This window comes from Pelobates fuscus, chromosome 10 (genome assembly GCF_036172605.1).
Source record: "Pelobates fuscus isolate aPelFus1 chromosome 10, aPelFus1.pri, whole genome shotgun sequence".
In the NCBI taxonomy this organism is placed as follows: domain Eukaryota; kingdom Metazoa; phylum Chordata; class Amphibia; order Anura; family Pelobatidae; genus Pelobates; species Pelobates fuscus.
Window position 1 is genome coordinate 149,602,971 of NC_086326.1, and position 60,948 is coordinate 149,663,918.

General features: G+C 46.5%; 1 pseudogene; it reads right to left on the reverse strand.

Annotated features, from left to right (window-relative positions):
- Positions 1-19,610: 19,610 nt before the first annotated feature.
- On the reverse strand, positions 19,611-60,255 carry LOC134575285 (zinc finger protein 850-like; annotated as a pseudogene).
- Positions 60,256-60,948: the final 693 nt, after the last annotated feature.

Sequence of the window (60,948 nt, forward strand, 5' to 3'; positions counted from 1 at the left end):
GGTACTTTATAGATGCCATCATACGCACAAAACCTCAGCGGTGTTTGGTCGTCGAGTGTCTGGAACTCAAATCGGACACTCAATTACCCGAACACTGCTGAGACCTCCAGAGCTCCGTAACTCCCGAACGGAGGGGCCAACCAGCCCCTTGTTCGGTGAATTAAAAGTGCCGAACAAGGGTATTCAGACGAATACCGATTTAAGGATTTGGGTCTGAACGGAGACCGACCGCAGGGCCAAAACACATGGAACTCTTTTCGGCTACCACCTCATGTGCGGTCAGTCAAATTGTCTCTTCCACCTAACTCCCGAACCCCAGGTCCGATCTGGGTGAATTTCGAATATGTTGGTCACCCAGATCAGGGCTACCAGGGGGTGCCACTTAGACAATTGTACCTGGCTGTTTTAGGGTACATCCAGAAACCGGGTGAAACTGTAGCATTTATAAGTGAATTATGTGTCACACTGAGGGGAGGAGATGTATGGGAGGTAACTACTGTACTATTGGCTACTGTACCAATTATTGTAAATCCCTCCCTTGCATGGGAGAAGCCTTTATAAGGAATCTGTGTGATTAAAAGTTCAGTTCTGCTCCTGATGCTGTGTGTCGTCCAGTCATTGGGATTGATGTTGGGATATTGTTGGATTGTTTTGCCTGCTGGAATTATTGCCTTATGGATTTCTAATACTTGTTCCTGAGCCTTACTGGGATCTTAAGTGGAGATAACCTGTGTAATAGCAGCTCTCCGCTACAACCTACTTTGGATACATGGATAATACTAGCCATGGCTTGCTAGCACCCGGTTTCTAAGGGACCTTGAGCGTGAGTGCAGGAATACTTTATATTTTTTCTTTTATATATATATATATATATATATATATAAATGCAGACAGCTCTTGCACTCTTCACTGTTTGTTTAGTACCTGGTGCTCTGGTAGCTCATGCACATCAATAGAAAGAAATATACCAGCACTCCTCGGATTTTCAAATGAAGTTTTCCTTTTATTCCAAAGTACAATTTCAACGTTTCAGCTCTCCCTCAGAGCTTTCATCAGGACATATAAGTGCTGGTATATTTCTTTCTATTGCTATATATATATATATATATATACATATATATATATATTGCTTTTTCTAATATAAAATATTGGTCCTTTCAGAGTAGATTGTTTAATTATACAGTAAGCATACTCACATGCAGACACTGACATATCAATGACACACAAAAGCTCATTGATACACAGCCTCATAGACAAACAATCTCACTAATATACATCAGCTCATTGACATAAAAACACAAGCTCACTTACTAGCAGGCACACACATGCAAGCAAGCTCACTCACTAGCAGACACACACACACAGCTTAATGTAGTGGTACTGGTTGTGGTGTATCACCAAATTAATATATATATTACACAAGGTTCGTCTACATTAAAAGGTATTTATTTAGAAGGCAACAACACAATACTATAAATATATCACAAACACACAGCCCAGACCCACGGAGCAACCCTTTTAAATCTATCTATCTATATAGTAATCCCCTTCCCCACACGTTTGATCTCACCCACGGTTAGGCCTTCACATCTAGTAATGGCTCACTGCTGCAAGTCCAACATCACATCCACCAAGGAAGAAAAGGAAGCAATAGCGTATAACATGGTTCACCAAGATAGCACATGGCGTCTGCACATCTGCTCTGCAGCACAGCCAAGAAGGAACAGAGAGAGGAATGAGGATAGAGGGGGGAGTGGCTATCTCTTTCCTGACTTGTAAATTACCATATCAATTACCATATCAAAGTAAAGCTTATCCCCCTGTAAGAAAGATCTACATGAACTTGATCACATGACCCCTGGTCACCATGCTAGTTTGATGAAAGAATGTCACCACACTGGTGTCTATAGCATGTCCCTACAGACTTTTCAGAGAAAAGGCAGTGTTTACATTGCTTCAAAGTGACACCGCTAGTGACAGTTACTCAAACGGTCACTAGAGGTGCTTCCTGTGTCAGTGCACCTACATTCAGGGCCTCCACACTCTGTAGGTGCTGAACATTCCCCACAGAGATACATTGATTCAATGCATCTCTATGAGGAGATGCTGTAGCGTTTTGCAGCCAATCCTATGGCAAAGCATTGGATTGGCTGAGATCATCAAGCTTGATGATCTCAGCCATAGAGGCAGGGCCAGTCGAGGGGAGACCAGCACGCTGCGTGGGAAAAAAAAACCACTATTTTTAAACACACATATACACCATTACAGACACAGAAACACACATATACCATGACAGATACACACCCCATGTAAGGAACTGACTCTGCTGGGTTTCGAACCCTGGTTTACATGCTGCTAAACCTCTTCCTTACCACTACACCAGCCTGCCTTTTGCAAATGTACCTGAGATCTGGTAACCTTGACTCTATAAGCATTGGTATCAGTGACAAGTCTCTTCAGCTGTGTCTGGTCATGTGTCTGGTTCTTGGCCTATAAAAGCCACTTCCTGTCTCTGTACCTTTGCCAGATTATTGTGGTTCCTGTACTCTCTAATCAAGCTTGTTCCTGTTTCTCCTACCTGTTGCTGATTTTGGACCGTTTTTGACTTTGCTGCTTCTCCTTCCCACTGACCTCGGCTTGCCTCACTACGATTACCATCTCTCTGTTCCAGTCTCCCATCTCTGCTTAAGACCAGAAGGCCACTCAAGGCTCAGGGGCTCAACCACCTGGGTAACGAGTGGCTACCTCTGGCAGAAAACATTGCTGATCTGGCTACTGGACTCCAACACTTTGTAACATCAATATTATTACAGAATAATCTGGCCCATTCATGGAGACCGTCGGATCAGATTCTGCATTGGCCCAGCAGGTTGCTTATAATGCAAGAACTATGCAGACCCAGGCACAGACCATTCAAGTGCTGCAAGATCAGGTAGCTGAACTGCAAAATGAAGTTCGATCAATGCATAGTGAGCTTACCAGCTACAGGGCACATGATGTTGCGGCTGCTGCTGCTACTACTGTTACACCTGCACAAGATGCCCGCTTGCCTCTACCAGAAAAATTTGGAGGAGACCGCAAAAAATTTAGGGGTTTCCTAAATCAATGCCGTTTGCATTTCATGATGTTACCTAACCGTTTTCCATCTGAAAGAGAGAAGGTGGGATTTATTTTCTCCCTATTCAAAGATGAAGCCCTGGCTTGGGGCTCCCCTTTTCTGGAACAGGACAGTCCAGTCTTGGGAAATTTAAAAGACTTTCTTGAGGCCATGTGCCTAGTTTTTGATGACCCCAATTGCTGTGCTACAGCAGAAGCCACTCTCCTTCATTTACAACAAGGGAGGCGCTCTGTGGCTGAATATGCTGCTGAATTCAGACAGTGGGTTGCTGATACTACTTGGAACCAATCAGCCCAGAGGTTCCACTTCAGAAGGGGTCTCTCAGAAGCTATAAAAGATGAGCTAGCTCGTGTTGATCTTCCTGTTGAGTTTGATGCATTTGTGCGGTTGGCTATCCGTATTGATCGGAGACTTTCAGAAAGAAGATTGGAAAGACAGGGCTCTTTTAAACCAAGTGCTACTCCTACTTTCTATTCAAGAATTTCTACTCCGACCCCACAAACACCTACGGACTCTGAACCTGAGGCTATGCAGGTAGATCTAATAAGAGGGTCATTATCCAATGAAGAAAAACAGTGGCGACGCACTCACAATTTATGCCTGTATTGTGGTAGTGCAGGGCATTATGCCATCAATTGCCCTAGCAAGTCTAAAAGAACAATAGCTATGACTGCTGAGGGTGCACAGATTCAACACCAATCCCAGATTTCAGACCAACTGGATTCTGTCATACAACCCTTGTTTTCTCTGGCTCAGGGTGAAGAGGGTATGATGACTCAAAATCCTCATTTGGTGGTGCCCATCACTTTGCAATATGGTGATAATAAAATTTAAACTACAGCTATGATAGATTCTGGAGCAGGCGGAAACTTTATGGATATTAAATTTGCAGCAGGAAATAAAATTCAGTCTATCCCTAAATCTTCACCTGTGTTAATGGAAACAGTAGACGGTTCTCCACTTACGTCAGGCCCGGTTACACATGAGACTGTGCCCTTAAAATTGATTCTGGAAGTAAATCACCATGAGTCTATATCTTTCCACCTAATTTCCTCAACACAGTTTCCAGTGATTTTGGGTATACCCTGGCTTGCTCTGCATAACCCACAGATTGATTGGAAGACTAGAACTTTGTCCTTTCCTTCAGAACACTGCTTAATGAATTGTCAACCCTCTAAGGCAACACCTGTTGCCACAACAATTAATGAAATGGTTGATACAAACTTAACTAAGCTTCCTCTACAATATCGGGATTTTGCAGATGTCTGTGATAAGAAGAATGCTGATCAGCTTCCACCTCACAGGCCTTATGATTGCCCCATAGAGCTGCTACCTGGAGCTGCTATCCCATTTGGCCGTATATACTCCCTTTCTGAGCCTGAATTGAAAGCACTTCGTGAATACATACAAGAAAATCTTGCCAAAGGCTTTATTCGACCATCTACTTCTACAGCAGGAGCTCCTATATTCTTTGTAGAAAAGAAAGATGGCAGTCTACGGCCATGTGTCGATTACAGGGACATTAATAAAATCACTGTTAAAAAACGCTATTCCTTGCCTCTCATTCCTGAACTTCTGGAGAGACTTCGTTCAGCTAAAATATTTACGAAGCTTGATCTACGGGGGGCATATAATCTGGTTCGCATAAGACCAAATGATGAATGGAAAACAGCTTTCAGAACCAGGTACGGACATTACGAATATCTAGTAATGCCATTTGGGCTTTGTAATGCCCCTGCAACTTTTCAGCATCTAATCAATGATGTACTACGGGATCTCCTGGATCAGTTTGTTGTGGCATATTTGGATGATATCCTGATATTTTCTGATAATCTTGAAAATCACAGAAAACAGGTCTGCATTGTTCTTGAGCGCCTTCGTACCCACCACCTATACATTAAACTGGAAAAATGTGAGTTTGAACAAACAGAAATTCAATTCCTGGGATATGTAATAACTCCTAAAGGTTTAAGTATGGACGCAAGTAAAATTAAAGCTGTGCTGGACTGGCCCATCCCCAAGAATGAAAAAGATATTCAGAGATTTGTGGGGTTTGCCAATTTTTACCGGCGTTTCATTAAGAATTTCTCTGCCGTTATTACACCGATCACTGAACTTACACGTAAAGGGACTCCTTTTCAGTGGTCCAATAAGGCTGACACTGCATTTTCCAGATTAAAGACTCTGTTTACATCTGCCCCTATCCTGGTACATCCTCAGCCAGAATTGCCATTTACTGTAGAGGTAGATGCTTCTGATTCAGCTGTTGGGGCTATACTGTCTCAAAGGACTGGACCTAAGATGTTGTTACATCCATGTGCCTTCTATTCCCGCCAGATGTTAACAGCAGAAAGAAATTATGACATAGGGAATAAAGAACTTTTGGCTATAAAAGCTGCCTTTGCCGAATGGAGACATCTCTTGGAGGGAGCCACCCATCCAATTACTGTCCTCACAGATCACAAAAATCTGGAATGTATTCAATCAGCTAAGAGACTGTCAGCCAGACAAGCACGCTGGTCCCTATTTTTCTCAAAGTTTAATTTTTTGATTTCATACCGCCCTGGTTCCAGAAATGGCAAGGCCGATGCCTTGTCTAGGATAGCTGACCCCCTCATACTACAGTACCCAAAGCCACCATCTTGCCTGAGAGTAGATTTTTAGGAGTTACCTTTCCTTCTGATCTAATGTCTTGCATTAAAAAGGGCTACGCTGATGATCCAGTTTTTCGTGATCCTCCTCGTGATCCTCCTCGTGATCTTCATATGACCATGCTTAATGGGTTTTGGATTTTTCAACAACGTCTGTTTGTTCCAGAATCAGTGCGACTGGACGTTTTACGTCTCTACCATGACTCAAAACCAGCAGGTCATCCAGGAATCCGAAAGACACAAGAACTACTTACCCGATCCTTTTGGTGGCCTAAATATTATGAGGATGTTAAGAAGTATGTGTCCTCTTGTGATGTATGTGCCAGACATAAGACTCCTCGCTCATCCCCTGTTGGCATGCTTCAGCCTCTTCCTATTCCCCATCGTCCCTGGGGATCTATATCCATGGACTTTATTGTGGAACTAACCCCCTCTAAGGAACACACTACCATTCTTGTTGTTGTGGACCGGGTAACTAAGATGAGTCATTTCATACCAGCTCGTGGTCTCCCTTCAGCTAAACAGACTGCTGACCTAGTTATTCGGGAAATATTTCGCTTGCATGGAGTGCCTGATGAAGTAATTTCTGACAGGGGAGTGCAGTTTACATCTCATTTTTGGAAATATTTTTGTTCTATTCTAGGTATTAATGTAAATCTGTCGTCAGCTTTTCATCCACAAAGTAATGGACAGAATGAGCGAACCAACCAGACGTTAGAACAATATTTGCGGTGCTATATTAGTTACCTGCAGGATGACTGGCTGGATTTTCTACCCACGGCGGAATTTGCCTATAACAATGCCCAACACTGCTCCACTTCTCTGAGCCCATTTTTTGCTAATTATGGTTACCATCCAACCTTTCTAGTGAGTCTCCCAATTACTACTTCCATTCCTGCAGTCACTGACCGGCTAACCGCCTTACGAGATTCCCAAGAACTGCTGAAGAAGACTCTTTCGGAGGCTCAGGAATGTTACAAAAGAGCTGCTGATAGGCATAGAAAGGAGGCCCCAGTTTATCATGTTGGTGACAAGGTTTGGCTGTCAACAAAGAATCTTAAGCTTAGGATTCCTTCTCATAAATTGGGTCAAAAGTTCATGGGACCTTTTGAGATCATCGCTCAGATCAATGCTGTCACCTTCCGTCTGCAACTTCCAGATTCCATGAAAATACATCCGGTGTTTCACGTTGCACTGCTTAAACCTTTTCATAAAAATACTTTCCCTGGTCGAGCCCTGCCTGCCCCACCACCAGTCCTCGTGGATGGTGAAGATGAATACGAGGTGGAAAAAATTCTTGACTCCAGGATATTCCGCAACAAGCTTCAATATTTGGTTCTTTGGTGAAGAGGATAGATCATGCTCCTGATCTTCTTCAGTCTTTCCATGCACAGTACCCTGCTAAACCAGGAAATAGGGCATCCAGAGGCTGCGCCTGTAGAGGTGGGAGTAATGTAAAGAACTGACTCTGCTGGGTTTTGAACCCTGGTTTACATGCTGCTAAACCTCTTCCTTACCACTACACCAGCCTGCCTTTTGCAAATGTACCTGAGATCTGGTAACCTTGACTCTATAAGCATTGGTATCAGTGACAAGTCTCTTCAGCTGTGTCTGGTCATGTGTCTGGTTCTTGGCCTATAAAAGCCACTTCCTGTCTCTGTACCGTTGCCAGATTATTGTGGTTCCTGTACTCTCTAATCAAGCTTGTTCCTGTTTCTCCTACCTGTTGCTGATTTTGGACCGTTTTTGACTTTGCTGCTTCTCCTTCCCACTGACCTCGGCTTGCCTCACTACGATTACCATCTCTCTGTTCCAGTCTCCCATCTCTGCTTAAGACCAGAAGGCCACTCAAGGCTCAGGGGCTCAACCACCTGGGTAACGAGTGGCTACCTCTGGCAGAAAACATTGCTGATTTGGCTACTGGACTCCAACACTTTGTAACATCAATATCATTACACCCCATGACAGACACACACACACACCATGACAGACCATGACACAGACAGACCCACACACACACACCAGGACACAGACAGACACACGACCCATGACGGACAGATACACACCCCATGACAGACAGACACACACACCATGACGGACAGACAGACAGACACACACACACACCATGACAGACACACACACCTCGCTGCTGAATGAGACCGGGGCCGGAATATGACGTCATATTCCGACCCTGGTCTCATTAAGCTGCGCGCTGGGGAGCAGAGACAGCGCAGCTCCCCCAGCGGCCGCCAGTACAAGTCCCCCAGCGGCCTCCAGCAGACACAGGTATCTGCACGGCCCCAGGTGCCGACGGCCCACCGGGAAATTTCCCTTGTAAAAAGTTACCCCAGAGAAAGAATCGTGTTTGCTATAAGAAAGCAAGAAAGGTGTCTGAAAGGACTCCAGTTATTACCGCCCTTCCTGCCCATCTCTACTTTCCCTTTAGATAACAGACTGTTTTATAACCAACAGTACAGAGCTGAACTATTGAATCGCTCTATATGGGACTTTGACAGCTTGTCTTAATTACACTTTGTTAGCTGCCTGTACTGACATACTAGTTTTGTTATACTGACTACTCTGACTTCTGGATTTCCCTGACCTTGGTCTGTCGCTGTTTATGTTAAGCCCAGGCATTATAAGGTGTGTTAAGACCTGCAGTGGTTATGGTACTGCGGTCTTCTATTCCTTTCCCAATAGCTGAGCATAAGTGATTATAACTGCAGTTAGGAGGTAGAGGAATAGTGTAGATGAATGCAGCTTCCAAGACCGATTCTCCTCAGCAAGTAGAATATTCCCCAAGCATGAGCCTAGACTTCATGAAGGGTGAAACAGGAATGATTTTTATTGAGGCCACACTGGCTTTTATGAGAATCCTCCTTCAAGAGGACCTCCCACAGTAAACAAAGACAATAACCAATCAACATACAGATTTACAGTAACCCCCACCCTCTCTCTGCCTGGGAGATATTGAGATAAGTTAAGGAATAACTCAATTATCTCCAGGGAGAGGACACACAATTTCCCCAAAAATTAGAACACCCCTTTCCACACAAGGTATCCCCACAAATTACATATCCCATGATAGCCCCGATCTGGGGGACCAACAAATCCAAATTTCACCCAGATCGGTTCAGGGGTTCTCAAAAAGTATAGAAGTCATAAGTTACCTACCACACACGAGGCTCCTGCCCAAAACAGTTCCAGGAATTCCGCGTGTGCGGTCGGTCAATTCAGTAAATGGCATAAAACAAATAAAAGTCCCGAATAGATCCTCCTGGCTCATTGGAGCGATTGCTCCCTTTGTTCATATGTACCAAACTACTGAATGGCGCTCTCCTGGCTGTTTGGCAACTAAAGGATGCAGGCGTTCGGTAGTTTCAGCGGTGGTTCGGGAGGTCGAGTGTCCGATTTTAGTTCCAGACACTCGACGACCAAGTCCCGCTGCCTCCTTTTGTGCAAACAAGATGGCCGCCGTTTTCTGTTCCACATGGTATTCAGCTATATGAACAGCAGCCGCCCAGACAGTTTTTAATAGACGGTTCTTTTGAAGTTAATGAGCCAGGAGGGTGGTCGGTGTTCGGTAGTTTTAAACTACCAAACTAATAAATCCAAAATGAACAAAATACTGCAGAAAAGCCTGAACACAGAAGAAAATACCGGACTCAGTCTATTTTCTTCACAGTGGCCAAACCGATCAACTTAAAATACTACAGTTAAAACACTTGTTAAAATGGTATGCCATCATGGGGGCAATTTTCTTTTGTAGGATGCCATGTTCTCTCAAAGGCCACATAGGCGCAGAAAATCACTTTGTCGATTTTACAAGGTGAAAATGGCATCTAACATATTTGGCTTTTTACTTACCTGGAAAACCGCTACATGTGGGTACTCTTATATGCATTAGACAATGTGTAATACAAATACAGAAACTTTATAGCCCTAACTCAAATCTGGATAATGACATTTCCTGTGAAAACGTAATTACTGTGTGTAAAAACCCCACAAAAGAAAATATGATGACTAAATGGGGCAAGCATTTGTGCTAAACTGGCTAGCGCAAACAACTCATATTGCGCCATTTGAAATACTGTGTGTTGCCTACTTTTGCATATGGTTTGCTATAATGGTGGAAATGTTATTACCCAGGATGCCATACTCAGGGCCGGCCTTAGGCATTTAGACGCCCTGTGCGAAAAATCTTCACAGCGCCCCCCCCCCCCCGCATCCATGTATGCTGTTATGTTTGTGTTGTCTGTGTATGTAATAGTACGTGTGATGACTGTGTGTGATATGTATGCTATGTGTGATATTTGTAATGGGTATATTAACAGTGTGTGATATGCGTGTATTGGTTGTATGTGACACACACACACACACAGAGTCAGACGGCCATACACACACAGGAAGACATCCACACACACACAAGCAGACAGTCATACACACACACACACACAGGCAGACAGTCACACACACACACACACACACACACACAGGCAGTCAGTCACACACACACACCCACAGACACACACAGGCAGACAGTCAGTCATACACACACAGACAGTAATACACACAGACACACACAGAGGCAGACAGTAATACACACAGACACACACACAGTCATACACACAGAGGCAGACAGTCATACACACACAGACACACGCAGACAGTCATACACACAGACACACACAGGCAGACAGTCAGTCATACACACAGACACACACAGACAGTAATACACACAGACACACACAGAGGCAGACAGTAATACACACAGACACACACACAGAGGCAGACAGTAATACACACAGACACACACACACGCAGACAGTCATACACACACACACAGACACACACAGGCAGATAGTCATACATACAGAGGCAGACAGTCATACACACAGACACACACACAGAGGCAGACAGTAATACAGACAGACACAGTGGCAGACAGTCATATACACACACACACACAGTCACACACACACACACACGCAGACAGTCATACACACACACACAGAGAGACACACACAGGCAGACAGTCATACACACAGACATACAGAGGCAGACAGTCACACACACACAGACAGAGGCAGACAGTCATACACACAGACACACAGAGGCAGACAGTCATACACACAGACACACAGAGGCAGACAGTCATACACACACACACACACACACACACACACACACACAGACAGGCAGACAGTCATACACACACACACAGACACACACAGGCAGACAGTCATACACACAGACACACAGAGGCAGACAGTCATACACACACAGACAGTAATACACACAGACAGAGAGTCACACTCACCTGACAATCACACAGTTACCTGTGGAGTTCATTGTTGAGGCAGTGCAGCTCCTGGTGACTGTTTGGTGGGGAAGCAGGGACTCCTTCCTGCTTCCCCTGCAGCCGTTTTCCGGCGCTTTTAGCTCCGCCCCCGCCGCACGGTAAGCTCCGCCCCCGCTGCAAATTAAAAAAAAATAATTTTTTTTTTTTTAAATCGGCTGTGCGGCCGCACGGCGCCCCCTGCTCCATGGCGCCCTGTGCGGCCGCACAGCTCGCACACCCCTAAGGCCGGCCCTGGCCATACTCTCTCAAAGGCCCAGAAAATCAATTTGTGAAATTTCCAGGTATAGGCAAGCCCTATAATTGACCCTGTAACTTTCCAAAACCCCATACACCATATTCATGGGTGAAAGTCTAATTTAGTTTGAAACTTTGTGAAAAATATTTCATAAGGTGTCCCAAAAGCGGCACACAATCTCTGCTAGTGTTTCAGTCAGGGCACGGTATGTGCGACTATTTATCACTGACTTGGATTCTTACTGCAGAATTCTGCCGTATATACCTGTAACATATCAGTATCAGGGCCGGTGCAAGGATTTCTGACGCCCTAGGCAAAGATCCACTTTTACACTCACTCACTGACAGACAGACACACACATGCACACACACACTCACTGACAGACACACACACAGACACTTACTGTCAGCCAGACAGACACTCACTCACTGACAGACATTCACTCACTCACAGACACACACACACACACACTCACAGACACACACACACTTACTGACAGACATACACTCATACACACTCACTGACAGACATACACTCACTGACAGACACACACACACTTACTGACAGACAGTCACACACACACACACTCACTGACATACTCACTCACTGACAGACACACACACACACACACTGACAGTCAAACACTCACTGACACACACACTCACTGACATACACTCAGTCACTGACAGACACACACACACAGGCAGACACTCACACACACTCTCACTGACACTCAAACACTCACCTCACTGGGGTCCAGTGTGGGGCAGCTCCTCACTCCTTCAGCACGCTGTTTAGTATGCCGGGGCCGGAATGACATCCTATTCCGTCTCCTGGTATCACAGAGGGCGCGAGATGTAGGAGTGAGAGATCGCCGCCTTCCTTCTCCATCCCCCTCTCCTCCGTACACTGCGATTTGTTGGCAGAGCAGGCACCTGCCATTAAGGTAAGCAGGTGCCTTCTCTGACTTATCTAGCGCACAGCTTCGGGGGTGACCTGAGCTGGCCAGATGGTCGCCACGTGTTCGTTCATATGAACGCCGACCACCCAGCCGTTTGTCGATTAAGCTGCGGTTAACCACAGCTTCTGGGCGATTAACCAGCAGCACACTCCACATGCAGGGTGGTCCGGCTGTTCAACGGTTTTGGAGGGGCCTGATTGCCAGCCTCTTGCCCCAGGACTATGGCCCACAGCTAAAACTTTGTTTTCAGACAGTATAAAGGCTTGATCGTGCCTTTTTACTATGGGGTTCGGTGAATGGAGTTTACTGAACAAACCGTAGAACAGCTGGACCATCCTGCATGTGGAGTATGCTGCTGGTTAACCGACCACACAGCTTAACTGACAAACGGCTGGGTGGTCGGCCCAACACTGAGCTAGTGCTCTAAAAACAGTATTATGACGTTCACAGTTAAAGGATCACAAAGTGGTTTTCCTGACACTATAGTGCCCTGAGGGTGCCCCCACACTCAGGGTCCCCCTCCCGTGGCACTGAAGGGGTTAAAACCCCTTCAGCAGCTTACCTTAATCCAGCGCCGGGCTACCTCGGCGCTAGTGTTTCTCCCCCCCCCCCCGACATCAGCGGAGCATAATGCGCATGTGCAGCAAGTGCCGCGCGCGCATTCAAAGTGTCCATAGGAAAGCATTTCCTATGGACGCTCTGCATGATGCAGGCGAAATGCGCCTCCAGCGTTGCAGATGCGCCTCCAGCGTTGCAGATGCGCCTCTAGTGGCTGTCTGGAAGACAGCCACTAGAGGCTGGATTAACCCCAAATGTAAACATAGCAGTTTCTCTGAAACTGCTATGTTTGCTTTCGAGGGGGTTAAAACCTGAGGGACCTGACACCCAGACCCCTTCATTGAGCTGAAGTGGTCTGGGTGGCTATAGTGTCCCTTTAAAATGCCATGCAGAACTAAGAAAATAACAAAATATCTTAATTTCTAACACTTTTTTTTAGATGAAATAAAAGTCTTTATGCTGAACAAAATGATATATAATAAGTGTGGGTGCATGTAATATGAAACGGGTAACTTATGGGTGAACAGACAAAGAGCTCAAATTCTAGGTGTGGCAGGACTGCTGCCCAACTGTGAATTGCCCTCTCCTGTGTGGATGTGCTCTCCTGGAATGTATGTTTTCCTTTTTTAATTTCCCCCTTTCTGTAATTTTCACATTAAATCATGCAAAATATTTTTTAACTACATGTGGGCGCCTCGGTGCACGGACTCCCATGCGCCGGACCACCCGGATACCCCATTTAGAATATTTAGTTAGAATGCGCACACCTCTCTAACAAGGTGTGAAAACCGCAGACCACAAGCTTCAAACACAATCAAACCGGGAGCGCTCGTTATAACGGGGTTTTGCGCCTTTTCTTTTGATTGGGCGACGAAACCTCTCTCCTCACTGAGCGCTGATTGGTGCAAATTGGTTTTGCACCTTTCAGCGAATTGGTGCAATCGGGTTTCACTCCCTTTCTTCTTATTGGGCAGCGAAAATCCGCTCCTACCTGGGTACTGAAAGGCGCAAATTAGTTTTGCGCCTTTCAGTGGATTTGTAGTTGCTTGGTTTGGGTGCAAAGTTTGAATTCACCGGACCAAACCAAACAATGCTGTGGAACTGATTTTGGGGATGTACAGAGCCTCGAGCCCCAGACTTTAGACATCTCGGGCTCAGTACACCCAATAGCCCCGCTATTTGCAGGGATCCCAGACGGGACCCGGGGCTATCTAACAACATAAGTTTTACCTGTGGGATCCCTTACCTGGGCGCCGAGCCCCAAAGTTTACCCCGCCTCCTCCCGTATGTAATGTGTTTGATGATGTAACCCTGTGTGCTGTTGGTATCTCCCAGAGAGAGAGATGGTTATCTGGAACCCAACCCCCTCCTGCCTGAGATTGTGTTATGTTGAATGGAGACCCCTGCAGGGGTCTATGCTTAAAAGAAGGCATCCCAATAAAGTTTGTCAGTGTTTAAAACTGTGTGTCGTCCAGTTACTGGGGTAAATGGGTCTCTTAATACATTAGCAGCGGGGGTAACCAGACTGGAACTCAAACTCAAATTTTTGATCTGGAACTCAAAACGGACACTCGACTAGCCGAACACCGCTAAGACCTCCAGGGCGGCAGAAAACAACGAAAGAAACCCACAAACGGCCAGTCATTCGGTAGGATGAATCCCACGAACTAGGGGATTCATCCGGTTGCCGACTCCATTATGTGTGGAATAGCCTTTCGGGACTTTTGGGGCATGAATTAAGACCGACCGCAGAGCCAGATCTCATGGAACTATTTTCGGCTTCTTTACCCATGCGGTCTGTCAAAACTTTACCTTCCTATAACACCCGATCCCCTGGTCTGATCTGGGTGATTTTAGGATATGTTTCCCACCCAGATCAGGGCTACCAGGGGGTATTCAAAGGTATATCACACATATTTGGGGTACATCTAAAAAGTGGGGAAAAGTATGTGCATTATAATTGTATTAACTGTGAAGCTAAGGGGAGGAGATGTGTGGGAGGTAACGTCTATATGATTGGTGTAATGTATAATTAATGTGAATCCCTCCCTTGCATGGAAGAATCTCATAAAAACAGGAATGTTGCCATTAAACCTCAGTTCTACTCCTAATACTGTGTGTCGTCCAGTGATTGGGAAAGGTGATGGGATACTATTGGATTTTATTGCTGACTGTGCTGGATATTCTCTGGGATTTATTACTTGTTCCTGCATCCTCTTGATATATTGGTGGAGTTAAGCTGTGGGAAATCATCTCTCCGCTACAAAGGTAATCCACGAATATCCCAATACGGATCCCAATGACTGGACGACACACAGCATCAGGAGCAGAACTGAACTTTTAATCACTCAACCTTCTTTTAAAGCATCCTCCCATGCAAGGGAGGGATTCACAATAATTAGTACAGAAGCCAATCATACATGAGTTGCCGCCCACACATCCCCTCCCCTTAGCCTGACTCATAATCCTATTATGCAGGACACAAATTCCCTGGGTTTCTGGATGTACCCCTAAACATAGGGGTACCCTTTTAAATATTATTTCCCCTGGTAGCCCTGATGTGGGTGAGGGACATATCCAAAAATCACCCAGATCAGACCAGGGGTTCGGGAGATTTGTGGAAGTAGTAAAAAGACCGACCGCACTGGAGGTAACAGCCGAAATTGGTTCCATGCATTTTGGCCCTGCGGTCGGTCACAGAAAAAGGGAATAAACTGCACGAATGACTTGGGCTATGGAGACTGGAGAGGATTCAAATGAATCCCCTTGTTTGTGTGTTTCTGTCTACAGAACGGGTAGCCGTTAGGTAGTTTACACACAAATTTACGGGCAGTGTGGAGGTCTCAGCGGTGTTTGCCTAGCCGAGTGTCCGATTTGGGTTTCAGACACTCAACGGCAAAACACTGCTGTTTGGGAGTTTAAAATGACCGTCGCCACGCGTTCGTTTCCCGAATGGCGGCCAGCCAGAGGACAAACCACACATTACATGAATCACCAATTACCCGTTTGCAACATTGTTGCAAACGGTAATTGGAGGCACACTTATTCCTGGGTGGTCTGGTTGTTCGGTAGTTTCACTCAATATAATGAACGGAGTGATTTTACCGAACAATCAGACGAATGCTGCATACACATACAGGGAGTGCAGAATTATTAGGCAACAACAACCATGTTCTCAATGAACCCAAAAAACTCATTAATATCAAAGCTGAATATTTAAGTAGTTTTTAGTTTGTTTTTAGTTATAGCTATTTTAGGGGGATATCTGTGTGTGCAGGTGACTATTACTGTGCATAATTATTAGGCAACTTAACAAAAAACAAATATATACCCATTTCAATTATTTATTTTTACCATTGAAACCAATATAACATCTCGACATTCACAAATATACATTTCTGACATTCAAAAACATAACAAAAACAAATCAGTGACCAATATAGCCACCTTTCTTTGCAAGGACACTCAAAAGCCTGCCATCCATGGATTCTGTCAGTGTTTTGATCTGTTCACCATCAACATTGCGTGCAGCAGCAACCACAGCCTCCCAGACACTGTTCAGAGAGGTGTACTGTTTTCCCTCCTTGTAAATCTCACATTTGATGATGGACCACAGGTTCTCAATGGTGTTAAGATCAGGTGAACAAGGAGGCCATGTCATTAGATTTTCTTCTTTTATACCCTTTCTTGCCAGCCACGCTGTGGAGTACTTGGACGTGTGTGATGGAGCATTGTCCTGCATGAAAATCATGTTTTTCTTGAATGATGCAGACTTCTTCCTGTACCACTGCTTGAAGAAGGTGTCTTCCAGAAACCGGCAGTAGGACTGGGAGTTGAGCTTGACTCCATCCTCAACCCGAAAAGGCCCCACAAGCTCATCTTTGATGATACCAGCCCAAACCAGTACTCCACCTCCACCTTGCTGGCGTCTGAGTCGGACTGGAGCTCTCTGCCCTTTACCAATCCAGCCACGGGCCCATCCATCTGGCCCATCAAGACTCACTCTCATTTCATCAGTCCATAAAACCTTAGAAAAATCAGTCTTGAGATATTTCTTGGCCCAGTCTTGACGTTTCAGCTTGTGTGTCTTGTTCAGTGGTGGTCGTCTTTCAGCCTTTCTTACCTTGGCCATGTCTCTGAGTATTGCACACCTTGTGCTTTTGGGCACTCCAGTGATGTTGCAGCTCTGAAATATGGCCAAACTGGTGGCAAGTGGCATCTTGGCAGCTGCACGCTTGACTTTTCTCAGTTCATGGGCAGTTATTTTGCGCCTTGGTTTCTCCACACGCTTCTTGCGACCCTGTTGACTATTTTGAATGAAACGCTTGATTGTTCGATGATCACGCTTCAGAAGCTTTGCAATTTTAAGAGTGCTGCATCCCTCTGCAAGATATCTCACTATTTTTGACTTTTCTGAACCTGTCAAGTCCTTCTTTTGACCCATTTTGCCAAAGGAAAGGAAGTTGCCTAATAATTATGCACACCTGATATAGGGTGTTGATGTCATTAGACCACACCCCTTCTCATTACAGAGATGCACATCACCTAATATGCTTAATTGGTAGTAGGCTTTCGAGCCTATACAGCTTGGAGTAAGACAACATGCATAAAGAGGATGATGTGGTCAAAATACTCATTTGCCTAATAATTCTGCACTCCCTGTATATACATAAGGCAAAATTTAACAGAAAGCATATGAACATACAGAATTTTGAGGACAGCCCAATGCCCTCCGCTACATCTGCCATGGCTGGCCTCCCTCCCATTCCACCTCCGTGGCGGATATTTGAAGATCTCAAAGCATTGGGAGGTTAAAGTGCATATGTGACAAAATGGCGCTCTGCACCAATCAGCATCACCTCATAAAGATGCATTGAATGAATGCATCTCCATGGGGAGCGTGGAGATGCTAAATGTCAGTGATTGTGGAGCACGGACACAGAAAGTATCTCTTGTGGCCATCTGTTCCTAGGCAATAATGCAAATACTCAGGGCTGCTGCCAGAAATTTTGGGGCCCCTGACACAGCCCCAAGTCTGGGACCCCGGGGATCTGCCCCCGAGTCCGCCCACATGACCCTCCTCCAGATCCACCCACAGGGCCCATCCTGAGATGAAGTGTGTGTGTATAGAGGCTGTAGAATGTGTGTAGTGGATGCAAAGTGCATGAGTAAAGTGGATGCAGTGTTTATAGTGGATGCAGATTGTATGTTTGTGTAGTGGATAGAGTGTGTATATAGTGGATGTATCATGGGTATAGTGAATGCAGAGTGTGTGTAGTGGACGTAGTGTGAGTATAGTGAACGCAGAGTGTGCTTTTGTGTAGTGGATCTAGTGTGTTTGTGTAGTGGATGTTGTGTTTGTGTGTGAATGCAGAGCTTGTAATAAAGGTAAAGTGTGTGTTTGTGTAGTGGAATTAGTGTGTACATCGTGACTGCAGATTTTGTGTGTAGTGGGTGTATAGTGAATGCAGAGCGTGTGTTTGTGTAGTGAATGCAGTTTGTGTTTTTGTAGTGGATGCTGTATGTGTATTTGTGTAGTGGATGATGTGTGTTTGTGTAGTGGATGATGTGTGTGTTTGTGTAGTGGATGCAGTTTGTGTGTTTATGTGGGGGATGGTGTGTGTAGTGGATGATGTGTGTGTTTATGTGGTGATGCAGTTTGTGTAGTGGATGCATTTTGTGTGTTTATATGGTGGATGCTCTGTGTGTGTGTAGTGAATGCCGTGTGTGTATGTAGTGAATGCCGTGTGTGTGTGTAGTGAATGCCGTGTGTGTGTGTAGTGAATGCTGTGTGTGTGTAGTGAATGCCGTGTGTGTAGTGGATTCTGTGTGTGTTTATGTGGTGGATGCAGTTTGTCTGTTTGGTGTGTGTGTGGTGAATGCATTTTGTCTGTTTGGTGTGTGTGTGAGCTGGGGGGTATTTTTTTGCTGTTTAATTTTTATTAAAAAAAAATTCTTTATGTATTCCCGCCTCCCTGCCTCTTACCTATAGTCAAGGAGGGGCGACACTGGATTCTCTGGTGGTCCGGTGGCTCAGCTGGGCTGGTTAGGCCAGCAGTCTGCATCTTCCCTCTGCAGCTCAACTTCTGTAGCGAGCCCGGCATGCATTGCGTGCCACGGCAACCTGCCGCAACCCTTTACAGCCGCAGCTCGCGAGAGGTCAGTATATCGTGGTCCCCGCTTGAAAGTCAGCAGGGCCTGCAGGGGCATATATATAGAGCGGTACTTGCTATATATATTTGCACATTGGAGAGCAGTGGCCCGGACACGCATAGGATTACCAGTGCAGTCCGGGCCACCCAGGACCGCCGGGCCTGTGACAACCGTCATGGCTGTCACCCCCTGATGGCAGCCGTGCGAATACTGCCTTTACTCTAAAAAGGCAGCGTTTACATTAAAATGCCAGCGGGGACCGGCTATAGACACTGGAAGAGCTACATTAAACTGTAGTTGTTTTGCCCACTATAGTGTCTCTATAACTACTAGTTAATTAAACCTATTAGTATGCTAAAGATACTGCTGTAGGTGATAGAATAATGAAGAAACTCAAAAGTGCTAAAAGGCAGTTGCTGTACACACCTCAGTTCCCAAGATTTTTTAATTTTACTATCAGCATATACAAACAAAGACAACATTTACAACTGATATACCTTAGAGAATAAGAATCAATTCTAAATATATTCTTAACCGTAAATAAGGCACCTTTAAAAAAAAGGATAGGAGGTATTTTGTATGGTTTAACATGAAAAAGCTTTGCTTTAGTGAAATGATGGGTAGTAAATACAATTTGAATCACAGTTTTAGTATGTTTCACAGTCACAATACAGATCTTCTCATGTTATTCCATTGCTGCGTCATAAAACCTTGGAGTTGACTACACCATTCCCAATATTCAGAACACAATGCTTCTCTTTAATGAGAGTTCTCTGATGGCTAACAAAATGTGCATGCTGGCTAACATATTCCCCACATTAAGAACATGAAAAAGATTTTTCTCCTGTGTGACTAATCTGATGTTTCACAAGCTCGGATTTACTCACAAAACATTTCCCACATTCATAACATGAGAATGCTTTCTCTCCTGTGTGAGTTCTCTGAAGTATCACAAGCTCTGCTTTTCTGGGAAAATGTTTCCCACATTCAGAACATGAAAAAGGCTTTTCTCCTGTGTGAGTTCTGTGATGTCTAACAAGATGTGAGTGAATGCTAAACTGTTTCCCACATTCAGAACAAGGGAAAGGCTATTCACCTGTATGAGTTCTTTCATGCACAAGAAGGTGTGAGTGACGGGTAAAGCATTTCCCACATTCAGAACACGAGAAAGGCTTCTCTCCTGTGTGAGTTCTCTGATGTTTCATAAGATCTGATTTACTGACAAACCTTTTCCCACATTCAGAACATGAGAAAGGCTTTTCTCCTGTGTGAATTCTCTGATGTTTCAAAAGCTTGGATCTACTGACAAAACATTTCCCACATTCAGAACACGAGAAAGGCTTTTCTCCTGTGTGAGTTCTCTGATGAGTCACAAGATCTGATTTATTGACAAACCTTTTCCCACATTCAGAACATGAGAAAGGCTTCTCTCCTGTGTGAGTTCTCTGATGTTTCACAAGATCTGATTTATTGACAAACCTTTTCCCACATTCAGAACATGAGTAAGGCTTCTCTCCTGTGTGAGTTCTCTGATGATTCACAAGTTCTGATTTGCTGACATACCGTTTCCCACATTCAGAACATGAGAAAGGCTTCTCTCCTGTGTGAGTTCTTTGATGCACAACAAGGTTTGAGTGCTGGCTATAGCATTTCCCACATTCAGAACACGAGAAAGGCTTTTCTCCTGTGTGAGTTCTATTGTGCAAAATAAGGCTTGAGTGCTGGTTAAAGCATTTCCCACATTCAGAACACGAGAAAGGCTTTTCTCCTGTGTGAGTTCTCTGATGATTCACAAGACTTGATTTACTGACAAAACATTTCCCACATTCAAAACACGAGAAAGGCTTTTCTCCTGTGTGAGTTCTATTATGCACAACAAGGTGTGAGTGCCGGTTAAAGCATTTCCCACATTCAGAACATGAAAAAGGCTTCTCTTCTGTGTGAGTTCTCTGATGTTTCACAAGATTTGATTTACTGACAGAACATTTGCCACATTCAGAACATGAGAAAGGCTTCTCTCCTGTGTGAGTTCTCTGATGTTTCACAAGATCTGATTTACTAACAAAACATTTTCCACATTCACAACAGGAGAAAGGCTTTTCTCCTGTGTGAGTTCTTTGATGCACAACAAGGTTTGAGTGCTGGCTATAGCATTTACCACATTCAGAACATGAGAAAGATTTTTTTCCTGTGCAAGTTCTTCGATGTATAGTAAGACTTGAGTTTTGGCTGTAGCATTTCCCGCAATCAGGACATGAGAATGCTTTCTCTCCTGTGTGAGTTATCTGATGTTTCACAAGCTCAGCTTTACTGGGAAAAGGTTTCCCACATTCAGAACACGATAAAGGGTCTTTCCCTGTGTGAGTTCTGTGATGTCTAACAAGATGTGAGTGAATGCTAAACCTTTTCCCACATTCAGAACAAGAGAAAGGCTTTTCTCCTGTGTGAGTTATATTATGCCTAACAAGGTGTGAGCGCCGGCTAAAGCATTTCCCACATTCAGAACATGAGAAAGGTTTCTCTCCTGTGTGAGTTTTCTGATGTTTCACAAGATCTGATTTACTGACAAAACATTTCTCACACATAGAACATAAGAACGGTCTCTCTCCTGAGTGAGTTCTTCGATGTATAGTAAGACTTGAGTTTTGGCTGTAGCATTTCCCGCAATCAGGACATGAGAATGTTTTCTTTCCTGTGTGAATTCTCGGTTTTGCAAGATAGGAGTTACATGGAAAAGAAGAGAATGGCATTTCTCCTGTGTGGACAACAAATTCTGAACAACAAAAACATTTCCACGATTCAGAACATGGGAAATGTTTTGGGTTTCTGTTTACTATCTCACTTGAAGATGTACATGGTTCTGAGCGATTGTTTGACTTTTGAGGAATGAATTCCGTGGTCCTTTTATTACAATATTTATTCAGAGTATTGCTTAGTGCACTTTTGTTCTTGTCCTGTCCTTCAGGATAACTTCTGCTTTTGGAACCACCTGCAAGAAATGTAATGTACTTGGAGTTAAAGAAAATCTCACTAGAAATTATTCTTTTTTACCAAAAAATTTTCATGAAAGATCAGAAATTTGACAATAAAGCATCACGGTGATTGCAAAGGACCATAACTACTTAAGGACCACATGACGGTCTATGCAGTGTATGGTTTTAACGCACAGTGACAGCATAGACCATCCTGCAGTAAAAAATTAAATCCCTGCTGGTACCATGGAACCCCAGGTATAATTTTATAGATGCTTGTCCTTTCTATCAACTCAAGCCAGAATAAGTGGTCCCAGACTGATCTATGCTCGGTTTGCAGAGCTCAACGTGAGCAGCAATCAGAGATTTAAATCCCCATTGTTACAATGCGGTGTAAACAAGGTTAAATCCCTGCTCACACCAGGAAACCCAGGTATCAATAGATAACTGTGTCTCCTCTGTCAGTTGGGGCCATTTTTAGGGACCCCAAACTGACAGGTGAGCTGCATACAGAGTGAGATCGGCATGCAGATCTTTCAGTCGGGATTTAAATCTCCATAGTGAGCAAAGTACTCACTTTTGTTGCCAACGGTTTAGACATTAATGGCGGTGTGTTGAGTTATTTTAAGGGGACAGCACATTTACCCTGTTATACAGGCTGTACACGTACTACTTTACATTGTAGCAGAGTATAATTTCTCCAGTGTTCTCACATGAAAAGATATAATAAAATATTTACAAAAATGTGAGGGGTGTACTCACTTGTGTGAGATACTGTAGGTATTTGTCACTTCAAATTAAAGCCTTTTTTATCCTTAACAAAAATGGTATATAATATGCGTTGGTGCAGTAAATGGGAAAGATGGAAATTGCTATTGAATACACAGAGCAAAGATTGAATTGGTCCTCAAGTAAAAAACAAACAAATTAGGCTTGGCCCCTAAGGGGTTAAATAAGAATTTTGCATTTTACGTCTTTTTTTGTTGTTGTTTTTTTATATTAAATTATGTTTCATATATAAATATTTGATATGAAATGAAAGCCATGTTACTTCTGAACAAAATGCTATATAATAAGTGTGGGCTCACTAAATATGAAAGAGATGAATTATGGTTGAACGGATATAGAGCGCAGATTCCAGGTTTGTTTACATTTAGATCTGGAGGAGGCGGGCTGAAAGCTAGCCGGATAAGAGGCATGTGTGGGTGTGGTGAGTGTAGGTGTAAAAATGGGTGTGGTAGAGAAATGAATTAAGGGGCTGGAATATATAAATAGGCAGTGATTTTGTCTCCTAGCATCAGCCATCTTAAAAATAACAGCTTGGTAACAGCTTCCTCATTGCTAGTTTGGTTATCAGAACTTGTCACACAGCCAGGGCATGGACATTGACGGTATCCTCGCTGCCCTCAGGGCTGAGGCCCTACAAAACAGTGGCCGTCACCTGCGTTGCCGAGCGCGGCCTCCGGCCCGTTTCGACCCCTTGAATGTGACTCGGGCCCGGGGGAGGAGCAGGAGCCCTGTTTCAGAAAGTTCCATTGTAAGTAAAGGGTGAAATTAAGGTTAGGAGGTGTCAGTTCTAGAATTACGATTGAAATTACAGACACGAAGTCTGGGATAAGACTGAAAAAAAACTAAGAAAATGCTTGGAAGTGACATGTCCTATTATTGATAGGGGCCAAAAAGATAAGCCAAAATTATGTAAAACACATCATCGAATTCAGTTAACCCATTATGCAAAAAGGCAAATGGACCCCAAGGCAAGAAATTTTGGTGATGCAATTGTGCCATCTACTGACCAAAATCTAGATGGTAGTCTTTAGGGAAGACATACCTACAGTTCCCTATTGGTCCTATCAATTAGTGATGTGTAGAGAGTTTGGCCCTTTAAAAAGTAAGGACAAGGGAAGAGAGGGACATTCAAAGATTCATACATTCAGACATTCAAAGATTTAGACATTCACACATTCTACTCTTTGGGACACTCATACTCTTTGAACCACATTCAAACTTTCTTTGAAACACTTGGACTATACGCAAGAAACAACACTTTCCGGACACCTAATGTTTACTATTACTTTTTACAACTAACACCACCTTTTTTTATTACATCCAATCCTCAATTCATCAATCATACTTGCATACAAATTCCTGGGACCTATCTACACATCTGATAAGGAAATCTAGAACATAACTGGTAATTATGCTGATTTTAATGAATTAATTTGAGATTTTTACTAATAGCAGGAATATATCTGGATAAATCTTGGTCAGATTTCAATCATTAGAAATTTTAGTTAACTAAGGAATATATGGTTATAAAAATTCCATTCCTGCAGGTGGAATAAAGATAACAATATATTAAAGGTAATATTTGCCAAAGGTTAGCATGCCTCATTTATCCAGATGTATTGACTTGTTCTGAAATAAGAGTGTATCTTATTTAGGAAAGTTAAAATTTGGTAAATGTAAAATCTGGCAGATTTATTCTTATTGGATGGTCCGGGAATGGTTAATGATCTGGTATGAACATTGCTTTAACCCCTTAAGGACACATGACATGTGTGACATGTCATGATTCCCTTTTATTCCAGAAGTTTGGTCCTTAAGGGGTTAATTGTAAAATTGCAACATAATAGGATATCTGGCCTATGAGGATTGTAGCCAGCGGTGGAAGGGTTACTCAGTGTGATCTAACTGTTAGCCAAAGTTTTATTGCTTTAGGCTGCTGTGAAGTTCTGCTTTCTGTGTGAAGTTGGTTTCTAAGTGAAGTGTCCTATCATAAATCTTGTTAAGTTCTTGACAACTGGTTGCTTTAGCTGCTGTATTGTGTTTAAACCATTGCCATATTGTATGACTATGTATACCTAAATATTCACTGATTATTGTCACGCATGTTACATATATTATTTTTTATTATTATTGTCACAATAATTTATATTTTTTATGAAGAAATTGTGATTTACTGTGTGAAGTAAAAATGCTCTAGTGAAACTTCCTCTAGGATCTAAGAGAATCAAAATTATGGGTAATATTCAGCTTTATATTATCATTTTCGGGTAAACAGTGCCAAGATATCAATTTTGATATATTAAAAATTAAATTACATTTTGATAATTTTTATGAAAATATTATTTTATCATTTATCACCCCATAAATATCCTCACAACAGTCAAAATGCCATGCAGAGCCAAGAAAATAACAAAATATCTTAATTTCTAACACTTTTTTTTTAGATTAAATTAAAGTCTTATTTCTGCTGAACAAAATGATATATAATAAGTGTGGGTGCATGTAATATTAAACGGGTAAATTATGGTTAAACAGATAAAGAGCTCAAATTCTAGGTGTGGCAGGACCACTGCCAAACTGTGAATTGCCCTCTCCTGTGTGGATGTGCTCTCCTGGAATGTATGTTTTCCCTTTTTAATTTCCCCCTTTCTGTAATTTTCACTTTAAATCATGCAAATTACTTTTAACCACACAGGAGGGCTCAGCCACACGGAGAACCGTGCAAGGACCACCCCAATACCCCATTTAGAATGTTTAGTTAGAATGTTCACACTTTGCTAACAAGGTGTGAAAACTGCAGACCACAATCTTCAAACACACGCGGGCGCTCAGACGCACGGAGTCCCGTGCGCCGGACCACCCCGATACTCCATTTAGAAAGTGTGTTTAGAACGTTCACACCTCGCCAGCATCGAGTGCGAAAGTGCCCTTCACCACTTGTTCTTGTAGAGGACCAATGGCTAGCTTTTTGCCCTGTGATTATGGCCCATGTGACTTATTGGATTTTAAAACTATTTTTCTGCCCCTTTAAATCTATGGGAAAATGTGCCTCTTCCCCTCCCCCTTTTTCCTGTCTATTGTTCTCCAGCAGGGTGTTGTCCCAGGGACACTGCCAGACCAGTTGAAACTGGCTGCTTTGTCCCTCAATCTCTCATCAGCCCTTGCTATTGTTTAACCCCATGGCGATCCAACTGTATTCGTGAGATATTCACACTGGGGATTGCTATACTTTGTATACTCCCCTGAGCTCTAATCACTTAGGTCTTTTAACCCCTTAAGGACCAAACTTCTGGAATAAAAGGGAATCATGACGTGTCAGACACGTCATGTGTCCTTAAGGGGTTAAGGAGGAGAGGCTTTTCCCACACGGTCCTGGAGGACAGAGGCTAATCCAGGGTGGAAGGAAGACGGCGACACTCCAGTTAAGCTACGGCAGTTTTGGAGTCTGCGGTGGTTGTGGTGTCCGGTGCAGTGCTTATGGTCATGCGGCGTCAGCTAGGAAGCGTCTGTCAACGGAGGTGCCCAGTTGGAGTTCCAGGTGATTCGTTACAGCATGCTTCCCCTGGGTGTCCACCAATTCATATCAACGAACGCCCACCAAGGGGAGCATTCGCATCCCAAACCGGCCTGCGCTCACAGTCCTCGATCCCCATATCGAGGATCGTCCTACCCGCTCCCAACGGAATTATAAACATTCTTTACGGGGCGTGGCCTGGACGAGCATGGTGCAGGACGCTCAGTAAATCAGCTCCGCACCCCTGGCCGAAATTAAGCTTAAAAACAGCATTAACACGGGTACTAATGGTCCGAACAAAGAAGCACCTAGCCCCGGAGACATCGGGGACCAACTCCCCGAGGAGATACACAGGTCCGATGGACGATTTTGTAGCTACACCGTCGGATCCCAGGGAGCCGCAGCATGCGGCCAAGATGGCGCCCACATCGCCAAGCTCAGTGAGCACAGGAGAAATGCAGACGGGAGACACCCAGGCAAGTGATTTTGCCCTCATCAGAACTGAACTTACCCGGATCTCTGCTAACATGCTCTCCAAAGCTGACAGGGGAGCCATAGTTCAGGAACTGCGCACAGCGCTTCGAGAGGAACTGGCAGGCCTCCGCACGGACCTTACCACGCTAGAACACCGCGTAGACGAAATGGAGACGGCGGTACAAGGTAGCGAGGACCAACACAGGGCCACAGAAGTAGCAGTGACAAGGCAAGGTAACATGCTCCTCGCCATCCGCAGGCAGGTGGAAGACCTAGAGAACAGAAGCAGACGCAATAACATCAGGGTCCGCGGCCTGCCTGAAGAGGGTAATGTACCGCTTCACACCTCGCTGTCCGATCTCTTCCGGCAGATCTTGGGAACACAAGCCCCAGCCACCATACATTTTGAGCGGGCGCATAGAGCCCTGGGTCCAGCGAGGCAAGACGGGAACCCACGAGACGTGGTCTGCTGCATAGCCACGCCAGGACTCCGAGATAACATAATGGCGGCCGCGAGAGCGCTCCCTGCCATCAACTACCAGGGAGCGGAAATTTCCCTATACCAAGACTTATCTAACCTGACGCTCGATGCCAGGAGAGCCCTCCGCCCTGTGACGAACGCACTAAGGGAAAAGAGAATCCAATATCGCTGGGGGTTCCCCTTTAGCCTGCAGGCGAGGCATGGCAACGCTTGGCTTACGGCCCGCTGGCCGGAAGATGTTCCGAGACTCCAACGGACGCTAGGCCTCCCTCAAGTAAGGGTTCGAAACTGGATCCTCGACGAAGCCGCTACCACCAGGAGAGACCCGCTGGCTCCTGTTAGACCACCCGACATCGCGCCTGGCCGCATAGAGCAACCACAACGGAGAGGAGGCCCGGAGGGCCCTGAAGAGTAAAGTAGTCGGACCCTGACCTGGACATGGGGACTGGTGAGTGCTTACAGTGATTTGGGGGATTAAGGGGTCCTGCCATGAATGGAGATTGCTGAGGATTATTGAGGGGTTGGGAGACTCTTTGCAGGTTTATTGGGGAGGGGGATGGGATCTGTGAGGCCGAACCCTGAGACTCAAAGCAGGGGCATAGCATGCAGGGGAAGGGTCTGAGTTTGGAGCGACCTTGTCCGCAGGCTGTACCCCACAACCCTGGCCGAAGCCAGCAGCCGTATTGTGTGGCTCCAATCCCCAGAGCAGGCCTTTTGGGTGGGGGGCTGCAGGGGGGAGGGGGGACAATCAATGTTTTGTGAGACTAGGGATTGGGGCATGTAAGACGCATAGACCCCCAGGCTTCACAGAGATAAACACGGCTGTGTGAACGAGAAGAGCTGACAGCTGCCCCGACCACCTTTATTACAGGATGGGCGTCCCCTCACCTCCCTGGCTGACCAGGGTCATTTATCCGCATAAGGACCTCTACTTATATCGGATGTTCTGGGGGAGCAAAGAGAGGGTCACAGGGTCCTAGGGGGTGGGGGCGGGGGGAGCTAAGTTTACTAATGTTGTTGCTAGTTTGAATGTTTTTGGTATAACGTGCAGAACCGCCCAGTCACCCGCTTAAGCAGTCTTTGGATGTCTATAGGACCCCCTACCACACATGGACGGTTAGGGAGAGGAGGTGACGTAGGATGAGGGAATGTGTTGCCGAACTAGGCCCTGACCTCTTGGGATACCCCGGAAGTCGCCCCCGTGAGATCCCCGGACGATGACTGACCCTGACACCCCCCCCCCCAGGCGACAACCTGGAAATGCACCCCACCCCCGCCAGGTGACATACTGATAAGGGAGACGGGCCACACTGTGAGGGCAGGCTGACAGGGTTTGCTAAAGCAAGTAATAGATACACTGACCGTCCCCCTCACCAACTCCGGGCGGAGGGTACTCCCCCCCCAGCCACACGACGACCTGGTGGGTGGACCCGGCCCCTGGGACACTGTTAGTCGCCCATCATCATCCGACAAATCCGACTATAAAATGTCCTATACGGACCACATGCCTCCCGTGTCACTTACGCTCCCTCGGCCAGGGGGGAGGGACATTGATCACTACCCCTAGGGACACGACACTAGTGATAATTACACCCTGATAGAAAGGGCTTAATACCTCGTAGTAGGATTTCTAAGTCCGCAGACAGGTATCATAATCACACCTAAGAGTTCTCTGCAAACACATACCATACTCGTAAACTGAACACTGTACCAGAGCCTAAAGGGCTACGTACCCCATTGACGGGCACACCCTAACACTGGTGGGTGCAAGTAGGACTCTACCCACATAGAGACCCCGCACGACACCACCACCACAGGTGCCAAGTCATTGTGAACCTGCATCGAGCAGATCACATTCCTTCCCTCTCTCCCCCTCCCGGACCTCCCTTCCCCCCAATCTCACCCCGGGAATGGTGGGGACGGGGTTCGCTCCCGCTCCCCTCCGTGTCTGGTCGAGCAATACCCGGGGCTTAAACATCCCGGAAAGGAGGTCTCATCTCCTACGCTCCCTATGGACAGAACGGGTGTCTGTGGCGTTCCTCCAAGAGACCCACTTTCGAGGCCCAGATGGACCAAGCCTGAAGGACGCGAGATACCCGGTAGGATTCTTCGCTAATCACCACACTGCCAAGAAGGCTGGGGTAGCGATCCTGTTTGCTAGTACGATTCCGTTTGAATGCACAGCGACCAAAGCGGACGAAATGGGGAGATATCTATTCATAAAGGGCAAAATTGCGGACAACACCTACACCTTCGCTAGCCTTTATGCACCAAACGCCCGACAATCTAGTTTCCTCCGCAAAACGTTGCGCAAACTTGAACTGTTCAGGGAAGGTTTCCTTATTGTAGCAGGCGACTTGAATGCCGCCCTGGAACCGAGAATAGATACCTCAAAGGGTACGAGCTCCCTCCCGTCTCGGGACCTCCACGAGATCCGTAGAGCGCTCCAGGACTCGGGACTCATGGACAGCTGGAGGGTCCTACATCCGGACGAGAAGGATTTCACCTACTACTCGACGGCCCATAAGTCGTATAGCAGACTGGACTACATCTGCGTTGCCAGAGAACTACTGCCTCTGCTGCTAACGACTGAGATCCGGCCCATGGGATGGTCGGACCACTCCCCAATAACGGCGACAATCAAATCCCCTCTATTCCGACCTAGAGAGCGACAGTGGCGGATGAACGAGTCCATCCTTACTGATGACCTGGTTACAGCCGAGCTCCGTTCGACACTGACAAGATTCTTCGAGGAGAATGAAACCCCGGAAATCCCAGCATTGACAATATGGGAAACCCATAAATGTGTGATCCGAGGAGAGCTGATCAGAATATGTACTCATAGACAGAAGCAACAGCGACTGCGAATCGAGGACCTGACATCACGGATCGCGGCCCTGGAAACTGCACATAAAAACACCCACTTAGAGGAAAACTACAAGGCACTACTGGACGCCAGAGGCGCACTGAGGGACATCCTACAACAGAAACTCCAATTTACGATACGCAAATCGCAGCGCTTCTTTTATGAATACTCAAATAAATGCGATCGACTCCTGGCCCGGATGCTACAAAAGCAACGTCGTAAGTGCCAAATCACGAAAATACAGCATAGAACCCATGGGGTAACTCAGCTCCCAGATAGGATCACAGAAGCATTCCACAGCTTCTACAGTGACCTGTATAACTTACCACCTAAGGACGGAGATAGGGACCACCATCGGCAAGAGGAACGCATAAGTAGCTACCTACAACGCCACGTCACGGAAACCTTAAGCGAAGAGGTGGCAGACAGTCTGGAAGCCCCGATCACTCTCGAGGAACTTCAGGCGGCATTGAAGGGCTCTAAACTGAATAAGGCTCCTGGGCCGGACGGTCTACCGCTCCGTTACTTCAAAGAATTTGGAGAAGTGCTCTTACCCAAGCTTCTCATTGGCCTCAATTCCATATTAGACGGCGCAACCCTACCCAGAGATGCCCTTACGGCAACAATTGCGATAATCCATAAGGAGGGTAAGGACCCCACTAATTGCGCAAGTTACCGGCCAATCTCGCTCCTGAATGCTGATTTAAAACTATTCACGAAAATCCTGGAGACTCGAATGAAAGGAGTGGTGCCTGCTTTGGTCCACCCGGACCAGGTGGGGTTCATTCCAGGTCGGGAGGCGAGAGACAACACCACACGGGCCCTAAATGTCATCCATGCGGCACGGCGCTCCAGGCTGAGGATCCTCCTCCTTTCCACAGACGCGGAGAAGGCCTTTGATCGGGTGGATTGGCGATTCATGTTGGCAACTCTCCGAGCGATGGGTTTTGGACCCCACCTCATAACGTGGATAGCGTCGCTATATACGATTCCTTCCGCTAGGATCCGGGTTAATGGAGCTCTGTCGGACCCAGTGCGGATCCACAACGGTACGAGACAGGGGTGCCCACTGTCCCCCCTCCTGTTTGCCCTCTCCCTGGAGCCGTTCCTGGGGGCGGTCGGACGGGATGGAGGTATCAGGGGGTTTACCCTGGGAGGCCAGGAGCATAAGGTGGCCGCATATGCGGATGATATGTTATTCTTCGTCAGCGAACCCCTGGCCACTCTACCGAATCTCCTGAGGGCCTTTGATGAATACGGGCAGGTCTCCAATATGAAGTTGAACACTGATAAATCGGAGGCCCTACCCGTTACAACTGGAGAGGAAATGACAACTCATCTCAAGACCCAATATGCATTCAAGTGGTGCCCCGTTAAAATCAAGTATCTGGGGATCTGGCTGTCCACCGACCTAACTCGGATGTATGCCCACAACTTCGAACCTATGATCCACAGACTACGGTCGGACATGATGCACTGGTCGGGTCTATGTGTCTCCTGGTTTGGTAGGATGAATGCAATAAAAATGAATCTCCTGCCACGACTACTGTACCTGTTCCAGGCCATCCCCATAGGCATACCTCAGACTTTCTTCAAATCTATGGACACAGCCATTACCAAGTTTGTGTGGCAATCTAGGACCCCCAGACTGAAAAAGCAACACCTGCGCCTGCCCAAGGCCCGAGGGGGAGTGGGGCTCCCCTCACTCTTAGACTACTACAGGGCAACCCACCTCCAACGCATAGTGGATTGGCACGTACCCAAATCCGATAAGAGATGGATACAAATGGAGAAGGCTCAGATGGCTGGAACGCTACCGGCTGCGGTTTGGCTTGGGGACCCCCTAAAGAGCGTACACCTACGTGGTCACCCGCTCATTGGGGCGACCCTACGAACCTGGTATCGCATCAGGATCACCCTCACGCTTACCACCACCCCAGGCCCACTAACGCCGATAACGCATAATCCGGAACTGGCGGGCGGTCTATCACCACAGGACATCGCGACCTTCGGCCTCTCGGAGTGGACGTATATGCGACAATGGTGTGGAGAGGACGAGCTGAAACAACTCCAGGATCTGATGCCGGAACGTACCCCTACGGGACTGGATAGGTTCAGGTACTTCCAAACCAAAACATACTACCTAGCCCAACAGGGGAGGCGACTATTCCATAGAGCCCTCACGGAATTTGAACAAATCTGCAAGAAATGCGCACATCTTTGTAGAGGAATCTCGATCCTCTATGCAATGCTTCTGTCATCACAACAACCGATACGCCTCACTCATGTGACGCGCTGGGAGGAGAGCACGGGTGTGCTGTTGTCGGACCCCCAATGGACTAAAATCCACGTCTTAACGCACCAGAGCTCCCTCTGCTCCAAACAGCAGGAGCTCAATTTTAAACTACTGACCAACTGGTACAGGACCCCTGCAAGGATCCACAGGATGATACCATCGGTCCCTGCGACCTGCTGGCGCTGCGGTGGAGAAGACGGCACGGACCTACACATCTGGTGGTCCTGCAGAATCGTAGTCCCGTACTGGCAACAGGTACACCAGCGGATCACAGACATCATAGACCCGGATCTACCGTTCCAACCGCTACCGATACTCCTGCACCACACGCCGGTATCCATATCGAAGTACAAAAAATCGCTGACTAAACATCTGTTGAACGCCGCTAAATCTCTCATCCCTATGAAATGGAAGACAGTGACGGTACCTTCTGCACAGGAATGGATGGCCAAAGTGGAGGAGATCCGCGGGATGGAACAGCTGACAGCATCACTACACGGAACCACAGAACGCTATCTTCAAACCTGGACACCCTGGTTAATGTACATATCTGGAAGGTAGCCGGGGTAAATGTTACCCTGCGGCGAACAGTGTAGATAGGTCGAGCGACAATAGGAGATATTAAGCTCCTCCGAACGGATTGGGAAACCCGGGTGCGCTCGGCTGGCTGGACGGGGAGAATTAGGGATGTGACCCCGCCCGCCATCACCTCGAGTGGAGAACCCCCCCCCCCTTCCCAACCCCCCCTTTTTCCCACCCTAACTTTTGCACATAGAAACCTACATACGCCACGGTTAAACAGAACTATGGTAACCAACAATTATACACATAGCTTAGTTCCACACACAACATAGTCCACAATGCATATGACTAAGGCTGCACAGATCACTCAGGCGCAAGGTAAACGCACACAGCTGGACGAGGGCGCACTGGCTGAAACGGAGAGGCATGTCGAGATCTTGGACCCCTAGGTCCGCAGAAATTTGGTAAACCAATATTTGTGCCGCACCACAAGGATATTAGACGCCCGAGACATAGACAGTGACCCATCAGGAGCAGGACTACACCCACAGATACTAACACCTGACAATTACGACCCCTTGTGACGCACTGAAATAGACTCCCATACCCCGGGAACAAAATCCCCACCCCGTGGATAGAGGACAGAGACTGAAGGCGAGGTAGCAGGACCTGACTTGCCCAGAACAACTTCACTGTTTGTAGAAAAGGTATTCTCCAAACCCATGAGCAATGAATCCTCTTTTTCAATATATAAATGTGTGGAGGTATTAACACCAATGCGGACTGGAGATGTTTGCCGAATGTATGCTATGTTCCAGTACGCCACGATAATGGGCTCACTCCCCATGCTAACACCATAACCTAGCAATAGTATACAGATTCCAGACATCACTAGGGGGGTAATGGGCTCATCCCAGCACACACATAAGACAAAGAGACATGCTCACAAAAGGTAGATACGCCTGCTGACCGAAGACAGGGAATCACGATACATACTCTGACTGTACACCTTATCCCAGAGAGAGAGAACGGACACGGGAAGTGGGCCCGGCAAGTTGGAAATTTAGGGGATTGATGTATGACTTTTCTGGTGGGGACGTCCCAATTCCAGCTAGTAATGTCGAGCGGTAATAGAAAAGGTCACGTACGACTGCTGTACAAAAGTTTTATTAAACATAGATGCATACAGTGTGACATGTTGCATATTGAGATTGCATAATTACTTGTTCATTAGGTCGAATTTGAACCTGCATAATTTAAAACGTGAAATTACATGTATTCCCCCCCCCCCTTTTCATTATTCTGTACCCCTTGAAAACTTCTTAACAAAGAAAGATTGACTATAAACATTCTTTACACCCCTACCTGGGAGCTACAAGGCTAGGCTCATAGCTGCCAAGGAAAACGCTCTTTCAGGTGGATACCAGCGTGGGGATATCCACCCGAGAGAGGGACGCACGCCAACAGGGATCCCTGGGGCTGGAAGTCAGTCTCACGGCCACAGGGCCCCGGTGGCTGCGTGGAAGTCTGTGCCAACTAATGGGAGAACGAGCGCCCATTCAAACTAGGTTCGCCCCATTCTCCTGGTTGGTCGGCACAAGGGAGCGCTGATTGGTCGCTGCAAGGAGCCGGCGACCAATCAGAGCATGAGCACTCGTTCAAACTGGGTTTTGCGCCCTTTCTTCTGATTGGACGGCGAACCCCCTTTCCTCCCTGAGCGTTGATTGGCGCGGATTGGTGCAATCAGGTTTAATGCCCTTTCTTCTGATTTGGCGGCAAAACCCCTCCCCTACCTGGGCGCAACCTGGTTTTACGCCTTTCAGCGGATTGGCTGTTGCTTGGTTTGGGCGTGAAGTTTGAATTCACCGGATTAAACCAAGCATCGTTGTGGAACTGATTTCGGGGATGTACAGAGCCTCGAGCCCAAGACTTTAGACGCTGGTATCTTGGGCTCTGTACACCCAATAGCCCCGTTATCTTCAGGGATCCCAGATGGGACCTGGGGCTATCTAACGATATATGTTTTACCTGTGGGACCCCTTCCATTCCCGGGGCGCCGAGCCCCAAAGTTTACTCCCCCTGTATATAATGTGTTTGAAGATGTAACCCTATGTGCTGTTGGTATCTCCCAGAGAGAGAGATGATTATCTGGAACCCAACCCCCTCCTGACTAGGATTGTGTTATGTTGAATGGAGACCCCCTGCTGCGGTCTATGCTTAAAAGACGGCTGTTTCCCAAAAAGTGGGGAAAAAAAAGTGTTTAAACCTCCAAAACTGTGTGTCATCCAGTTACTGGGATAAATGGGTCTCTTAATACATTAGTAGCGGGGGTAACAAGACGGGTTACCCAGGTCCCGCTACACTAGGTTTTGGTCAGAACTTGTACAATTGTCTCCGTACTTAAGTGGATAAAAGTGTTGTGAAAAAGAATGAGAACAGAGTCAATGTGATCGGATCAACATCATTAATGACTCAACAGCAGCCCTTATATTATCAATAATTATATGATAGATTGCAATTATGGCATTATTAGGCAACATATGCAGAAACGTGTGGTATTTAAAGGATTTAATAATTAAAATATTAAAGGAAATCTATATTGACAGAAACACAAACAGGTATTCCTGTCCCTAAAGCTCAGAAAATGGTATTTAGGTTTCAATGTAAAATGTGAATTTATTCAGCTTTATTCTAGTGCCACGCAGGTCCGCCATGGCTGGCCTCACTCCCATCCCACCTCCTTGGCTGATATCAAATTTGAAGATCTCAGCCAAAGCATTGAGAGGTTTAAGTGCACATGTGATAAAATGCCTCTCTGCATCACCTGATAAAGAAGCATTGAATCAATGCATCTCCATGGTGAACATTTAGCATCTCCATGGAGAGCGTGGAGCTGATGAATGTCAATGATTGTAGAGCACTGACACAGAAAGCACCTCTTGTGGCCATCTGAGTGACAGCCACTGGATGTGTTCCTAGGCAATAATGCAAATACTGCCTTTACTCTAAAAAGGCAGCGTTTACATTAAAATGCCAGTGGGGACCAGCTATAGACAATGAAAGAGCTACATTAAACTGTAGTTGTTTTGGCCACTATAGTGTCTCTATAACTACTAGTTAATTAAACCTATTAGTATGCTAAAGATACTGCTGTAGGTGATAAAATAAGGAAGAAACACAAAAGTGCTAAAAGGCAGTTGCTGTACGCACCTCAGTTCCCAAGATTTTTTAATTTTACAATCAGCATATACAAACAAAGACAACATTTACAACTGATATACCTTAGAGAATAAGAATCAATTCTAAATATATTGTTAACTGTAAATAAGGTACCTTTAAAAAAAGGATAGGAGGTATTATTTATAGTTTAACATGAAAAAGCTTTGCTTTAGTGAAATGATGGGTAGTAAATAAAATCTGAATCACAGTTTTAGTATGTTTCACAGTCACAATACAGATCTTCTCATGTTATTCCATTGCTGCTTCATAAAACCTTGGAGTTGACTATACCATTCCCAATATTCAGAACACAATGCTTCTCTTTAATGAGAGTTCTCTGATGGCTTCAAAATGTGCATGCTGGCTAAAACATTCCCCACATTCATAACATGAGAATGCTTTCTCTCCTGTGTGAGTTCTCTGAAGTATCACAAGGTCTGCTTTTCTGTGAAAATTTTTCCCACATTCAGAACACGAAAAAGGCTTTTCTCCTGTGTGAGTTCTGTGATGTCTAACAAGATGTGAGTGAATGCTAAACTGTTTCCCACATTCAGAACAAGGGAAAGGCTTTTCACCTGTATGAGTTCTTTCATGCACAAGAAGGTGTGAGTGACGGGTAAAGCATTTCCCGCATTCAGAACACGAGAAAGGCTTCTCTCCTGTGTGAGTTCTCTGATGAGTCATAAGATCTGATTTACTGACAAACCTTTTCCCACATTCAGAACATGAGAAAGGCTTTTCTCCTGTGTGAGTTCTATTATGCATAACAAGGTTTGTGTGCCGGCTAAAGCATTTCCCACATTCAGAACATGAGAAAGGCTTTTCTCCTGTGTGAGTTCTATTATGCACAACAAGGTTTGAGTGCCGGCTAAAGCATTTCCCACATTCAGAACATGAGAAAGGCTTCTGTCCTGTATGAGTACTCTGATGTCTCACAAGTTCTGATTTACTGACAAAACATTTTTCACACATAGAACATAAGTACGGTCTCTCTCCTGAGTGAGTTCTTCGATGTATAGTAAGACTTGAGTTGTGGCTGTAGCATTTCCCACAATCAGGACATGAGAATGCTTTTTCTCCAGTGTGAGTTCGCTGATGTTTCACAAGCTCAGCTTTACTGGGAAAAGGTTTCCCACATTCAGAACACGAAAAAGGGTATTCCCCTGTGTGAGTTCTGTGATGTTTCATAAGATTTGATTTACTGACAAACCTTTTCCCACATTCAGAACATGAGAAAGGCTTTTCTCCTGTGTGAGTTCTATTATGCTCAATAAGGTGTGTGTGCCGGCTAAAGCATTTCCCACATTCAGAACATGAGAAAGGTTTCTCTCCTGTGTGAGTTCTCTGATGTTTCACAAGATCTGATTTACTGACAGAACATTTCCCACATTCAGAACACGAGAAAGGCTTTTCTCCTGTGTGAGTTTTCTGATGTTTCACAAGTTCTGATTTATTGACAAAACATTTCTCACACATAGAACATAAGTACGGTCTTTCTCCTGAGTGAGTTCTTCGATGTATAGTAAGACTTGAGTTTTGGCTGTAGCATTTCCCACAATCAGGACATGAGAATGTTTTCTTTTCTGTGTGAATTCTCGGTTTTGCAAGATAGGAGTTACATGGAATAGAAGAGAATGGCATTTCTCCTGTGTGGACAACAAATTCTGAACAACGAAAACATTTCCACCATTCAGAACATGGGAAATGTTTTGGGTTTCTGTTTACTATCTCACTTGAAGATGTACATAGTTCTGAGCGATTGTTTGACTTTTGAGGAATTAATTCCTTGGTCCTTTTATTACAATATTTATTCAGAGTATTGCTTAGTGCACTTTTGTTCTTGTCCTGTCCTTCAGGATAACTTCTGCTTTCGGAACCACCTGCAAGAAATGTAATGTGCTTGGAGTTAAAGAAAAAAGGTCACTAGAAATTTTTTTACCAAAATATTTTCATGAAAGATCAGAAATTTGACTATAAAGCATCATTACTTTGCTGCAGAAGGATTTAGATAGACTGGAGGACTGGGCACTCAAATGGCAGATGAAATTTAATGTTGAAAAATGCAAAGTTATGCACTTCGGCGTAAAGAATACACAAGCAACGTATACCCTTAATGGAAGTGAATTAGGGATAACAACACACGAAAAGGACTTGGGAATTGTTATAGACAACAAACTATGCAACAATGTGCAATGTCAATCAGCAGTGGCCAAGGCCAGTAAGGTATTGTCATGCATGAAAAAGGGAATTCATTCTCGGGACGAGAATATCATTTTGCCTCGCTATAAATCACTGGTAAGACCACATATTGAATATGCTGTGCAATTTTGGGCACCTGTTCTAAAGAAGAATATCATGGCACTAGAAAAAGTGCAGAGGCGGGCTACAAAATTAATAAAAGGAATGGAACATATCAGCTATGAAGAAAGGTTAACAAATTTAAACCTATTTAGTTTAGAAAAACGTCGCCTGAGAGGGGATATGATAACATTATACAAATATATTTAGGGCCAATACAAACCATTGTGTGGAAATCTATTCACAAACCGGACTTTACATAGGACACGAGGCCATGCGTTTAGACTGGAAGAAAGAAGATTTCGTCTAAGGCAAAGGAAAGGTTTTTTTACTGTAAGAACAATCAGGATGTGGAATTCTCTGCCTGAAGAAGTGGTTTTATCAGAGTCCATACAGATGTTCAAACAGCTACTAGATGCATACTTGCAAAGACAGAATATTCAAGGATATAATCTTTCAATGTAGGGTAATAACTGCTTGATTCAAGGATAAATCTGACTGCCATTCTGGGGTCAAGAAGGATTTTTTTGTCCTAGCTTGTTGCAAAATTGTGCTTCAAACTGGGTTTTTTTTTTTTTTTTGCCTTTTGGATCAACAGCAAAAAACAGGTGTGAGGAAGGCTGAACTTGATGGACGCAAGTCTCTTTTCAGCTATCTAACTATGTAACTATGTAACTATGGTGATTGCAAAGAACCATAACTACTTAAGGACCACATGACGGTCTATGCAGTGTATGGTTTTTTTGCCCCTTCAGATGCAGCTTCCCACAGGGTGTTACAAAACAACCAATCACACACGTACATTACAGAAAACACTCCCAGCAATTACACACAAAATCCTCCCCCTCTGCCTGTGATATAATGGTACACAGTGGTTAACATAATTATCACAGGCAGGAAAAATACAGTTTTTACACATACACTGTAACTTTAAAACCATTAAAACCATACATCCAATGTTGGTATCTCTAGCTTCCATTGGTAGTGGGGCCGTCACACCCGCCATGTCAGATGGGTTGTTTGTCAGCATTTTGGCGAGGACTTTTTCCACTGAAGCTGCCACGGCAGCATTAATCCTCGACTGAAATCGGTCGGGGGAGATTGAGGGGAGTCCGACATGTTGGGTCACACTCTTCCGGTCTGTGGGAGACAGAACAGGTGTCTGGTACAGTAGTACACTTACTGCCACTCAGTGGGCCTCCACGTACAACCCAGAATTTCAATTAATCAGTACCACTTAGTAAAATCCAGGAGTGGTCTGAGGAGGGGGTCAAACTGGGATGAGCAGTCTGCAATGCCGGGACGTAGCCTGTGTATGGGAGGCGTGGTACACGTGTATAATCCAAAGGGGATCACCCTTATATGGTACAGTACTGTGGAGTTTGGCAGCACTGTGAGCTCTCCTTTCCGGCTCAGGGAGGGGCATACGGATCACCCCAGTTGTAGCATGGAGCTGCTGATATACATGCATCTAGTGCTCCTTGGTCTGTGCATACAGTGACAGAGCGTACGCTGTGGATATAAGCCTGTACTAGGGTGCGGGGGGTCACCCCTATATATGTATGTCACTAGTACCGGAGTAAGACTCGCTTGGGGGTCAACTAGCACAGGGGGGGTCACCCCAGTATACGTATGTCACTTAGGACAAGAGCCAGATTCGCTTGGGGGTTGTCACGGTAATATACCCCAACACGCAAGAATAGTCCAGATAGTCTAGAGGCAAGAAAACAAGATACGTCTTACAGGGCCTTAGAATGGCCGGACTTGACGAGGACAGGAAAAGACAGAGTCCAGAAGGAGCCGAGGTCAAGGGGACAGCGAGAAAGCGTAAACTAGAACTAACCAAGGACTGGTACACAGGAGAGGAAACCGGCGAACAAGACAAAGCCAAGGTCAAACACAAAAAAACACAACTGAACGATACAAGCACTAAAGGGAACTGAACCAGAAACCACGATAGGGCAGGGAGCTAAGGGAAAGGTGAGTATAAATACCTATTAGATTGATTTGATTGGCCCTTGTCATATCTACGCCCCCAAAACGTGAGAGTATGGGGAATGTGGAATGACATGGGCCAATGGGAGACCTTTTTTATTTTTTGCTCCCACTGTCCCTTTAAATGCTCCCAGTACCAGGCGCGTCACGTGGCCACTTCTCGCGGTCCGTGCACGCCTCCCCTTCAGATGCAGGACGGCGTGCGGCAGAGAAGGAGGACCTTGCCCGGCATCTAGAGAGGGTAAGTACCGCTACAGTACCCCCCCGAAGAGACGCCCACCGAGCGGGGAGGACCCGGCCTGGCAGGAAAACGAGAATTGAAGGAGTGAAAAAGGCGAGGAGCGTGAACAGCGTCAGCGGAGATCCAACTGCGTTCCTCCAGCCCATATCCCTTCCAATCCACCAGGTACTGGAGGCGACCCCGGAGAAAACGAGAGTCCAGTACGGCAGCCACTTCAAATTCCTCATGACCCTCCACAGAAACAGGAGGAGGAGGAGGAGGAACATATCGGGTATAACGGTTAAACAGGAGCGGTTTCAACAAGGAGGTGTGAAAGACGTTAGGAATACGCAGGTTACTGGGAAGATCCAAGGCATAAGAAACAGGATTAACTTTATGCAAGATACGAAAAGGATCAATAAAACGGTAGACAGCTTCATAGAAGGCACACGAAGGCAGATGTTACGAGTAGAAAGCCAAACCTTATCCCCCACAACACAGGAAGGAGCAGCTCTACGATGTTTGTCAGCCTGAATCTTCTGACGAGCAGCAGAATCCACCAAAGAACGCTGAACCTGCTCCCAGGTAGTACGCAAACCGGCCAAATGCTCATCCAAAACTAGCATGCCCCGCAAGGTGAATGCAGATGGAAGAACCACAGGATGCCGGCCATAAACAACGTAGAAAGGGATAATACCGGAAGATTCGTGAGTAGCGTTATTACGAGAAAACTCTAAAAAGGAAAAAGCCCAAGGAAGCAGGTCAGCCCAATTGTTCTGATGGTGGGATAGCAGCAAAGGTACTGCTCTAGCGATTGGTTGGCACGTTCAGCAACTCCATTGGACTGGGGGTGGTAAGCTGAGGAAAACAAGAGAGTAATACCCATCTCTGGTATACCGTGTAACCTAAACACCTCCCTGGCAAAGATAGAGGCGAGTTCCTTAGATGAGGGTAATTTTACAAGAGTGACAAAATGAGCCATCTTGGAAAATCTATCCACGATCATCAGGATGACTGTTTTACCATTCGAAGGGGGCAACTCAACAATAAAATCCATGGACAGATTAGACCAAGGCTTCTCGGGTATGGGTAACGGATCCAACAACCCACAAGGAACACTATGTGAAGACTTCATACTGGCACAAGTAACACATGCCCGTACGTAATCGGTGACGTCCCTGCGCAAGGAGGCCCACCAGAAATATCTAGACACTGCTGTAAAGGTTTTAGCGATACCAGGGTGACCAGCGGTTCTGGTGTCATGATAGAGTGACTTGATTTCCTGCCTTTCAGGAACATCGACAAACAATTTATCAGCAGGTTTCTCTCTAGGTGCAATATTTTGTTTAGCTTGTATGACTTGCAAGATGGACGAAGAAATAGAAAGAACAGTAGTAGCGATGATCCTGTCCGGGGGAATGACAGGGGTATCATCAAGCTCTTGTTTGCCGGTAGTTTCGAACTGTCTGGACAGAGCGTCAGCTTGAGTGTTACGATCACCCGGTCTGTAGGTGATGATATAATTGAAACGAGACAAAAACAGAGACCACCTGGCCTGTATAGAAGACAATCTCTTGGCTTCACTAATGTAGGAAAGGTTTTTATGATCTGTAAGTATGAGGATAGGACCCTTAGTGCCTTCCAAAAGATGCCTCCATTCCTTAAGTGCTAAAATAATGGCAAGGAGTTGCCGATTGCCTATGTCATAATTATTTTTGGCTTTAGACATCTGCTTGGAAATGAAACCACACGGATGTAAAGGCCTCTCTGAAGATTCTCTTTGAGACAATATAGCACCCACCCCAATATCAGAAGCATCAACTTCAAGAATTAAGGCAAAGAAGGGACAGGATGCTGTAAAATAGGGGAAGAAGCGAATGTAGCTTTAAGGAATTCAAAGGCCTCAAGCGCTTCCGGTGTCCAGACATGAGTATTCCCATCCTTTTTAGTCATTCGGGTTATAGTTGCTACAATGGCAGAAAACCCTTTAATAAAGCGCCTATAATAATTTGAAAAACCAAGAAAACGCTGAATGGCTTTCAAACCCTGAGGTAGAGGCCATTCCATGATAGCAGAAAGTTTCTTGGGATCCATACGAAAACCCTTAGCAGAGATTATATAACCCAAGAATTGGACTTCGGATTGATCAAATGAAATTTTTTTTCGAGTTTACAATATAGACCGTTAACAAGAAGAGTCCTCAAAACTAATTTAACATGCATGTGATGAGTATGTAAATCAGGTGAATATATTAATATGTCGTCCAAGTACACGATTACGAATGTGTGTATGTACTCACGTAGGACATCATTAATAAATTCTTGAAATACTGCTGGGGCGTTACAAAGACCAAAGGGCATCACAGTATATTCGTAATGACCACTCCTGGTATTGAATGCGGTCTTCCACTCATGATCCTTTTTGATACGTATGAGATTGTAAGCACCCCTAAGGTCCAGTTTAGTAAACACAGTGGCTTGTTTAAGCCTGTCAAATAATTCCGTGATTAAGGGTATAGGGTACGCATTTTTGATGGTGATTTTATTTAGGCCCCTATAGTCGATACAAGGTCTTAAATCGCCATCCTTCTTTGATACAAAGAAGAAACCACCCCCTGCCGGAGAAGAGGATCTTCTTATAAATCCCTTTTGTAACGATTCTTTAATATATTCCTCCATAACAAGATTTTCTTGAGGAGACAAAGGATACACTCTCCCTTTGGGAGGTATAGCACCAGGTAATAGATTAATAGCACAGTCGTAGGGTCTGTGAGGTGGCAACTTTTCAGCCTCCCTTTTATCGAAAACAGACTTAAGAGACATGTACTGAGGAGGTTTAACAGTAGACACAGGAGGAATATTAGTAGAATTCAAAGGGGTGATTTTAACAATACAAGACTCTTGGCAAGCATCACTCCAAGATACTATTTGTCCTGACTCCCAGTCAATAGTGGGATTATGAGAACGCAACCAAGCATACCCTAACACGAGGTGAGAAGAAGTAGAAGTAATGATTTGAAACCGAATGGTTTCTGAGTGTAACAACCCTATAGACATATGCAATGGTTCAGTTTCATGTGTAATAACTGGGGAGCATAATGGTCTACCATCTATGGCCTCAACGGCCAAGGGTGTCGTCTTCTCTCTAGTGGGTATGTTATTTTCCCTAACAAAGCCGGAATCGATAAAGTTTTCGGCCGCACCGGAATCAACCAGGGCTAGTATATTCCCTGCTATGCAGTTTTTTTCAAGATGCAGGGAAACAGGGAGAAGCAATTTATTAAGAGGCAAATGTGAGGACTCTGATGTCACACCCAAGGCCTGTCCCCTATACGGTCTTAGGTGCGATAGTTTTCCAGACGCACGGGACATTCTTGTCTCATATGGCCCTTCCTACCACAATAAAGGCAAAGTCCCTCCTTTCTCCTTTATAGTTTTTCAGCATCAGTAAGTTTAGCAACCGCTAACTGCATGGGTTCTTCCTCTGATCCTTTAGATCCTTCAGGAGTTTCAGCTCTAGGTGTATTAAATTAAACAAAGAGTCTATTCCTAGACTTGGTATATAGCCTGTCACAAATCCTGTTATCTATATCGATGAGATAGTCGATAAGGTCCTCTAAGGGTACAGGAAGATCCCTAGCTGCTACCTCATCCAATATAGTTTCAGAAAGACCTTCCATGAACGCAGTAGTAAGCCCATTGTTAGTCCAATCTACTTGTGAAGCAAGGGTATGGAACTGAATAGCATAATCAGCGACAGACTTAGATCCTTGCTTAATTCTCATTAACGCCCTGGCGTCATTCTTTGACCTTTTAGTTGTGTCAAAGGTTCTACGAAAAGCCGTAAGGAAGCTATTGAAATCATGTACCATAGGTCCATTAGCCTCCCAAATAGGATTTGCCCACTCAAGTGCTTTATCAGTAAGCTGGTGCATAAGAAAACCCACCTTAGATCTATCAGTGGGAAATGAACGTGGATACATCTCAAAGTGGAATTCCACTTGATTAAGGAATCCCCTGCAGGTCTTAGCATCCCCTCCATACCTAGGGGGAGGGGTTAGATGTGCTGAAGCATTAGGCATATTAGCTGTGCCTGGTGCAGGGGTTACAGGAGGAGCTGGTACAGGTACCGGAGCTGTTCTGGATAAAAGTGTCTGGATGGCTTGATCCATACGGTGATCCTGTTCTGCAAATCTAGCCTCATGAGTGGCCATCTGTTGTCATAAACCTGCGGGGTCCATGGCCCTACCATAATGTCACGGTAATATACCCCAACACGCAAGAATAGTTCAGATAGTCTAGAGGCAAGAAAACAAGATACGTCTTACCGGGCCTTAGAATGGCCGGGCTTGACGAGGACAGGAAAAGACAGACAGAGTCCAGAACGAGCCGAGGTCAAGGGGACAGAGAGACAGCGTAAACTGGAACTAGCCAAGGACTGGTACACAGGAGAGGAAACCGGCGAACAAGACAAAAGCAGGGATAAAGAGAAAACTGAGTCAGGAACAAAGCCAAGGTCAAACACAAAAAAAACACAACTGAACGATACAAGCACTAAAGGGAACTGAACCAGAAACCACAATAGGGCAGGGAGCTAAGGGAAAGGTGGCCCTTGTCATATCCACGCCGCCAAAACGTGAGAGCATGGGGAATGTGGAATGACATAGGCCAATGGGAGACCTTTTTTATTTTTTTTCTCCCACTGTCCCTTTAAATGCGCGGCACGCTCCCAGTACCAGGCGCGTCACGTGGCCGCTTCTCGGGGTCCGTGCACGTCTCCCCTTCAGATGCAGGACGGCGTGCGGCGGCGAAGGAGGACCTCGCCCGGCCCCTGGAGAGGGTAAGTACCGCTACAGGGGTTACCCAGCGTAAAGGGGGTCACCCTTGTACAAAGATGTCACTAGGACAGATGACTGCCACGCATCGGGGACACCCAGCGTAAGGGGGGTCACCCTTGTTATATACTCTGTTATGTGCATCCACCACTGTATCCTGGTCAATGTATCCCTGTGGAGAAGGAGTGTATCCAAATAGTTGGAAGGTCCAGTGGGAGTAGGGAGCTGAGCAAGTTAACAGCTCTAATCTATCTCCCTGCAAACAGACTGTGTAAGGGTCACACTATTTGCACACATCAGGGTTAATTTATAAGTCCAGAAGTTGTACATATAAAAACGTTATTCAAAAGGTATTTATAAATGAACTGTAAAGAGCTAGCTGCGAGTACCGCGAGATTCAAGATGGCAGCCTTTCACGCGCAAAAGCGCTGTGTGGCCCGCAATCGCAATCGCGGCCCGCCGGTATGGTACAGAGTCCCCATTTTAAAATTCCTTTATTTTAGAAACAATGTGTGGCGAAACCGACCTCGCCACTGGGCATTGGAGAAGCCTGTTTGCCCGCCTCCTACCTGCTGACTATGGCCCCTGGGTTATTTGGCCCTTCAAGTACAATATTTGGGCATATTGGATTTGTATGGTGCTGCTGCTGGCCCTTTAAAAAACATCTGGGTCCATACTGTGGAGTTACTGGGTGGCCACCATTTCATGTATCAGAGGCACATGGTGAGAACAATGGATGAAGCACATGGTGAGAACAATGGATGGCGGCCATTTTAACTCACAGACATTGTTGTGACTTTTCTACACGGTGCCATCTCGCCGGTATTTGGTACACAACGACATTGTGCAGTAGTTTTAAACTATACAACAGGGGACACATTATACAGTAATTATTTTTTATATAATCTGTATATGTTCTGCGGAATCTGCATTAAACTGTATCTTCCAAACTACTGAATGGATCTGGGTGAATTTGGGATTTGTGGTTCACCCAGATCCCTTGGTTCGGAGGATATACTTTATATGGGGTTATTGCATGTTTCGGGGTCCCTGTGATATGTTTCATAAAACTGTATTCTTCTGTCTGTGATAATGAGATTACCCATTGTGTTCAGTAATCCTATTACAGGCAGAGGGGAGGATTTTGTGTGGGAGTGTCTGTGTGTATTGTACAGATTGATTGGTTGTTTTGTCCCTCCCTGTGGGCGGTCCTGTATTCTCAACAACTGTAATAAAAACCAGGCTGGGAGTGCCAGCCTCAGTTCCTGCTTAACCCTCAAAGTGAAGTGTCGTCTCATTATTGGGGGAGGATTTATTGTATGCTGTTCCAGTTTGACTGCTAGGAGTGTAAACCTATTCGTATGGTTTTTCCTATTCAACTGTCTACAGCATTCATATGCTTGAGAGTACTCATATGCTTCTCTGATTCGGTGGTTGTGGTGTCTTCTGCAGCGCTTGGAGTCCTCAGGAAACGCTAGGAGCATCCTTTAACGGAGGTACCCAGTCGGGGTGCCAGGCGATCCGTTACATTGGTGGCAAGCGGTGGGATGGCGTCCTAGTGCGAGGAGAAGCAGCTCGGAGACACTGGTAACGTTTGGAATTACAAATTGAGGGCAACGCTAGTATCCGTACAGCGCCCCTGGCTACAGCAGGATGGAATCAGCTAGTTTTCGGACAGCGTTCCATGATGAGGAGGAGGAGGCGGCCGCGGACTACAGGGATGCAGACAGAAAGGAACTCTGGTATGATGCCCTGGAAGACGCCCAGTGGCGCGAGGTGAGAGTCTCCCCAGTGATGAGCAGCGGCTACAGAAGCGTGTGGCGATGCGGATATATCTATTGGGAGAGCAGCCCCTGGATGAGTGGGTGACAAGACTAGAGACCCTGGTATGGCGAGAGATCTGGCTAGACAACGCATACCAGGCCCTCTGGTGGCAAACCATTCGACTTACCCCCTGGACGGCCGAGCACGACTTACCGGAGGGGGATGATTATGATGGCCCGGGTTTATTATGGGATGCCTTGGAGGACGACATTGATCTTGGCAGCACGGAGGGGGTCTAGGTTTTGGGACATCTACGACTACCGGATGGGAATGTATGTCTGGGCTGACGAAAGCGAGGTGAGCAAAGACATGACCCACCTGGTAACAAGGGAGTGGGAGCTGGAGCAGGACTACCAACACCTGCTCAGCTTCGTGCAGCCCCAACCTACCCGACAAGCAGAACCAGACCTCACTGACTGGTCCTGCGATGACCTCCAGATGGCAGGTAGAGATGGGACCGAGGTCTCTCTACCGGCCCTACGGGGATGCTGGGCAACCAACTCAGATCTCCAGCGACAGTGTGAGTCCCAGGGAGCCGAAGGTGTCATCCTTCCTCCCCAGTGGCAGCGTGAGTCCCAGGGAGCCGAAGGTGTCGTCCTTCCTCCCCAGCGGCAGCGTGAGTGCCAGGGAGCCGAAGGTACCGTCCTTCCTCCCCAGCAGCAGTGTGAGTTCCAGGGAGCCGAAGGTGTCGTCCTTCCTCCCCAGCGGCAGGCCCAAAAGGTCGTAAAATGATGCGTCAAAGGTTACGTCATTCGCGGAAAAGTTCGCTACTTGTCCATGGTTCCCAGATCTTTTTTCGAATCTAGACATGGAGCCGCGCACCTTGGCTGTCAAATTGTCCATGAGATATACTTCCTTCAAATTGGAGATCACCTTCCGTATGGAAGGTAATTTTACCAGTAGCCATGACTGTGCTAGTGTTCTTCGTGCTGCCAATGTTACTTTATGTACTAATTTTTGTTCCCTGTTAGTCCAGTCGTCTAGGGATCTATTTAGCAAGTACGTCCAGGGGTTCAGCTCGGGTGCCCTGTGGAAGATCTGTCTAAGCAAGTCGTATATTTTCGACCTGTAAGTTTGTACCTGAGGGCATTCCCACCACATGTGGAGATATGTGCCCCTGTGGCCACATCCCCGCCAGCAGTCGTCGGATGGTGTTTGGTGCATGTGAAATTGTTTTACCGGGGTGGTGTACCACCGAAACAAGGTTTTAAAGGATTGTTCCTGGAGGGATACACATATGGATACTGCATTGTTCGCTTCCCATATTTCTCTCCATTCTGTTCCCTCCAGGACTTCTCCCAACTCTCTCTCCCAAGTCTCAGTGTACGTGAGTGTTCCCCATTCTGTTGTTTCTGAGCATATGTGTGCGTACATTGTCGTGATAAGTCCTGATGGTGTGGATTTGTTTAAACACATTTTTTCATAGAATGTCAATGGGGTTTTCCCTGCTTGTTGTACAAGTGGGCGTTGTGCGAAGTCTTTGAGTTGTATGTACCGAAAAAAATCCCTGGGAGTGATATGTGTCCCCTGTTTCAATCGTTCGAATGTGACTATGCCTGTGCTTTCATACAGGTGGCAAGCCCTCTGTAAGCCTGCTTTTTCTAGGTTTGCGAATTCCCTGGCCTCTATTCCCGGAGGGAAGGCCCTGTTTCTTAATAGTGGTAGCAGAGGGGACGGGGAGCTTGCCAATTTATATTTGGATGCTGATGCGTCCCAGATTCTCAGGGAGTTTAATATTGCTGGGCATGTGGTTCTGAGAATTGGTCTATCTTCCCTGGGCACCCATATGTGGTATTGTGGTAGATCAGGGCCAGTGAGGTGGGACTCCAGGTCCACCCATCTCCTTACCTCTAGCGGTGCGTGCCACATGGCCACCTGTGCTAGTTGCGCCGCTAGGTAGTAGAAATAAAAGTGTGGGAGCCCTAAACCTCCTCTCTGTCTTTGTCTGTATAATATGTTTCAGGAGATTCTGTGGCGCCGATTTTGCCATATGAAGTTCCCGACTGCCTTTTGCAATGGGGCTAAGTCGGATTTTAACAGCTTGATGGGTATCGCTTGAAACAGAAAAAGGATGCGGGGTAGCACATTCATCTTAACAGTGTGAATACGCCCGATCCAGGAGATGAACGTCCTGTCATTTAGACAGGGCACCGGCGAATTCACAGAGTTTCGGTTGGGAATTTCATAGGAATGAATGAAATTCTGATCTGATCCATGTCACTTAGGGTCCCCACCTTCAGCTTTAATAAACTAAATGAACGAACAAAGGCCAAATTGAAATTGGATTTTCGTTAATTCTTTTACATTTCTATGCGTTTATTTGTCATTCTGACGAATGAACAAAATAGCCTAATTTCCCGACCGAATTTCAGACAAAAGCGAATGCCCAACACTAAGCCTAGTATACCTAAGTCTCGGCTAGTGCTTGGGTCAATCTGCTACACTGCTATAATTACTAAAACATACTTTGGGATCTATAACGACTGAGGGAAAGGAAATCCTTGGCGGCGACACTCGGATGGGCCACCACATTACACTTGGAGGACTAGGGGATTGATTGAAATAGCTTTTGATTTCAGTAAATATGCTGCAAACACAACAAAATGACAATTTTAGTGTTTTTTTTTTTTTTGACATTCTTTATTTTTTATTTTTCATTTAGAGAAGGTAACATCGTTTATGCTTAGCGACTCAGAACATCATTGTCAATATGAACATAATGAAACAAAACATGTGAATATGTTTGTTGAGGCATCCAACAATAACAACAATATTAAATAGCTAATGTAGAGTTTGGATATCTGGGTATATTCAAAGAGGAGTGAGTTACTTAGTTCTACGAGTAGGCATAGTGGTAAGTTTTTGTCAGCTATTGGGGAGAGTGGGGAGGTGGTATCCCTGGAGTAAGAGGAGACGTCCCCAGATCCGTGTAAGCGGATTGCCATGGGTTCGCATGTGGCATAAGACGCTTCGTATTACTACGTTGTCGCATAGCGCTACTGGGCAGCATTTGTAAGGGTGCGGCCTACGTCTTTGTCCTGATACGGTTGCCATGGTAGTCGTCTGCTCATTACACTCATTGTTTCCTGTTAGCCCGTCTCCCACGGGGTTGTTAGTCGGTTGCATTGATGGCAGTATGATAATGGGCGCCTGAGAGATAGGTATATGGAGGTTTTTGGGCTGGGACAGGGTGAGAAAGTAATTTGGTCTGTGTGCGCAGCGTCATATGCCTAGACGGAGTAGAGTCCAGTTCAGATGGGCGTTAGTCCCAGTCTCGTTTTGTAGCAGATCAGTTGGGATTGCGTGTGTGGGGAGTCTGCCTGTGTTTGCTAGTGGCTGCATATGTTGTGGTAGGGGGTGACTGGTGTGGTAGTATGTGATAGTCAGTTTGGTATGTGTGCGATTGTGGGCTTGGTGGCAATCCATATTGTGTTGTCCTGCGCTATTCGTCTATCCCGATGTTGCGGGGTGGCCTATGTCCCTTTCAAATGTATGTCTACTGTATGTGGCTCAATTCACTCCCTATTCCGATCCCAACGAGATTAGTTAGTGGTGGCGGTCTCTAAGGATATCGGGTGAATGTCTTCAAGCCCCATCTCTTGGTGTTGTTGTCGTGGGGTGTCTATAATGAGTCAAGGTCTCTCCAAGGTTTCCTGAGCCTGTCGGTTGCTAGGTTCCGTCTGTTGTCAGTAAATCTTGGGGTGGGAAAAAGGGATAGGGTTGGATGTTGAGAGGGTCCAGTCGCAGGGGGTTTAGTCGGGTGTATTGGCTCTAGCAGGCAGGTGCCCTTCCGTCGAGAGTGTTCGTGCCGCGGCGGTTGTGCTCCCACCCCCTCCCGTATCGGCTCCCCCTGCCCTCTTGGATATGTAGTCCATCCACGGGAACCACGTGAGGGCGCATTTGTCTGAGCGTCCCTGAAGGGAGGCCGTCATCATTTCCATATTGTAGATGGTTTCTACCCTGTCTATCCATTGCTGGTATGAGGGTACTGCTGGGCTCTTCCACATGGTTGGTATTAGTGTTTTCACCGCCGTCAACAGGTGTATGACAAGGCCTTTCTTGTACACTTTCAGGGGTGTGCTAGTGTGGTTTAGCAGCATGGGCAGTGGTTGGAGAGGGACCTCCGTTCCTGTGATTTCTTTTATTGTTCGCTGAATCATTTGCCAGTATGGTACGATGTGCGTGCATCTCCACCAGATGCCTTCTTCTGTGCCGCATAGCCAGCATTCACCGGGGATCGTGGGGTGTATGTGCCGTAAAACCGCCGGGGTCCGGTACCAATGCGTCAAAATTTTATAATTGCACTCTTGGTATTTGGTGCTTATGGTCCCCTTGTGCGACAGTAGGAATATTTTTTTCCACTCGTCGTCTGTGAGCACTACGTCCGTGTCTCTTTCCCATCGTTCCGTAAATCCCAGAGGTGTTTTGTCTCCATTGTTCTGGAGCTCAGCATATAGGGTCGAGACCCCATGCATAAGGTGGTGTCTTTCGGAGCAGAGTTTTTCCAGTGGGAGCAGTGGACGGTGCAGGTGACGACTGCCTTTCACAGCGGCTACGTATGTTTTAACCTGGTGGTATCGGAATTCGTCCAATCTGCTAGGCCTGCGGTCCTATAGCAGTGCTGCCAACGACTTCAGGTTCGGTCCATCGCACCATTGGTGTATGTATACCCAGTCCTTGGCCCCCAGATTCTTCAGGTCGGACGAGCTAAGCCCCCCTGCTAGTTTCGGGTTGTTGGTGATGGGTGTGAGCGGGTTGGGAGACGTCGTGAGGTTCCTGGTGTAACGAATTCTGCACCAAACCTGCAACGTGGCGTCTATCATCTGGTTACCTGTGCGCAGATCCCCAAGCGAAGCTTCGCCCAGCCACAACTGGGCGGAAATTTTGCCTTGGGCCTGTTGCTGTTCGATGTGGACCCATTGTTTTGTGTTAGGGCTGGCGTGCCAGTCGACCAGACGATGAAGGTGGGTTGCTTGATAATACGTGGCGATCGACGGCAGTCCAGCACCGCCCTCGGTCTTCGGGCGTTCCAGTGTTGACCGCCTTACGCGCGATGGTTTGTGGTTCCTGACAAACTGCCGGATGGTGGTCGTTACCGATTGAAAAAACCCTCTTGGGATAGTCGTTGGTAAGGTCTGGAATAGGTATAATATACGTGGCATGACGTTCATTTTTATGGCATTTATTCGGCCAAACCACGAGATGTAGAGAGCCGTCCACCGTTTTATATCCTGTTGCAGGGTAGCCAAAAGGGGCGCGAAGTTCAGTTGGTATATGTGCGTTGTGTCCTTTGGTAGCCAAATGCCAAGGTAACGTAGTTTGGTGGTGCATATCCTGAAGGGGTATTGCGTTTGGATGTGTTGCTGGAGCGTCGGGTCCCTAGAAAGTGGCATCGCCTTAGATTTATCCAGATTAAGCTTCAAATTGGACACCTCACCGTAATCTCAAAATGCTTCCAGGAGGTTCGGCATCGAGATTCTTGGCTGTTCTAGGAAGAAGAGCATATCGTCAGCGTAAGCCGCCACCCTATGCTCTTTCCTCCCTATGCGGTGTCCTGTGATCCCTCCGTGTCGTCTAACCGCTTCGAGGAAGGGTTTGAGGGTGAGGGCGAATAGTAGAGGCGACAGGGGGCATCCTTGTCTCGTGCCGTTGCTTATGTCAAACGAGTCAGTCAGCGCTCCATTGACCCGTATGCGAGCTGATGGTGCGGTGTATAGTGCTGCAACCCAGGTCCGCAGTCGCGTACCAAACCCCATGTGGCTCAAGGTAGCTGCAATGTAGTCCCAATCTACCCGGTCGAACGCCTTTTCGGCGTCGGTGGATAGGAGCACCAGATCTCGTTTGCCAGCTACTGATGTATGTATGATGTTAAGGGCTCGGATGGTATTGTCTCTGGCCTCTCTACCGGGTATGAACCCTACCTGGTCCGAGTGGATCAAGTCAGGGAGCGTCCGCGCAACCCTGGTGGCCATGGCCTTGGCAAAGAGTTTTATGTCCGCGTTAAGCAGCGAGATCGGCCGGTAGCTGGAACAGTTGGTTGGGTCTTTTCTGTCCTTCTGTATGATCGCGACTGTCTTCTCAAGGAGTCTTTGGGAAAGTGTCCCCCGTCCTGAATGGAATTGAGTCCCGTCAGGAGTCTGGGTAGAAGGATGTCCTTAAACGTTCGTATGTAAGCGACTGGGAGACCATCGGGTCCGGGAGCCCTGTGCGGCTTGGATGTTTTCAGTGCTCCAGCCAGTTCCTCAATTGACAGGGGTAGTTCCAGATCAGCATTTTGTTCTGGGGTCAGTTTACGGGCGACATGTTCCTCTAAGTACGCTGCAATCCGTTCTTGATGGTGTATCGCCGTAGCATCCCTTTTATGCTGTGTTTGGTCGTACAGCGCCGCGTAATATTCTCGGAACGCTGTTAGTATGCCCTCAGGGAGTTGTGTGATGGCTCCGTCTCGCGCGTGGACCTTGTGGACGTGTCGGGATCTTCGTTTTTCTTGGAGCATCCTTGCCAACAGTCTTCCACTCTTATTCGAGTGTTCGTAGAAGTATCTGGATGTTTTCCTGGCGGTGTGAAGCAGCCCTTGGGATAATATATCCCGGAGCTCTCTGCGGGTTACCGTTAGGCGGTGGTAAGTGCTGTCTTCTAGGGTGGTTTTATGGGATTGCTCAAGATCCGCAATTTGACGTGTGAGATCGGCGATTTGCTTCGTTCTTTGTTTTTTACGTCTGGTGCTGGCTGTTATGAGGTGTCCCCGGATTACACATTTATGGGCTTCCCAGAGCATCAAAGGTTGCATGTCTGGGCTCTCATTTGTCGCGAAGTAATCTGTTAAGGCTTGAGTCATTGCGGAGGTAAATTCCAGATCGTCCAACAGGGATTCATTTAGCTTCCAATGCCTTTCCCTCGGCTTGAAGAGCGGAGAGTGGGTGTGGATCAATACTGGTGCGTGGTCAGTGTGGTCCATGATGCCTATGTCTGCGCTGCGTAATAAGTTGAGGTATTCTTGGGCTATGAAGATGTAGTCTATGCGACTATAATGTGTGTGGACCGAGGAATAGTGGGTATAGTCACGATTATCTGGGTTGAACGCCCTCCAACAGTCCACCAGTCCCGTCTTGTGCAAGGAACGTTGCGCGGCTCTAAGGCAGTGTGTGGGGATCGAGCTTTGGCCCCTGGATGTGTCTCGTAGTGGGTCCAGTGGCATGTTCAGATCTCCTGCCACAATCAGTAGGCCCTCTCTGAACTTCTCCAGTTTGGACAGCGTTCTACTAAGGAAAATGTGTTGTTTCCTATTCGGTCCATATAAGCACGCGAAGGTGTATGCGTGATCAGCAACGGTGCCTTTCAGGAAGAGATATCTTCCATTCGGGTCTGCTATAGATTGTGTACACTGGAAGGGTACGGTGTGGGCGAACAGAATCGCGACTCCGGCCTTCTTAGCTTCAGAGTGGTTCGCGTAAAATCCCAGAGGAAAGCGCCGGTTTTCAAATTTGGGAGCGTCCCTACCTTTGAGGTGTGTTTCTTGTAGGAAAACTACTGAAGCTTTGGCACTCCACAGTCGGCGATGTAGGTGGGCCCGTTTTTCTGGTGTGTTGAGTCCCTGAACATTATTGGACCAATACGTCAGCTGGGCCGGGGTAAACCCCTGCGCGGCCGCCATTCCTGTAGCAAAAAAGAGATAAAAAAAAAAGGGGGGGAGGGGAGGAGGGCGGGGGGAGACCCCACCCGCCGCGGCACTGGAGAGTAGCTAGGAAGGGATTCGTCTAGTACGAGGGGTCTAGGAAGATGGGACGGTCCGGGGTCTGGACAGTCCTCTGGGTGGGGTAGTTGTGAGTGTGACTATGACCCTGTACTGGGTTTTAGTGGATCCTAGGGGTGGCTATCTGCCCTACCCTGGAGCCCCGGTGTTATTTACAGGAGGGTCTGTTCCAGTGAGGTTCGGTGCCGTCGTGGCCAGTGGAGAGATTTGGTCTAGTAATCAGTCTTCATTAAACGTCTCCTTCAGCTCCCAACCTGATAGGGGCGTCCGTGAGCTTTACGTCTTTTAAAGTTAGGGTTTTGTTGAGGAAGTGGTGAATGGTCGTGTCCCTCCGGATACTTGGGACGTTGTGAGGCCATCTGTCTGCCCTGTAGTGTGTGTTTGGAGCACGTGTCCCTCCCAAGTCTCCCCTATCTTAGCGTGCGTCTGAGGCCCACCGCGACACCGGCGGCTCGTCCCCCTGCTGTTTTTGGGTGGTGAGTCTCTAGGTGTATTCGGGAGGAATCAGGTGTTCATGTGTGCGGCAGGTCGGGGCCAATTGTGAAGTCAAACCGAGGGGTGCACTTTGTGTGTAAGCTGGGGGGCCGAGAACAAGTCAAGTTGTCACGTCGTGTTGCAATCCGTGTGCGTCCACATTGTGGGTCGTGTGAAATGGGTCAGTGTATCGCAATTTGGGCCCTAAGTTACGTTGTCGTGGGGTGTTGCTATCATCTGACCTGAGGGGTACTCTTAGGCTGTGTGATGATGAAACGCTTTGCGCTATCGCGTCTGTCATGTGGCGCGCGTACATGTTTAGTGTATGCAACACGAGCCCAAACATGGCTGCTTACATGAGCGAATGGACTCGTGTCAGCGGGCGGGTCTCTACACTTAAAGTTTAATCAGTGGCACAGCATTACAGTAATGGGTTTATAGCGGAAACAGATGTGGCATAGCTAATAAACTTTGTATAACTTGTGGACCCCCATACAACTGCTCAAAGCTTATATCAAGCGGCATAAATTGTTGCAAATCCCCAACCCCCCATGCCTCCCCCACCGTCCCCCCCCAGTCCGCCTCCCAGCAGAACGGGCTGTAGGCCTCAGGGCATCCATGCATCGTGGTTGTGTACACGGGACCCCTACTTGAAGTGAGCCCGGTAGACACCAGCAGGGGAGTGTACATCGTCCCTTAGCACCCCCAATGAGATCCCGTTCCTTCCAATCCGACGGGGACCCTCGCTGCAGCTGCATGGTAGTGGGAGACTCTTGGGGGTATAAAGCGCAGGTTACTGTTCCCTGGGCCGACCACCCACCCAACCTAGGCATGTCCCACCCATTACCTGTAGCTAATATTGGTGGGCAGTGTATTGGAAAAGTACATCATCCCCTAGTACCCCCAATGAGATCTCTTCCCTCCCAACCTGACGGGGACCCTCGCTGTAGCAGCTTGGTAGTGGGAGATTCTTGGGGGGGATAATGCTCAGGGTGCCGTCCCCTGGGCCGACCACCCACCCCACCTAGGCATGTCCCACCCTTTACCCGTAGCTGATATCAAAAGTACATACCCCAGGTAGGTCTTCGTACGGAGAGGTCCAGAGCAGGGGGATCCAGGGGGGAGGAGGGCCACGGTGGAAAGGTGTGTGGCAACTGGGTTGGTCGGGGTGGAGGTCTCAGCTGTCTGTTGTGTGTGTTCGTCGTTTATTCTTCAGGGTTCTCAGGGCCCCCCCTGCGTTGAGACGGGGTAGGGCCTACTCGGAGGTTGTGCGCCACTTCCAACGGGCCCGTGGCCCTGGCCGGAGGACCCTCCAGGATCCAGTTCGGGATCTGTAGTGTGGGCAGTCCTGCCGATTGCAGAAAGCGAGGAACGTCATTCGGCCAACGGATAATGTGCCAGACATTGCCTGTCCTGGCATGGAGGCTGAAAGGGAACCCCCATTTATAGGGTATCCTTCTCTCCTGTAGCAGCCTGGTCAGTGGTCTGAGCGCTCGGCGAGCATCTAGGGTAATCGTGGATAGGTCTTGGTAGAGGGAGACCTGGGAGTCCATGTACGTGATCCGCTGCTGTGCCCGTGCTGCTTGCATTATTGCCTCCTTCAGTGGGAAGGATTCCAGCGAGCAGATAATGTCTTGTGGAAGGCCGTCCCTCCTAGGGGCCCGCAGAGCCCTGTGTGCCCTCTCTATTCCAAAATCATTGGGGGCCGCGTCTCCCATGAGGTGGGTGAACAGGCCTGACAGGGCCTCATGAGGGTTTTCCCCTTCCGCCTCTGGGAGGCCTCGGATCCGTATGTTTTTGCGGCGTCCTCTATTGTCCAGATCTTCAACTTGGCGGCGGATGTCCAGGAGGATGTTGCCTTGCCTCCCTGTTGCCAGTTCAGCAGCTTGCATCGTTTGGGCACTTTGTAGGCGGCTCACCTCCAGACTATCCACACGCTGTTCCAGCGCTGAAAGGTCCCTGCGGACCGCCGTGATTTCTTCACGGATGACTGCTTTCAACTCCGCTACCATTTCGGCCTTATCTTTGCGGGTGAGCATGTTGGTAGTGATTGTAGCCAGGTCTGCTGATATCTGGGACAGCGTGGGGGCCATCGGCGAGGTCCGTCCTGAGTGAGCTACGCTGGATGCAGGTGAGGACGGTGTCGGCGTGGCAGAGCCGTCTAGGCCCCGCGGGCCCTGTGGAGCCAGTACGAAGTCATCCATCGGGCCGGGGATGTGTTTCGCCGGTGTAACTCCGGAGGTACCAGCAGCGTGTGATTTCTTTGTTTTCCCCATTTTCTTGCTGTTTGGGGTGCTGATGTGCAGGGTTTAACAGGTTGGGGCCTAGGAGCTCAGGAGCAATGCGACTCACTCCATCGGCATTCAGGCCCCAGCAATTATAGTTTTTTACACGCTATAAAGTGATTTGAAACTTACTGTGCGTAATAATTTGGAACAGTGCATTGTAAGTTTTTTTGTTTAACCCCTTAAGGACACGACATGTGTGACATGTCATGATTCCCTTTAATTCCAGAAGTTTGGTCCTTAAGGGGTTAAAAAAAATACTGTTATCATTAGGAGGTTTGTTCAATAAAATTTGAATTGTGCTCTTAATAGTTGATAACATGAGAATTATGCTGACTGTTATTTACATCAATTATTTAGGTAAATGAGAAAAATATCATTTGCATAATAATTTGGAACAGGGTGTATGATGCCACAGAGTAGCAGGAAGAAGGAAAATTAAATAACTAAACCAGGGCACAACAAAACCCAAGCAAAAAGTCGACTAAAGATTTCACCCTTGCGCCTGGGATTTGTCAGCAGCAGTGGTTTTGGTGACTTTACTGTCCCTTTAAGAATTGCATTTTTCTCATTGAAAATTAAAATTTGTTAGTTTAAAAAGAAACGGTCTCCTAACTTTTTTCCTGGATCTCACATTTCAAACAAAGCAATACCAGATAGTCGAGAACTAAACAATATTGTCAAATCACAGCAGCTGCAATGAACAGTCTCTCCCTTTAACCTGGGAACAAAGCACAACAGAGTCTGTCTGGGGCATAATGAGTAACTAAACACTGCAAACTCTCACCACACTGAGCTGTATGAAGAGTTTCACAATAATTCAGTTCCCCTGCAGAGATCAGGAAGGTAGAGAAGCCTGGAAAAAAGAAAAGCCAAGATCTCTGACCCAGAAAGGAGCCTAATACCACCTACATGTTTATTACTAACCTGGGCCAGTATTCAAAAGACTATCCTGCAGGTGGCTCCTGACATACGGCTCTTCCCCTCGCTCAATCGCTGATATAATCAAAGGCGTCATGTGAATCCTTCCTGTATTTAACGGGACACATTATTAACAATTAGAACTTAAAGATCTTCCAAGCGATACACATTTATTATGATTACGATGAGTTAGGAACATATGTGAAGAAATGTCAATTTGTCCCAGATATGAATATGTTCTTATGAGAAAGATTTCCTCTAAATAGGGTGACGTTTTCTTACCCAGAGAGCTGAGGGTCTGGTAATTCTCCATCATCACATCCCGGTAAAGCTCCTTCTCTTCATAATTTAAATAGTCCCACTCCTCCTCGGAGAAGTAAACGGCCACTTCCTCAAACTCACACTGATCCTAAATGAGAAATGTCATTGTTACAGATCATCAACCTACAACAGGACTAATTGGCCAGACATTAACTATAACTACTACAAACTATAGCCTTTAAAGTGAATCTCCAGTGCCAGGAAAGCAATCTGTTTTCCTGGCACTGGAGGGTCCCTCTCCCTCCCACCTCCCACTCCCCAGTTGGTGACTTACCTGAGGCAGCGACATGTCCCACGTCGCTGCCTGCTCCTCCCCCGCCGCTCCACCTTCTGCCTCCGTCAGCCGGTGGGCGAGATTGATCCCGCCCACCGGCCGAGGAGACCTAATGCGCATGCGCGGCATTGCCGCACATGCGCATTAGCGCACCTCATAGGAAAGCATTAAAAACGATTTTCAATGCTTTCCTATGGGGAATTGAGCGACGCTGGAGGTCCTCACACAGAGTGAGGAAGTCCAGCGACGCTCTAGCACAGATAATCTGTGCTAGAGACCAGGAAGTTTCCTCTGGTGGCTGTCTAGTAGACAGCCACTAGGGGAGGACGTAACCCTGCAAGGTAATTATTGCAGTTTATAAGAAACTGCAATAATTACAGTTGCAGGGTTAAGGGCAGTTGAAGTTGGCACCCAGACCACTCCAATGGGCAGAAGTGGTCTGGGTGCCTGGAGTGTCCCTTTAATAGTTTCAGATAATCTTTTCAAATGAAAATTACCATAGACTTCAATGGTGGATTCTGTAGATAAATAATTAAAAAAGATTTTCTAACAGATTGAGATCATTTGAAATATTTATCCAAAAAATTAATTGAGCTTGATATTCTCATATTGTAATTCACCACATTATATAGATATAATAAATATCTTTCTCTCCCTCTACCATATCCTTGAGTTATACTTCCCTATCACAAAGACAGGAAGATAAGATACAACAATAGAAGTGTATTTTGTGAATATATCCCTTACCGGTCTGTTCAGCTGGTAGTCCATCTCTGAGACTTGATCCAGATCTCTCAATCACCTGCACCTTCTTCTAGGTTTTTTTTTTCCAGGGGTCACTGGATGACTTGCTTTCTCCAAACAATGGACTCCAATGCCGGCAGAGATTGGCAACCTTGTTTGGTCCCAGTGTGAGGGACATAAATCAAAGGAATGAACCTACTGGATATAAATATAGCGGTCAGGTATTCTCCATCATGAAATGAGTGTAAATATTTGGTTTTTGAGTTTTTTTTCCCCCCCATTTTAAAAGCTACTTCTGTTTAATTTGCAAAGACCCCCAACAGTAACATCACCTACTGGGGGTTCTGTAACCATCAAGGGCAAGGTAAGGTAGGTCTTTACATACCTGAACCTGTCCCTCGCAGACACCTCAATCCTCTTCCATCCAATCTTCTTCAGCTCCTGGTGCTTCAACTGTCGACTTCAACACTGAGCTCTTGCGCATGCTCAAGAGTACAGCACTGAGGTCTATGGAGGATCCTGCGAGTCAATACGATTCTTCATATTAATAGCCTTTTACCCCCTACAGCCATCACTGGCTGCAGGAAATTACAAGGACAGAGCGTAAACCGGACCTTAGATGGCCGGACTAATGCGCTAGAGACAGAGAATGGTCAAAGGGAAAGCCGAGGTCAAGGAAGCCAGAAAATACACAATACCGTTTACACAAGTCAAGTCAGGGAAACCAGAATTCAGAATAACCAGGGAAGAGCCAAGATCAAGATACCAGGAAATCAGATTCACAAAGATAAAGTGCAAAAGGGTAATAAGCGCTCTCTTCTCAAGGGTGAGCAG